The sequence below is a fragment of the Vitis vinifera genome, chromosome 8 (genome assembly GCF_030704535.1).
Source record: "Vitis vinifera cultivar Pinot Noir 40024 chromosome 8, ASM3070453v1".
NCBI lineage: Eukaryota > Viridiplantae > Streptophyta > Magnoliopsida > Vitales > Vitaceae > Vitis > Vitis vinifera.
Window position 1 is genome coordinate 260,901 of NC_081812.1, and position 60,978 is coordinate 321,878.

Genomic DNA, 60,978 nt, shown 5'->3' on the forward strand with positions numbered 1-60,978 from the left:
TTCAATCCTAGTTTTTCTTGTATCATTTGAGCTTAAAGTTCTTATGTTAGGATTTTTGAGAGATCATTATATTTGTAAATCCTTGAGATGAAGTTTCTCAAGCGTGAGGTATCACTTAAGGGGTTGTTCAAGAGTGGGATATCTCTTGAGAAGTGTAAAGGGTGCTTGGAGCCAAAAGTCCTAGATGGTGAATTGGAACCATAATCCAATTGTATTGCTTGAAGCCTTGGATTAGTGGAACCTCAAGCTCGGGATTGAAGCTAAAGGAAAATGGATGTAAGTCGGGTTGCGCCAAACCACTATAAACTCTTGTGTTTGCATTCTCTCTTCCCTACTCTTTAATTTATATGCAATTGTCCATATATTGATTATTATATACTTGCATATAATTGTCTCTTGCATTCACTTGTTTAAATTTGCGAAAAGAGACCATCGCCCTATTCACCCCCCCCCCCCCCCCCCCCCTCCCCTTTTCCTCTAGGGTGATTACCATAGGTTGGATTAGCCTCAATTTCCTAACAGTGTCCATTAAGTAACATGAAAATAAAATGTATGTGCTGACCAAAGTAATTCCCTTGTGAGAATTGTTATTCGAGTCCAAATAAAACTAAATACTTGCACGTCATCTTCAATGGATTTGTTTTACCGTTGACGAGTCTTATAATTTCATATATGCAAAGGTTTTTGTTTAAACATTGTAAATGGTTTCAATGTACATCGCATGTCATTGTGTGTGTGGACCCGCATTTTTCACACGCGTTCCCACTCAATGGCAAGACTCTTTTTTATTAGTGAAAAATTAGTTTTGGAAAAGTTGGAATCGCTACTTATTTTATTTTATTTTAAAAGGGAAAATCAAACAAGAAAGAAAACCCTAAAAAATTGACTCCATAGTTTTAGAAAAGCAAGTCTTGAAAAACCCGAGTCTTGGTCTGGGGATCAGGTTACCTATTGGGAAGGTACCTCTAAGAGGTAGCACCCCTCTAAACCCTAAAGAGGTCTATAATGACTAAGCAGAGGGGAATGTGTCAATTAATTAATTGATTGAAGATACCTACGTAGACTAAAGTGATTTCAGAATTAACAAGTTTGAGTGTTTCATTTTAATGACATCTTTCATTTTAATGTGACAACAAGTCTGAGTGTTTGAATCACCATTGGTAGGGTCAATAGGCGTTCTTGGTTGTTCTTTACCTATTGCCCAGATGGAGATTATTGATGAACCTGTTGAGAAGCTTTTCCTTTGAGGTTACTCAGCTTGTATATTGGATACCACAAACCACAAAAAAGTCATAGTATTTGGAGGTTTTGGAGGCATGGGAAGACATGCACGAAGAAATGATGTTTAAGTGCTTGACCCATTACATGGCACATTAAAGGTAGTTAATGTCGAGAGGGACTCCATCTCCACACTTGTGTCACACATCTTTAATGGTAGGGGACTTAATGTTTATTATTAGAAGTAGGGCTAATCCTGAGAACATTCTCGACAATGTATGGATCATCGATACAGCTAAAAATGAATGGAGACGGTTAGAATGTATTGGTTGTATCTTTCCTCCTAAGCATCGGCATGCAGTAGCAGTTCTAGGTTCAAAGATATATGTATTTGGTGGACTTAACAATGATGCAATCTCTTCATCCTTGCATGTCCTTGACACGGACGATTTGCAGTGGAATGAGATATGTGTCCATGGTGAATGGCCTTATACTCGTCATTCTCACTCATTGGTTGCCTATGGGTCTAAATTATTTATGTTTGAAGGGTGTAATGATGGTAAAGCTCTTGGGGATCTGTATGGTTTTGATGTTCAAACATGTCTATGGAAAAAAGAAGTGGCATCAGGAAGAACTCCATATGCAAGGTTCTCCCACTCAATGTTTATCTACAAAAATTATCTCGGCATTATTGGGGGTTGTCATGTCAGAGAACATTGTCAAGAGCTGGCATTACTTGATCTGCAGTGTCACGTGCGGAGGAATGTGATACTTGACTCTATTTTCAAGGTTTTGTTTGTTCGGAGTACAACCAGTGTTGTTGGTGATGATCTAATTATGATTGGTGGCGGAACATCCTGTTATGCATTTGGAACAAAATTTAGCGAGCCAATGAAAATTAACTTGCTTTAGTTGGTTTATCTACATGATACTCTTGTGCCTTCATAAATGGAAGAAAAACATGTTATTCACCAATATCTCTCCACCTTCCGGACTCCACGTTTGCATGGCCATGAACGACTACCTTGACTCTAAATGAGACTCTGGAACTTTTTATAGAGGCTTCAAGAAACCCCTGGTGATCACCTGGACTTTGGTTCCAAGGGAAATGATAAATCAGAACTTGTTAATTGAATATAATGGAGTCAAAGTGGTTTCAACTATTCCAAGCTTCATAGGGCTTGATTATGATTCATATTATGGAATCATCTGTGTGGGTTTACAACCTTTGGGAAATGTTTCATTGACTAGAAAAAAAACATCAACGAGCCGTTTGGCATCACTTAATCTAGTAAGGTTTCTTGGGGCTATAAAAGTCCAGACACAAGAAAACTAGTGATCCCTTAAGGCAAAGTGAGAGAGCTTCAAATCAAAGCACGCCTCAGGTCCCATGAAAAGGAATGCAGGTTCTTTCAAATAGACCTAGAAGTTTTGCTCCAAATTCTGCAAAGTCTCAAACAAGGAAGACAAGCAATTTCTATGATCAAAAACAAAAACAACAGACATAAAAGAAAATTTCAGAGACAATGATCAATAGTACAGGGAACCTAATCTAAAACTGAGCCTTACGTCTCCACCAGAAGCTTTTATTGATAATTCGAGTTATGATCCAGAGAAACTAGAGTTGAATTGAAGCCCCTTTTTAGATGAAGTGGCTATTAAAATAACCATGGACTAACTTATGGAGCATAGTTTGTGATTAAGCTATTCGCATATACATATTTATTATTGATTTGTTCTAAAGTATAAGGTCACCTCATATGTAGAGCCCAATACCATATGTGACTCAGATGATGGGCTTAAGACATATATGGCCCAATATCCAAAGGGTATGGTCCCTAAGACATAGAGGATATATAAGGCTGGTGTCTGTTCATTTTTTGAATAATCTTTTGAATAGACTAAGCACGGTCTCTCTCCTGCTTCCCATCGTCAGAGAGATTACAGAAATGGTGGTTTCCTCTCTATAGCCTTAGAAAATCCATACTCATTCAACACCCACAATGGACTCAGGTTAGTCTGGATTCAGTATGTTTTCATTCCATAAAATGTTGAGGCACATTTCTTTATATGATTTAACATGAGATTTCTATGTAGATTTTTTTTTTTAATTTTTTATAATGATTTAATTAACAATTGGTATCAAAGCAGCATGTTAAAATCATTAAGAAATTGCCATTTTTAAATCACTTTCCCAAGTGGTATCAAATAAAATGTAAGAATGGAAAGGATTCACATTAACACCACGCATGTGCAAGCAATATCAGGTCTATGCCGCTGCGACGCCGCTCCTGTCATGGTAGCCCTCCCTGTGATGACGGTTTGGTGGTCGAAAAGATGTTATGGCGTCGTTTTAGCGCCGCTACTGGTAACGGCGGTGACACTGCAATGCCGCCTTGCATATTGTGGCGTCGTTTGGCGCCACTAGCGACATCTCCGAATGTTGGATCCCTGTGACGCCGCCTGGAGAAGGGCTGGGAGCGTTATTGCAATCCACGGCGTCACCGCTGTAGTGCCGTTTGGCGCCCATTTGCTGATCGGAAAGGCGCTGCTACACGTGACGGTGGTGACGCTGCAAGTGTTCCTTGCGACGGTACCTGAAAGAGGATTGAGACGCCATTTTGGCGTCGTTCTCCAATCAGGAACACCGTTCAGGCGATAGAAGCGACACGACGATGTCGTCCAGGCGTCGTTCTCCAGTCGGCTGCACGTGATTTAGGCACCATTTTGGAGATTGGATGTCTGGAAAAGCGTCGTTCCGACGCAGTTTGTTTGGTGTGGTGTTCCCTCTGTTTTGACGCTGGTTTTGGTAATCGAAGACGGCATTATGGCGTTTTCATTGCGATGTCGTTTGAGGGTTGTTATGGAGCATAGTTTGTGATTAAGCTATTCGCATATACATATTTATTATTGATTTGTTTTAAAATATGGGGCCACCTCATGTGTAGAACCCAATACCATATGTGACACAGATGATAGGCCTAAGACACATATGACCCAATATCCAAAGGGTATGGTCCCTAAGGCATAGAGGATATATAAGGCTAGTGTCTGTTCATTTTTTGAATAATCTTTTGAATAGACAAAGCGCTTTCTCTCTCCTACTTCCCATTGTCATAGAGTTTACAGAAATGGTGGTTTCCTCTCTATAACCTTAGAAGATCCATACTCATTCAACACCCACAATGAAATCAAGTTAGTTTGGATTCAGTATGTTCGCATTCCATAAAATGTTGAGGCACATTTCTTTATATGATTTAACATGAGATTCCTATGTAGAGTTTTTTTTTTTTTTGGATTTATAATGGTTTAATTAAAAGTGGCACCCTAAAATCCAGTGAACATGGGCTCTGAAACGAATACATTTAGTTTCTTTCCAGACAACCAGCGATCTACAAAATTCTCCCTATGCAATTCGTATCAGCAATGTAGTCTCAAGTATATTCCCGAACCTCACTACAACATTGGCTACCTTGGTGTATATTACTCTCATCTTAATCTTTTTCTTTTCTTTTTTCATTTCTTCTATTTGTGATCTTAAATATCTTAAATCTAGATTTCAAAACCTTTTTCCATCAAAATAAGTATGGTTTTCTTTAAAATTCCTTAGGAGTTTCTAGGCATAAAATCCAGATTTTAACATACTATTTGCTGTCATTTTCCTTCTAGCGTGCATTTTCACTATTTTCTACTAATTTTCTCGATTTTCCACAAGCATGAACAAACTTCATGATTCCTAACAATGGAATTCATAAAATCAACTCATGCAAAATTAATTAGGGCTTTGGAGGAGGCCCGACATTCATGATATTCTCTTCGATATTGTTTGTTTGATATCTGATTGATTGTACTTCCTCTTTGTGGTACATGAGATTATTTTGAATCTATTATTGGGCTAACCTTGTTTCCCATAGAGGCGTATTAACTTGCTATCCAGGTACGCTCCTTCTCACCTACTTTTGAGAATTCTATGGACACATATGCTATTGATGACTATATCCATTCTTGATATAATCCTCAAGTGCTTAGATGTATGCTTGATTTGATTGGATAAAATATGTTGTGTGATATATTTCTATACTAACTATGATGTTTTATGACAACACTTGAGAAGCAGTTCAGGTACACACTTTGACTCTCTTTTATGATCATGATTTGACTTTCTGGCTCGGTACGTTAATTCGGAAATCACCTTAGTCTACCTAGGTATCTTCAATCAATTAATTAATTGTCACATTCCCCTTGACTTAGTCATTAGGGACCTCTTTAGGGCTTAGAGGGATGCTACCTCTTAGAGGTACCTTCCCAATAGGTAACTTGATCCCTGGACCAAGACTCGGGTTTTTCAAGACTTGCTTTTCCAAAACTATAGAGTCAATTCTTTAAGGTTTTCTTTCTTGTTTTATTTTCCTTTTTTAAATAAAATAAAATAAGTGGCGAGTCCAATTTTTCCAAAACTAATTTTTCACCAATAAAAATGAGTCTTGTCATTGAGTGAGGACGCACGTGAAAAATGCAAGTCCACAATGTGATTGCTAAATTATTCATATTATTTTCAGAATAGGAAAAATTGCATCACAAGAATAATTGAGAAGCATAAAAAATTTAAAACTTTGGGTTAATCAAGTGGACCACATGTTCACCCCCTCTGCATGTTTCATGGATAAAAAACCTTTCAACTTCTAATAGCTTACCCCAAAACAATTTAGTATGATGAAACTTTGAGGCAAACTAGAGGCACTAGCGTTGCTGATGTACCCTTGTATTGGTAGTGAACCATACAATAATGCATAGTGGCACATTTAGAAGCTCTGAATTCTTTATCGGAACACACTGCATGGTCAACTTCAGAAGCTTACAAAACCATAAGATTTTCCATTTTTCTAATGATTGGATTCTAGTTCTCCCTTGAGCTGTAGTTTTGTTCATATCCATCTTCCTCCTCATAAACAAACAATTGGTAGTTTAGAAGTTACTGTGATGAGAATGAATCTTCAAGATATATATCAAGGAAGGGAATTAGTATTAGTTGTAATTAAAGTAGGATTAATATTACTTGGAATTAAATTATGATTAATATTTGTTGGAGTCTAATTAGGATTAGCTAGTTGAATTATAATATAATTAGAATTTGAGTCATGATAGGTTATGAGAGTTCTAGTAAACTTTGGATGTTATAATTAGAATTAGAATCATCATAGGTTATTAGAGTCCTAGTAGACTTTGGATTTCTTAGAGAAGCCTATAAATAGGCAAATCAATGTAAATCAAATAAATGAATTTGATGAATAGTATTATACTTTCTTTCATTGCAAGGTTGCAACCCTCAATGGTGAGACTCCATTGATTTACTTCTAGGTGAGACTCCTATAAGGCCTTAAGTGAGACTCTAAGGTTTTTTCATCTTTTCTTCATTATTTCTTCTTTCTCTCTATTTCTTATCTTATAATTTCCTCTACCATAAAATTTATTCTATGTTCCTCTCCTTACACCCTAAAAATAAAATCCTAGCCCATCTACCCTTGAATGTAGGCAACCATCCTAGGGTTGTCCTACATCATACCGGCTCAAGCATAAACACTTAGCTCAATAAACATAGTCATTACCTACCTAAAAAGAGCAGAGAAATCTCCCTGCTGCTGCACAAGGTGTAACTGAGTACTGCCGATGCAATTTTCTCATTTATTAATAGTTTTCTGCGCTTATATACAAATAAATTTGCAACATGCTATTCATCTTGTGACAAGAAAAGAGTTTTACTCATCCATCATGACAAACACCCTTGCTCTCACCCCACAACATTGAGTAGGTTTGATAGTTGTACTCATCCTTGACCGAAGGAGACAAAAAGCAATCATCCCTATTACTTCACAACAGTTGCAATACAATTTTCACATAGTACTAACACTTTTTATGCATTTGATAAACAAACAAAGTTTTCAAACACATAGTATTCATCTTGTAATGGGAAATGAGTTCTCTAAAATGGTTAAAAAAATAAAAAACAAAGAGCCTGCTACTTTGGCTCAACCTTTGTTGAGAGTGTGTATCCACCACTGTAGTCGAAGGCATCACTATCATTAACTTCCTTTCTTGGCAGGGAATCATTGTAAGGATGCCTAGGAACCCCTTTTGAAGCTCCGAACTCGGTAGCAGATGAGGAAGCAGATGTCGTTGAGTTTGTGTTCATTCCATCATTCTGTAGAACGGTTTCAATTGTCTTGACCACATCACTCATTGTTGGACGGTCTCCAGCTGACTCTTCAACACATTGCATGGCCAACTCCAGAAACTTCCTAAACCCTATAAGATTTGTCACGTTTCTGATTGCTGGATCCATTATCTCCCTCAAGCCATAGTGCTCTTCATCATTCTTATCCATTGCCATTCTCACCTCACGAACAATGTACTTTCCCTTCTCAATTGGTTGCCTAGCAGATACCAGTTCAAGCATAACTACTCCATAGCTGTATACATCGCTCTTCTCAGTTAGTTGTTGAGTCATGTAATATTCAGGATCAAGATAACCCTGCAACCACACAGCATTGTGAGATTAATGACTCAGAAAGAGTCCTGGAACTGGGAAACTGACATGGAAACAGCTCACAAGGTTCATTGTGATTGTAGACTATAACAGAATGTAAACGACGAAAGTGAAGCAACTTGATTTTATTTCTCCTCTCAAAATGAGCAGCCCACTAACCAAACAGTACCAGAAATTTTAATTTTCTATACTGAAGTCAGTTTCAATCTCAGCAGGCCTAGTTCATAGGAAGACGGCGCTGCAATACAATTTGACTGTTTCTTTATCAACACTTCCAGTTATTTCCATTCTAAAAAAAATGATTTTTGTTAATTTAAAAAAAAAAATTATTTCAGTTGGACTTGAGGGCTGCTCTGAGTACCTTGTGAAGTTGCAAACTCAGGCAAACATGCAATTGAGATTTTATCAAGCAGGCTGTGATTGATGGAATAAGTCTATGGGTAGAGAAACACTTACCAATGTGCCTTTGACTTGAGTTGAAACATGCCCTTTTGCACTGTCTGATACTAGTTTAGACAAACCAAAATCTGCAACCTTTGCGGTTAAATTTTCATCCAACAGAATATTGGTGGACTTGATATCTCTGTGAATTATAGGAGGATTTGCAAGCTCATGAAGGTAAGCTAAGCCTCTGGCTGAGCCTAAAGCAATACGGAGTCTCCTCTTCCAATCCAAATGAATGCCAGATCTCCCTACAATCCATAATATGAAGAATAACTTCCTATGACATGTTAAGAGTCATGCATCTGATGGAAATTGAAAGTGAGCTTACCTGACAAGCTCTCCCTGAGTGTTCCATTGGGCATAAATTCATAAACCAGCATCTGTTCTCCTTGTTCAAAGCAAAAGCCCACAAGGCCGACAAGATTCTTATGATGAACCCGTGAAAGCAGCTCAATTTCAGTTTTGAATTCGAGCCCACCTTGCATAGATCCTTGCTGAGCTCTTTTGATCGCCACTATTTGTCCACCAGAGAGCATTCCTCTATAAACCTAAAGTGACCAGGAAAGGAATCAGCAAGTTAGGTGTAGCCAGATTTCTCAACAGTCGACCAAGCCCTTGGATAATTTACCTTGCCATAGCCCCCAGATCCAATCTCATTACTTTCTGAGAAATTATTGGTGCACTTTTTGAGTTCATCATAAGAGAACCATCTTGCTCCCTTTAATTGTGGTGCAGCACCACTATCTTTGCCGCTTGGAGCCCAAGAAGCTGGAACATAGATAGAGTGGTGAATAAATTTTGAAAGCTCATTTCTCCAATAGTACAAAATTCCCGTAGTTTTACAGAGTTCAATTGATAGCAAGAGTGATCATTTCAAATATAGTTACCAAATGGTTTGCTTAATTCAATAGCCCTTTCTGCACGTTTCTTTTGTCGAACAGCATATATCCCCAATGCCACAAGCCCCACAACCAGAATGGTACAGCCAATTGCTATCCCAATAATCACACCCAAGCTAAAAGAAGTTCCTCCATGTCCTGAAAAATTTTTGAAAATTTTCTCATTATTCCAACATGTTAACTGAGCATAAATGAAAGTGAACTCACAAGTCGAGATGCAATCTTAAGTTACCTTGGAAGTGGTATGGAGATGCGATAAAATAGTAGGGCCCAAATTCTTCAGGAGGCTTGTAGGTTTGATTACTCAGGGAAAATCCAATCCTCTGAACCTCTGACCTATTAAAATATTTTCCTGTGGGTGGAAAGAGTGCCAATTGTATCTGAAGATAGTCATCAATATTGAAGAAGGGGTTCTGAAGAAAAACTGAACCAGGAGTAAGGTTCAGTTTCGTCCAAAGGCTTGATTCTAGTGAATGGAATTTGTTTAAGTCAGACAAATCCCTGAAGGTTGGACCTCTGAAGTATAGTGTCCCTTCATATGCATAAGCGCACTCACAACTCTGAGGATTGAGCTTCTGGTCTGGGGAACAAAGTTCGCTTCCACAATTAGCCAGGTTGGTAGAATATGTCTTTGGGGTTTGATCCTGAATTTGACAGTAGGCAGTATTCAAGAGAGTAACCTTGCACACAGGGTTTCCCACGAGTCTGAAGTACATAAATTGGTAATATGAATGATGATCAGAGATAAATACACATTATTATTCATTATAAGGCTAAGGCCAGTGAATGGCTCACATTAATGCATCTGTGTATCCAGAACTCAGTGTTACTGATGGAATTTGGTTGTTTTGCAAATCAACAAGCTGCAGTTGATCGCCTATGCTGTCACCCATGCTGAATGTGTCATTGAATGCATTGTTCTTTAGTTTCCTGTCACAAGTTTAAAACAACTGAATTATCATTTTCACTCCACTTTTCTCACCTGGTTTTCAGTTAGTCTTTGGTATTGGAATCAGAACTTACACTTGCTCTATCCCTGGAAAGCTGAAGACTTTTTGTGGCACACTCCCATAGAGTGATCCATGTTCTAGAATCCTGGACATCACAATTGAATTCCAATCTCAGAAGGGCTGTAAAAATTTTCATATTTTGCTGTTGTAATGATGGAGAGCTTACAGGGTGGTGAGTGATGGTAAGGTTGAGAACCAAGCTGGAGCTTCTGATGGGTCAAAAGTGTTGTTACTTAAGTCGCTGAAAGGTTATTACAGAATACAATTTGTCAGTTTTACAAAAATACCAAGTTGTAAAAGATAAAACTGGATAGAACAACTGTTATACTAGATATCTTCTTACACATAATTAAGGTGGTCCATTCCTGTTAAGTTTGGTATTGGCCCAATAAGTTGGTTGTGCGCTAAATTCCTGAAGAGAACATAGGAAGATGGAAGAAATTTTTCTTAAATATGTAAAACACTATGCACAAAAAATTTTAAAAAAAAACAAACACCCACAATTCATTGACGATCGTTAGGTTGTTGAGGTTTGATGGGACGGTCCCACTAAGAGAATTTCTGTCAAGCCGCCTGTTGCAAATTAGGACAATGTTCATTTCAACCAGTGTCAGAGGTAATAGTTTGAGCAAAAGTTGGAACTATCTTAAAGGATGGGAAAGCTAAGAGGGTTGGTGAAGTCTACTCACAGAACCTCAAGAGTCTGAACAAGTCCTAGTGTGTCTGGTATACTCCCAGACAATTGATTTCCATCAAATAGTCTGTCATCACAGAATCAAAGTCAATCAGGTGGAGGAGGAGAAGAAAGAAGACAATAAACCAATGGCTAGATATCAACTTACACATGTATTAGTTCCATGTCAGAGCTGAAAAGTTTCCGCGGAATGGGGCCTGAAAGCTGATTCTTATTGAAATGGCTGCCAGTTCATAAAAATCAGATACAAATTTACACATTAATAAATGGTGCAATACCATAGCACATTAAGAAAGATGATTCCAAAACACATTAGGTAGGGAAGCCTAATGATACTCACAAGTGTTTTGCCTTTAGAAGTTGGTCCAAGCCCGGGCTGGTTAATGTTGAAGTTGGGAAAGGTCCTGACAACTTATTCTCTGCCAGATCCAGCCAGTAGAGATTGGAGAGTCTACCCAAAGAAGGAGGTATTTGACCAGTTAAGTTGTTTGAATTCAGTGCCCTGAGAAGGAGAATGACATTGAAGTTAGTAAGACCACTCTTGTCCATGTCAACTCATTTCCATTATTGAGGAAGATAAGCTATTTTAGCATTTCTTACAAGAAGGTCAGCTGCGCAAGATTTCCCAATTCATCTGGAATTTGACCGGTGAAGCCACAGCCTGCAAGGATTCTGAGAGATGGAAAGAAAAAAAACATGTAATTGTTTCATATAAAGGAAAAAAAAAGCCTGCCTGAGAAGGATGGATACGAAGTGTGGAAATCAGCCAGTTTATTGGAACTTACAGGATGTTCAGATTTTCTAAATTCCCTAACTTTGGAGTGAGAGAACCTGTGAGACCTAGATTGAATGACAAGTCCCTGCAATGAAATAGTTTCACAACTTAAAATTACTTGAACAAACATTTGTGTGCTAGCTTCTGAATTTTGATTTGTTCATTACTGGTAACATGCTGAAACTTGTGTATATTTTCCCTTCAAGCTAGGGATAAAGGAACTCACAAGGATCTCAACTCGGTTAGCCCCCCAATATCACCCTCTAGCTTTCCTTTGAGGCCCATGGTCGATAATCCCCTGAAACCACATCAGCCTATATGATTAATGGGCTTGCCCTGGTTATCCAGTGGAAGAAAAAGTGATTCAAAGGGATAAAAAAATTATCATTGACCAACCATGAAGAGGCCCAGCAAAAACAACAGAACAACCAGAATGAGGTGAACTTATAGAAGAATACTCACAATGCAATCACCCTTGAGTTGTTGCATGTGATTCCTTCCCAGGGTACGCCACAAGGATCTGACTTTTCCCAGCTTGGTGGTGTATTTTCCCACTGACCCTTCAAAGACTGGAGTACCCCAGCTGCACCATGACCACCATTTTAGATCTATTAAACTTTGATTCCCCATTATCTCAAGAATATGCTATACTTGTAAGCAGAATGATTCAGTTAAAAATCTGGATCAAGCCCCACTTGTGGAATAGGAGTCTACAATGGACAAAATTAGCTAAGACTCAAGAATGTTCCAAAATGACCATTGTCATCTCATTAATTTCATGCGTGCACTTTCTCAAGTAAAGATCATTTATCAGTAAAGCATTTTCAATTAGTAAAACAACAAGGCCATATTTGGTTAGCTGGAAATCCATTCTCCACTTGTTTAAAATTTCCATGTCACTGTTGGAGCAAATGCCAGTCACGAGGAAGTGGACTAAACAAGTTTTCACCCATTAACATAAACTTAGGCATAGTGATCAGGAATGGAAGACGGTACACAGTATGCAACTCGGTAAAAGAAACCTGGCCAATGCATGCTTGTCTAGGCTTTTGACTTAAATTGGAATTTCCTGCCCCTGTTTACTGTCAAGAACTGTACTTAACAAATGTTTGCCATTTGCTCCATATTAGTAAGGTAAAGTACGTAATAGATTGAAAATCAAGACATGGGGTTGTGACGAAAAGCTTGATTCCTGCATCAGCAATCTGACTGAGCTCTGGCGATGACAACATTAAAGGTCCCATGCCATAGGTATAATAAACAATTACAGAAAAACATTCCTACTTTCAAGTAATCATTTGTAGAATTCAGTGTCAATGCCACCGCAAGCCTCTTTTGGGGACAACCCTTAATCAAGTTCAGGTCTCAGATTACTGCCAACTCAAACCAAATTTCTTAACATTCTTTCCCTTCCCCGGGAGAGAAGATCAGTCCATTCAATGCCATACTGAAAAGCATTGCCTTAAGGTGTTCACCTTTCATTGTCTAAATCACGATCCTCAAAGATGATGACACCAACCTTTAAAGGCTTAGTTTGGATCTCAAACAAAAAAAAAAGGATAAATCAGAAGCAACATTAATTTCTGTCATGGGAAAAAGACTGCAAGAAAAACTTGTCCCCCAATTTCTGGGGCACAATCTTAAATTAGAAAGCATGAATGGTATTTTCCCTATATTGCTGGCAGTGGGATTATAGCATGATTTTGTCCTTGGATAATTGGTAATACAACAGGAAAAAAAGAAAAAGATTATATAACCATTTTTATCAAGAATTATAGAGCTGAGAAAACAGGACTGCACTGGAAAGAATCAACATGGTTCAGAGAAAAAAGAAAATGCCTAGTAATCTCATGATCCTTTGTAAAAGTAAACAATAACAAACTTTGTATCAGAGATATGTTCTCAAACATCCAGATCATGGTGTTAGGAAAGTGTGGCAGAATGCAAACTACCAAATCAGAATTCAGAATGAAAAAATCTGCAAAACCCAGAGAAATAAAAGTCCCAATACTTAATACTTTACCATCATCAGAGTTGGTAAAACACAAGATCCCATGCATCCCTCCGGAGAACACCAGCAGGAAGAACAACTTCACAGCTGCCATGGCTAGCTGCAACAAGACCCTGAAATCTTCACCAAAGAAAGCAAAAAAAAAAAAGAAAGTCAACCCAAGCCTAAAACTACCTCAAAGCATGAATGTGAGGAAGATAAACTCAATGTGTGGGGACTGACCAACTACCTCTAGGCTTTCTAGCTTTTCCCCAGCATCATGATTATCGTGATGCCTCCTAACAAATTATCAAGTATCAACAACACCAAAAGGAAACCGAAAGAGAGAGTTTGAGGGGGGGAGGGTATTGATTTTGCCTTGTCTTGGAAGCTAATCTAACAATCAATCATCTGTCCACTATGGTAAACAGACAATCATAACATGTCTCATTCAGAGAGAGAAAAAAGACAAATGGGACGTTTTACCGTTTCCTCCGTCCGCACAACAAAGAAGACATTCGAACTATAATAATTAAACTTACAAGTGTGGTATCTTTTTTTAGAGATTTTGATTTAACAAGCAATTCAATGGGGTTTGTTGACAGTTGGATAGTAGGTGGAGACGGGACCCACCTCACAACTCTTTCTTTAATCCATTTTTCCTTAAACAATATAGCCCTTCTTGGTTGGAAAGAAATATGTTATATGGGTGCGTAAAAGAATATGATTCTCCAAATTTTACCACTTCCGCTTCCATCGCTTGCTGCTGCAACTTGATAGTCAAACGTCAAAGGTTGAATACTTCCAAGAAGACTGGCTGGCCTTCATATCCCTGTATACTCCATTATATTTGTACAAGTGGGGTTGACTGCGTCCAAGGCGTGCTAATGCTATAAACCTGTATATATAATATATAAGACTATTGGGAATTGACTATTGACTAATACAATCCCAACTTTTTTTTTCTTTCTTTACCCTCTTTCCGTCTTTTTCTTTGTGGGATTGAAAATGATTTTTGTTTCTTTGAAAAGAGTTTAGTGTTCTTAAAAATAATTATTTATTTATTTATTATAGGCAAAAATAATATTTGTTTAACTTAAAAAACAGATTATTGAGAATTTCTGAAAATAGGAAGAATATTTTTTAAATTTTTTATGTTATATATAAATGTATGTAATAAAATTTTGTTCCTGAAAATAATTATTTATTTCTTTTATTGTAAATATCTCCTTAGTTGAAAAATAAATACTCTTATGTTTTTTTTTTTTTTTTTTATAATGGTAATTTGACAGGAGGTGACTGAAAAAAAGTTTCTAAAGGTTTTTGATAATTTCGTGAAAGTTATTTCGTAAATTCAATATAAACGTTGTTGCTGTTAATAAAACATCCCTTTTTATAAAATCATTTATTACCATCATTAATATTATGAAAAGGTTGTGTAAAAGAGAGAGATGAAAGAAGATGATGTGGGCATCAATTTTATTAAAATATAAAAAAAAAATCTTAAAATACACCAGTAACTTATTGTGATTATGTTTATAAAAAAAATTGAATAATTTTGAGGGAGACATTGTTTGAATTATAATCTAGTGTTGCTACGAAACACACTTATGAGTTAATATGATGTAATGGTTGTGTTAAAAAATTATTAATTTTGAGATAGACATTGTTTATATTATTAATATGTAAACATGTTAGGTAGTTTTCGTTTTCAAGCACTAACCATCACTGGGAAATTTTAAAATTACCAGTCAAAACCTAGGAAAAATGTAAAACTATGAACTTCCATCCTAAATTATAATCCCAACATTTCCCATTCGACAGCTTTGTGTCCCTTTTTAAAAAATTAAAAAAAAAAAATTCTTATTCATATCTAAATAATTTTTATTTGTATAAATGCATTGAGTATGGGTGAGACCCGTATTAAAGATTTTTAACATTTATGAAAAGTTAGGATTGTTATAAATGAAGTAATGAATTTCATCACATACATTATATTAAATATTAATTAATATTATTTATGACTTTCATTAATGTGAATATTAATGGAAGTCATTTGGAAAGTCGATAAAAAGACTTCTCATCCCCAATAATATGTGTCCTGCGAAAAGAAGTTCTCTCTCATTTCACTCCTATTATCTCTCCATTTCATTCTCTCAACTCTCTCACTTATCTTCTCTAATTCATTCTTCCCCATTATATATTATTATCAAAATAATATATAACCGTCTTTACTTTTATTTGTGTTGCATTTATCCTCGTTTTATAACACGTTATCGGAACGAATTACTCTAAAGGTAATTCTAGTATCTTAAACTTGAAATTATTTATATAAAATAAAATTTTACATATTTATATTGTTATTGTTAAATTCATTTAATTTGTGTTATATATTGTTAAAGGTTATAAGCAAATTATTTGATTTTGATTATAATAAAAATTATATTAATTTTATCAATTTATTATAACCGATTCTAATAATATTGTTTTGTCATATATCTGAAGTTATTTAATAATGTCAAATCTCACAAAACTCAAATTTGTGGCACATGACATTTCAGGAAAGAACTATCTATCTTGGATCCTTGATGTTGAAATACATCTTGATGCACTGAATCTTGGAGTTACGAGTAAAGAAATAAATCAAGCATCTCAGCAGGATCGCACAAAAGCGCTAATTTTCCTTCGTCGTCATCTCCATGAAGGTTTAAAAAATTAGTTTCTTACGATAAAGGGCATTTTTATTCTATGGAGTAATTTGAAGAAAAAATATGACCACCAGAAAATTGTGATTCTTCCAAAAACTCGATATGATTGGATGCAATTGAGGTTGTAGGATTTTAAAACTGTTAGTGAATATAACTTTGCATTATTCAAAATTAGCTCTCAATTAAAGCTATGTGGAGAAAAAAATCACAGAAGAAGACATGTTAGAAAAAACTTTTATTACATTTCATCCCTCGAATGTGCTCTTGTAGCAGTAATATCAAGAGCGTAAATTTACAAAATACTCCGAATTAATATCATGTCTTCTTATTGTTGAACAAAATAATGAGTTTTTGATGAGAAATCACAAGTCTTGTCCAACTAGATCCCTGAAGTGAATGCAATATTGTCCCAAACTTGTGGACGTGGACGTGGATGATGACGAGAACAAGGACGTGGTTGTGGTTGTGGAAGGAATCCCCGATACCATGGTTCTTATGTAATAATTCCTCAAATTCTCATAAAATGAAAGCCTTGTTGCACCACCAGAAGTGGAGTAATATTGAGGCAAAACAAGAAAATGGGAAGTGTATACAAGATAAATCTCCTAAGAATCATGAGAATAATTGTTATAGATGGGGCATAAAAAGGCATTGATTGCATACCTATCGTACACCAAAACATTTGGTCGACCTTTACCAAGCATCAATAAAAGCAAAATGAAACTTTACTGATGGTGATGGATTGAACCTAACCTACTATGACATTGATTTCTTTGGAGGTCCTAGTGAAAAAACTAACCATTTAATAAATGATGAGAATACTAACATTGATTGATGTTACTTTATATATCAAATAATATATTATTATGTCTTTTATTTATATCTGATTATTACATTTTCTTTTATATTGTTATTTACATTATGCCTTGTTTTTTTTAATATTAGTTGTATCTAAAATCTACGTATTATTTGGTCTCAAGATGAATGAGGATGATGCATGTCTCGCAAACTATGCAACCACGCACACAATTCTTCGAGATAAAAGATATTTCATTGAATTAACATTGATAAAAGCTAATGCAAGTACCATATCTAGTACTACAAACTTAGTTGAAAGCTCTAGAAGTGCAAATATAATACTACCAAATGAAACTAGATTTCATATAAATGATGCTTTATATTCTAGAAAATCTAGAAGAAATTTGCTTAGTTTTAAAGATATCTACAAAAATGGATATCATATTGAAACTATGAATGAAGATAATGTAGAACATTTTTACATTACTTCCATTATATCTGGTCGGAAGCTTATAATGGAAAAACTCTCAGCTTTCTCATTTGAATTGTATCATACAATTATAAAGCCTATTAAATCATATGTTGTCGTGAACCAAAAGTTCAACAACCCAAAAGTTTTTGTCTTTTGGCATGACAGGCTAGGTCGCTCAGGATCTTCAATGATACATCGAATAATTGAACACTCGCATGAGCATACACTAAAGAACCAAAAGATTCTTTTGCCCAATGAATACTCATGTGTTGCTTTCTCACAAGGTAAATTGATAGTCAGACCATCTTTTATTAAAGTCATATCTGAGTCACTAGTCTTTTCAGAAAAAACACATGGGAACATATGTGGGCTTATGCATCCACCAAGTGGACCATTTCGTTATTTTATGATCTTAATATATACTTATACTAGGTGTCACATGTTTGTCTCTTTTTTATATGTAACGTTGACTTTGCTAGACTCCTTGCACAAATGATCATATTACAAGCACAATTTCTAGATTATCCAATTAAGACAATACGTCTTGATAATGCTGGCAAATTTACTTCTCAAACATTCATTGACTATTGTATGTTAATAGGAATAAATCTTAAGCATCCTGTTGCTCATACCCATACCCAAAATGGTTTAGCAAAATCTTTTATCCAACGTCTTCAATTAATAGTTCAACCATTACTATACCAAGTTACCTACTTTTACCTGGGGACATGCTATTATGCATGTTGTAGTTTTAATCCGTATTTAACCTACAACTTACCATGAATATTTCCCTTCACAACTCGTACTTGGAAAATAATCAAATATCTCTCACTTACGAATCTCTGGTTGTACAATATATGTACCAATTGCACCTACACAACGCACTAAAATGGGTCTCCAATGACAACTTGGGATTTATGTAGGTTTTGATTCTTCATATATCATAAGATGTCTTAAACCTTTGACAGACAATGTTTTTATAACCTGCTTTGCTAATTGTCATTTTAACGAGAGTGTTTTCTCGTCGTTAGGGAGAGAAAAGTCAATTCCTGAAGAACAACAAGAAATTACTTAGAACGCATCTACTATGACTCATCTTAATTCTCATACAAATCAATGTGAACTAAAAGTTCAAAGGATCATTCATTTGAAAAATCTTGCAAATCAATTACCAAATGCATTCATTGATACAAAGAAAGTGACAAAGTCACATATCCCGGTAACAAATACTTCAACACGGATTGATGTCCTTGTAAAATTGTTAACAAATGAATTTAAGATACGCCTGAAGCGGGTAGACCCGTCGGCTCAAATGATGTAACTCCTCGAAAGATAAGAATGTAAGAAAAACTTGGCACTCTAGAAGAGATTATCAAAATGATTGATCAATCTAAATTTGATAAATCTATAACCCCCGAAGAGACACAAATAATGCAGTAAGCCCCTAAAGAGGTACAAGTACCTGAAAATTGTTTTATCTCAATAAGTTATGTGCACACAGGAGAACAATGGGATCAAAATAATATTGTTATTAACAATATTTTCGTTTTTCAAGTGGCCTCTAATATCATAAGAAATGATGAAGATTTCGAACCACGAAATGTGGAAGAAGGCCGAAATAGAAATAATTGACCAAGATGGAAAGAAGATATGCAAGCAAAGTTAAACTCATTAACAAAACGAGAAGTTTTTGGACCTATAGTCCAAACACTTGAAGATGTAAAGCCTATTGGATACAAATAGGTATTTGTACGAAAACGCAATGAGAATTATGAGATCATAAGATATAAAACACGATTAGTAGCACAAGGTTTCTCGTAGAGACCTGGTATTGACTATGAGGAAACATACTCTCCCGTCATAGACACAATCACATTTCATTTTTTAATTAGTTTGGCAGTCTCAGAAGGACTGGATATGCATCTCATGAATGTTATTATAGTATATTTATACGAATCCATAGATAATGATATATACATGAAAATCCCTGAATGATTTAAATTGCTTGAAGCAAATAGTACAAAGCCTCGTAGAATGTACTCAATCAAGTTACAACGATCCTTGTATGGATTAAAGTAATCCAAACGCATGTGGTACAATCGCCTTAGTGAATACTTGTTAAAAAAAAGCATGTGAATAACCTTATATGCCCATGCATCTTCATTAAGAAATCAAAAACCGGATTTACAATTATTGCATTGTATGTTGATGACTTAAATCTTGTTGGAACTCCTAAAGAGCTCACAAGAACAACAAATTAGTTGAAAAATGAATTTGATATAAAGAATCTTGGAAAAACAAATTTTGTCTCGGCCTACAAATCAAGCATTTTCCAAATGGAGTTTTAGTACATCGATCTACCATACATTAAGAAAGTTTTGAAGCGTTTTTATATGGACAAAGTACATTATTTAAGTTCCCCAATGGTTGTCCAATCACTTGATGTGAAAAATGACTCATTTCGTCCTTGCGAAAAATGTGAAGAATTACTTAGTCCTGAAATACCATATCTTAGTTTTATTGATGTGCATATGTATCTTGTCAATTGTACACATTTAGACATTGCTTTTTTTGTCAATTTATTAGCAAGATACAGTTCCGCTCAAACTCAAAAACATTGAAATGGTATCAAACATATATTGCGCTATCTTCGCGGAACTACTACTATGGGTTTATTTTACTCAAGTGAATCAAAGCAACAATTGATTAGATATGCAGATGCATGATACCTTTCAGATCCACATAAAGGTAACAAACAGGGTATGTGTTTAATTGTAATGGTACTACTATTTCATGGAGATCTATCAAACAAACAATGGTGGTTACATCATCACATCATTCTAAAATACTTGCAATTAATGAAGCAAGTCATAAATGTATATGACTAAGATCTATGATTCAACATATTCAAGAATCATGTGGATTATCCTCTATCAAAGGTGACCAACAATATTTTTTGAAGATAATGTTCCATGCATTGCATAGATAATAGGGGGTTATATTAAAGGAGATAGAACTAAACACATTTTATCAAAATTCTTTTATATACATGAACTCTAGAAGAGTTGTGAAATTGATGTTCAACAAATACGCTAAAGTGATAATTTAGCAGATTTATTCACAAAGTCATTGTCAACCTCAACATTCAAGAAGTTAATACACAAAATTGGAATGCGTCAACTCAAAAATATCGACATAAGGGGGAGTATGCTTGGAAAAGGGTGTTAGTGTATACTTTTTTTCCCTTCGTCGAGGTTTTGTCCCATTAGGTTTTACTGATAAGGTTTTTAATGAGACAGCCCTAACATACCAAGAGCAACTTAAAGAATTATAAAAATATTGTACTATTTTTCCTTCGCTAGGTTTTTACCATAGTGTTTTTTGCTAGCAATGTTTTAATAAGGCATATTCTTTTAATGTGGTGGACATCCAACGAGGAGTGTTATAAATGAAGTAATGAATGCCACCACATTTATTATATTAAATGTTAATTAATATTATTTATGAATGTTAATTAATATTATTTATGACTTCTATTAATATTTATTAATGGAAGCCATTTGAAAAGCCTATAAAAATGCATTTCATCCATGGTAATATGTACCCCGAGAAAAGAAGTTTTCTCTCATTTTTCTCTCTTTTATTAACCCTCTCTTTCTTTCTCTCACTTCTCTTCTCTTATTCATTCTTCCCCATTATACATTATTATCAAAATAATATATAACTGTCTTTACTTTTATTTCCATTGCATTTATCTTCGGTTTACAACAAGGGTTTGTTTAACAAAATTTTCTATAACAATTATTTTTTTATTTTTAGAAATGAACTCTACTTAAGGAGCTTATTTCTAAAATGCTATTTTCTAGAATTATTTTTGCGTGAAGATACCGTGGACTTATACGTATAGACAATGCAATAGTCACCACTAAATATTTATATCTCTCATTGTTTTTCATAACAATTCACAAAAATATCTATATTTATAACATTTTAGATTTATTCTAAAAAATTACTTTATTTTCATAACAAATTTTCAAAAATTTATCTTGAGTTCAAAAATATACCAAACATATTTTTAAAATTAAGAAATTATTTTTTGAAAACAAAAACTATTTTTAGAAATAATTGCCATGATACCAGGTTGAAGAATTGAGGCAGGCAGAATTACTATTCACTATTCTGGTTCCATTTTATTTTTCTTAGTTGGCATTCATTAGTGATAAATGGAAAATAAAAATGCCAAAGGGGACTACCTAAAAACGTCCTTATAGGCATAAAAACAAACTAATAAGCCCATTGAATGCAATTAAAAATAACACAAATGTGACCTGTAAGCAGTCATTAGTGACAAATGGAAAATAAAAATGCCAAAGGGGACTACCTAAAAATGTCCTTATAGACATAAAAACAAACTAATAAGCCCATCTAATGCAATTAAAAACGATACAAATGTGACCTGTAACAAACTCACCTCTCATTTAATAATATTCCGTCTGGAGTCTGGACACAGCTTTCTTCAAAGCAATAAATACTCAAACTTGGAAAAGTAAATATCATCAAATACAAAATGGGACCAGCACCAAAATGTGACAAAGCCGGATTCATGCAAGGAGATTCCATTTTCTCTGTCGACTTCAAGGGACAGCTTATATCAGTCCTTCCAGACAACAACTTAAATGTTGAAAAAGGGTATGTAAATAAAGATTTAACATTACCCAAAAAATGAGTATCATCAACATCAGGAATGCATATCTTGAAACTTGAAAGTTGCTTATTATTAGTTGTTATCTCTTCACTTGCATTGTATCATAACAAGAATGGATTCTCGATTCAACACCCAATTCTAATATACAAGCATCATTTCAAGCTACATCTAAAGGGATCCCAACTGAAATAACCAAATCTGGATATGGGATGAAAAATAAAATTAAAAATAATACATTTGATGTGACACCTCGCTCCCTGCTGCGCACCCAAGAGGTTGCTCTCATACTTTCACGTCAGTTGCAGCTGCCACAGGCTCCACCACTGGAGGTATACAATCCACCTTGTAGCGTAGGACCTATTCCAAAAGATAAAATGGTAATCAAGTTGGTAGTGTAAAATAAATGCAGATCCATTTCAGTCAGCCAACAAACCCACTAGCAACCGGTCAATGGCATATGACCACTACACTCACAGCAGCTTAAAGTGTCCAGAAAAGAAGTCAACACTCTTCATCTAGTATCAAAATCCTTCCTGTTTCCGATCTTTTCGGATTTGTAAATCAGATGATGATCAGGTCGGCAATTCTTGGACAATCTAGGAATACCACCAAGTTCTAGTATGCACATGGAATGAAATTCTTTGTTAAATTGGGTATGTGGCCAGAACTCTGCCTCCCTAATATTAACAAATGTTGTATCCATGCACACATACACAAGAGTCTCATGCCCCTATGGTGATGGAACAAATTCAACATTTAATACATCCCACATCAATCACTTGAAGCACAGGCCATGTAAAAGAAGTTTACCACATAGTCCTACTAAAAAATTTCACCATCCATCAAGTGAAAAACACTCCAATTGACACAGTTGCACAAACATTAAAAACCAGCATCACAAACCATTAGTTAATAACATAGGGTAAGTACTGCAGCAGATAAAATTTCTCCCAGAACAGGCCATTGATCACATCATGCCATTTCAGCCAAAAAGAATACCCAAATAAGACAAGGGAGAATTTTGTTAAAATGAGAAGACAAACCAAATTAGGAGATTGCAAGGTCTTCTCCAAGCACAACTAGGCCAAGAATATTACATTTTAATTTTAGAAACTTCTAGACCAATATTTAATCCATCTAAACCAGTGATCTCTTATTTACTAGATTTTGGTATATTTAGACAATCTCTTATCTTAACTCACATACATATGCACATTCATAAATACATAGCTCTGCATACATGTGGGTTTTTTTTTTTGTTTTTTTTTTGTGTGTTTGTGTGCGTGTGTGTTTGTTTTGTTTTGCCCTGATAGGCATAGCCCTGCATACATGTTCCTTTTAACAAGACAAAACCAGGGAATGTTTTTGTTTGGGAATATGAGAGAGGGTTCCAATAGCAAACACCTATAAAAGACTATAATATTGTGAGGGTGACAGAAATAGATCTCCAACATCAGCAATCAGGCACATTACATATTGTAGAGAAACCTACAAGTAGAAGCTCGATATCAAAGCCCAATAAATCCTATCAAAAGGATCCACTGTGAAAAATCAGGTTCATCTGATGAGTACAAACCATCTGCTCGAAATCTCTTATTCTATACTGTTGTCTGTCCATTAACTGCATAAGTGTTTAGTGAGAGATTGTGATAATGCTATCATCACAACTTTTAGTATTTTGCAGTCACAAGAGTGAGACCATCTGATAGAGGGTCAAACACTGCACTGTAAGAAACATGCATCTAGCTATAGCTCTCCTTAACCCAGTCTTAAATTTCAGTAGCTAGATGTCATTTTTAGGCATATCATCATGATTTAACCCAACTGTTCAGGTCAACAGAATGAATCCTACTCCACCCACAACCTACTAAAATTATGCATCCACTAATTGTTAGTTGATTTCTTTCATCATCATTAACTAGATCAACAAAAGTGTCATATTAAAAATTTAAGTAAACAACACCCAATCAAAATCAGGCTTAACAAAATATACAGGTAATGCACAAAGGTAACAAAAAGGCAAAACAGATGGAGAGATCAACAAAAAAACACATCTCTCACATCAAAAGGGGCCCAACCAATCAATAAAATCTAGAATAAACATAGAGGCACTATTTAATGACTTTCTAGCTTAAGCCACAGAGAGCATAGTAAACCGTACCTTTTTAAAAAAAGTTGAATAGGAATTGTCCCAAATCAGTTTGTAGTTTCCAGCCATACACGTGCAGAAGTTACCCTGTAAAGAGATCCAAGACGTATGTAAAATTTTAAGGCCAATCATACTAGAGGGCATGATATATCAATGATTGGCAGCCAAAGCATTCACTCACTTGGTCAGACTCATAACGCCGGTAAGGTAAGATCAACTGTAGAATAACCAAAAATGCCTCAGCATAAATACAAGAAATGAAGAAGGAAGATCACAAATAAAAAACAAAAGAAAAGGTAAAAAACAAGCAAAGATGCAATTAGCCTTGCAGAATAACAACGTTGAGAAGGCTTTAACTGAACAAAATCTATTCAGAAAGTGAAAGGTAAGAAGCAAACTGTCATAGTGCAAACTTACTGTTTTATCCCCGGAAGCATTTGTGTACTCCATGCTAAATCCAATATCCTGTACAGGAACAATGTAAAGCTCAAAAATGATTTTTAGGTCATACAAAATGTCAAGCATATTTTGCATGTATTTGATCGTGCATCATTATTATATCATATTGCATGTGCATTATATTTGAATCTCTAAGACCATTTTAGGGAAGTAGTGTTGGCCCATTCCTAGCTACCCACAATGAGTAACAGCATCAGTAACCCTATCAAGGAAAAAAGCCCGGGCTCTTCATAGATCCTTGCATTTTTTACCATTGTCATACCAGGAGAGGACATCTTTTTCTTAGTATGAGAGCACCAGTAAGATTTCCATCCAAGAAAAATAAGTCCCCTAAATAGTGGATGTAGACCGATAATGGAACACCAAGCAATTTATTAAGGACTTGCATAAGACAGAGGAAACCTATTTGTATATCCAACTTCTACAGTTTTGCATGCACTCTGTCATTTTCTTTTATTCAGACAATGAAACTTTCAAGAATTTGAATGGGTATTAAAATCTAGATTCTTGTTATCGTAGGTCAAACAGATTGTTTGCAACTATTCGATTTTATAATGAAGCAAAAGACAGGTGCACTGGATTTGGTGGTTTATGGAGACAGGATCTATTCTGAAATCTGGCAATACACCAAGGGATTAGGACTAAATCCAAATATAAGGGGGATTGAGGATGTGAGGGAGTTGTTTGAAGGGATGCTTTGAAAATAAAGGTAGTTTTTGTGGCCACTGTTATAATGGCTTGAACATATGCTTTTGTTCAATCCAGAAGCTGAGTTCTAATAGCAAAAATAAACACATAAATAAAGAAAAGAGGTGATTCTGACCCTTTCTACAGACCAAGAACTCTTAAGGTTAGTTAATACTAGCAATTAATTAAATTAATCCTAACCATTAATTAACACCTAACCAAAATGACCAAAAAGCACATTTATTCACCACTATTTTGAACAGCATTACGTGCAATAGTAACTTGCCTTTTTTTATTTTAATACTAATATAGAAGATTATGTCGAACATTAAAAAAAGGGACTGAAAATAAAGAGGACAAAATATCTACAAAGAATGCCTTTCTAGAAAAAAGGCCATCTATATTAGTGTGGGGTCCACAACGATTGATTCAGACTTCCTATACCAAGGTACATTTGTTTAACCAGTTAATAGCCATAACAAGCTCTAAGCAAGTCTCTTTAGCCATGTACTCTGCAGGTTAAAATTGTGGCATTCAGCAGGTTAGCAAGCATGTGGAAAGATTTTTATTTGCAGCAAGGTTTTTTCTTCTAAGGGTGTGAGATTGTGTCCAGACTTTTTTTAAGGGGAAACAACTTAAACACCAAAAATAAATGATAACACTGCTTGCATTTACTTTCTTCAATCAAAAACTACCTGATGGCATTGGCCTTCAAGCATTTATTACTCTGGTACCACATTGGTAATATGCCTCCAAGCTCCCTCATGAAAGATTGAAGAGAAAGGGAAAATAGAAAGAGAACATTATAGAAATAGGAAGAGCATTAGAAGCATTAGGGCTGTGCTCTCCTATCTTAATAATTGTAAAAGGATACAAATAATTGTAAATGGGAAAAATATCCTTCATAAGCAATCCTGGTTAACATTGGCAGGATGCACCCATTTACTCAACACCATGGACATGAACCACACTAATTAGTAAAGAGCATCACTTGATTTGCAGTGTCTTATGAATTTCTCCTTGAATTTGATTGGCACATTTGACACAAAATTCTTTACATTGGCCATGTTTCTTAATTACACAAATTTGTTCAGGGTATCACTGAGCTTGAAATTGGCAATTGTTAAGACACAACTAACTCTGTATGTAATCTAAAAGCACTTCATTTCAATGTTGTCATCAATCTCTATCATATCAAGATACTTAACCTAGTTTGTAATCAACTATTGCACCATACAAGTAACCAAACAGCAAGTAGATCTTTAATTTTTGTAGCTCAACAATTCAAGATCTTCATAAAAATAAAGCATAAAAAATAAATGTTCAAATAAAGAACTCTAAAAGTCTAGATGGCATGCCAAAACTACTGAATAGTCCAATAAACAACTCAGGTCCACACAATAGTTGAGAAGCAATACCACATTCATTTTGCCTTGTGCCAAGGAGAAATCCCAAGCAATATATGAGTTTATTGACTCCACCATCAATGAAACCTAGAAATAAGACAAATATGATGTCATGAGTTTGGTACTGACATCAGATATCCAAGCACTAACACATAAAACAAAAATTAATTGAAAGACAAAATAATTGAGGAATGTCATAAAAACCCTAAACCAGCCACCTGCCAAACAGGGGATTAGGTTCAGCCTACTGCAACTTACTGTTGTGGATCTAAAATGTTTGTGTTTGCCAAATCTGAAGGCAATTAAAAATTTAATACTTACCATCAAAGCAGACATCAACTAAACCATGTCAGATACACATGTACATACTCAGGCGTCTAGATGCATGCACACAGATATGCATGCATATGTCCATGTGTAAGCATATAAAAGAACATCCACAAATTTCTCAAGAGGCATCTCCTTTCATTAGTTTAATTCATGCATTCGCTTTAATTATGCTACTTTACAAAATTGTTGTACATATAGTATTTGGAGTTAAATCAAACATCCAGATGTTCAAATCATGGAAAATATGATTCATGAATTAGTTGGGAGTTAAATAATACATAGTCTAGGTCCAGGAGCTATATTACATCACGTAGCATTTACACTACCAACTTCGCATTTTATGGGTTTCCTATGATAATTATCACAGAGGCCAATTTTTAATAAATTTGTTGCCTTTCTCCTCTGCTTTATCCTCCAATCATAGGTTTTTGAGCTACACACAGAAACCACACCGTTCACAGGCAAATACCTAACTTCATAAATATCTCCAATGAGCTTACAAGAAATTGACCTTGGCTTGCTTCAGATTAAAATGCACCACTCTGGATGAATGAATGCACATCCAGGCAGTTGAATCCCAATGGTGTTGGATTTGATGAACTAATCAGCTCCTGCCATCATTGCATGACAGTTGTGAGAATTACATGACTACCACAAATACCAATAATCACATCAATCCTCATTCACTTAGTCATAAATTTGCCTTCACCCACAGTCTGATCCATACTGCATGTCTTACACAGGACATGCCTACTAAAAACCATGCCTGACTGATGCTTGGATCAATTGCAAAGTTCACAAGGAATTGTTCAGACTATATATCAAGTCTTTCACTTCTTCGGTTTAAAAATAGCTCCAACTTATGACCTGTTAGGGTTTTCTCTTAAAGACTTTAGGGCTCTATATAAAGGCTTTAATGCTATCTCCTTTAATAATTTCAGTTAAGTTCCCCATACACTTAATTCTTTCCAATAATTTCCACAATGTTTCGTGATAAGTTCTCTAAGGTCCCTTCTCCCCACTTATAGGTGGATCAATGTTTATCCTCCAAGGCAGGAAATTTGTCCATTATAATGAATTTCTCATAAGAATCTTAACCATCTAATAAATAGCTCACAAATGCCAATAGTAAAATATGATTGGATAGGATAGTGTCCAATGTGATTTGCTCATCCACTCCCATTAGAAGATCAATTCCAAAAGGACACTATGATGCTCAGACTCTCCAACTGCACCTAAGGTACCTGTGTTGACATGAAGCACTATTCAATGTATAAAAACCTTTAATTTAAAAAATTGATAATTGAATAAATCATTATGTTAATTAAAACAATTCAATCTCTTTAATATTAATATATCACTATTTTTAATATATCATGACATAAATTTTTTTATATATATAAATAAAGACTTAAATTAAAATAAAAAGAACCGCTAGAAAAACAACCCAAGGTATACAAGAAAACAAACCTTCCTTCACCACCAAGGCTCGAACAAATGAATACAAAATAGGAGCCTCAATAAAACCCAACCATTCAAAAAACCTACTAAAGTCAGTAGGCAATCATCAAAAAACAACTTAGACTCGGACCACAGAAAGCAAAAAAAACCCTTTTTAGCTCTTGTATAGAAAAAACCCCGTTATTGAATACAATGTTATTCCTTGCCTTCCAAACCATTGAAAACAAGCACAAAGGGTTTGCTCGCCAAACCTTCTTGCGCTTTTTGCCCACAAAAGAATCATGCTAACCTAGCGAAGTATCTCTAACCGACGAAGAAAACACTCAAGACACCGCAAAAAGTACAAAAATCAGCTCCCATAAAACCCTTGTTGATTCACAATGGAGAAGCAAATGATCTATGGATTCTTCATTTCCAAGGCACAAGAAACACCGATTTGCTAAAGACCAACCTCGTCTCTAAACTTGATCCAAAGTTAAAACGTTACCCCACACTGCCTCCCACGCAAAAAAACTAACTTTGGGTTGGGCCCTAGAAATCCAAATGCTGCTCAATGGAAAAGACCCTTATATATCATGTCATTATAACCTATATCATAATATATATATAAACCATATGTATTAATGTTATTACATTAATTAATGTCTAAAGTTAACATAATTAATATATAATTATGTCAATTTAAAATAAATATAACAATTTGATAAGGACTTTTTGCCCAAATCTTCATTCATAGAGGAAAGGGAATCGTTTTCTTTGGGTAGCCCCAAGAAAACTCATTCTCTATTTTAGAGGAATGGGTTTCCTAAAAATCAGACAGGATCCACCTTACTGGATACTCCTACTTTACTTCAGATATGGCAGTTTGACTTTGATTGATTTTCTTTTCTTTTTTCAACTTTCTTATAAAAATATTTAGGAATAAGGAAGAAAAGATAAAGATAAAGAGAGCTAATCAAAGGTATCTTTACTTTTTATTGATTGTCCTTGACTTTTCTTATGTCATATACCATATTCATATCTAAATTTTGGATCCATTTAGTTGGTGTTTTCCACATCCTTAATTTGGGAGTTAAAAGAATCTGACTCAGATATTTATGTGTACCCAAGTCCAAGCAACATATGAACGCAGTTCACCTTAGCATGCAATTAGTTTGGTTAGCCTCTACTCCAACCACCAAGCCAAGACCTTCAAGTCATCCAACCCCCAGTCAGGATGGCAAAGTCACAGCATGTCAACCAAGAAGACAGGCACCAAGTCTTAGAAAAAAACTTAAGACCCCCCATATAGCACTTGGTTTTAAGGGTGTAAGTAAAACCAAAAAAAAAAAACGGAAAATCAATCCAAACCAACCAAAACCAATCATATCAGTTCAGTTTTCAATAACCATAAAGATCGTTTGGTTTGAAAATTTTGAAAACTGATTTTATCAGTTTGGTTTTCGGTTTCCTTGTCTCCTAATCGATAAAAACCGAATCAAACCAACAAAAACCTAAAAAAAAATTAATTATATTTTGAACATCAAATCCAAGCTAGTTTCAATTAGATATTAGTCTTAAAAACAAATTAGACTTAGGACTTAAATTAACTTGCATCCAACTGATCATCTAAACCAAAATAAACTGACCTTGATCAAGCTCTGTTTGGTTTGGTTTGGTTTTTCCAAACCTAAAAGGTCAGTTAGGTTTTGATTCAAATATAAACCGATAATGTCACTTCAGCTAATTTTTTTCCAAAAAACCAACTGAACCACAACTTTTTACACCTCTACTTGGTTTATACAAAGAGCATTTTGAACCTTTTTGGTTATAATGGATCCCAAGGAAGATCCTGCAGTTTATAACCACATGATCATATGGGTGAATCTCATAATTTTTCTGAGGTGGGATTCTGATGGATGGTTTACAGTCAAGAGTTATTAAGCTCTTACCTTTATGGTGCTCCATCTTATATCTTTTTGGAGACTATTCCGACTTTCATAGGGCTACTCTTTTAATGTAAATATTTTTTTATACTGTAACACAATTGCCTTTTTTTCACAAAGAAATGAACATTGGGCATAGGAACACCGAAGGTAAGCAAATAATATACAATTACAAACAGAAATATATGAACCATCACCCTCAATCATGAAGAATAACTCTTGTGAAAAGCAGTACAAACAAACCTCATGAGTTTTTCCAGCAGGAATGCTTATTTCTTTGTATTCATCATTTTTCCTGTAGATTACAAGCCAATAAACTTCAACAATTGAAAATAATGACACTGTGACAGAAAATTTTCATAAGTTACCTTGCTTCTATTGGACCAGCATCTTCAGCAGAAATGAAGAAGGGGGAATTTGCAAAGACCTCACTGATCAAAACACAAATGCTTATCAAGACATGCAACCAAAAGTACCATAGTGCAAAGCAACAACAGTGGTAATATGACTTAAATTCTCCTAGAATTCACAAAAGTGACTTTATATAAACTGATATCATACATGATGACAAATAACAAAAAGCTAGGATATCATTGAAAGTAAGGCTGCTTGTGAATTTCACATAGAAAAAGTGAATTATTCTATTTTTGTAGTGAAAAAAAAGAGAATAATAAAATTCAGAAGCAACCTTCATATCTTATAGAATATTATTGACCTCTATTTTAGTTTCAAATATAGCATTGGCATCCTCTGAGATTCTAATGGACATTTCATATTGGTGGTTATGGTGGATAGAATATCAAGCATTGTCCACATATATCCACACCCATAACAATGTCGAGTCATGTCAAACACAAGTATGATTTTATAATTATTTTTTTCTCTTTTTTGTCCTTTTTAAGAAATGCACTTTATTAAGGAGGGACAAGAAACAGTAACTCACTCCCCACAACTGAAAACAAAACACAGGCAACTGGGGGAAAAAGAAATATTCCCCCTACCCAAAAGAAAGACACGTGCAACTAATCAGAGGAAAAAAACGTTGTTATAATTTCTCTTTGATAATTCTGATAAAAAAAAGTTATTTTTAATAATGATTAGAAAGGAAACATGTGGATTAAAATTCCAGATTCTTCTTAGTTTTCCACTTCCTTCCTCATGCCATTCCAACAAATTCAGCAATAGAGCATGCAAGAGAGAATCAAAAGCTTGTCTTATGATAAATTGTAATCTAAAAAAAGAAGATGAAATGAAGCAATAATTTATAATGTCAGGCAGGAGACACGAGCATAAGATGAAGGAGCCTCTGCCCGCTAATACCTCAAACTGTCATTACTTCAGCCCAATAGAAGTCTTATGAAACCAGCAGCTTTTGATATGAAATTTCTTATTTATTTGGAGGGGATGGAAGATATAAGATAGTCAAGATAAACACTCCACAAAATAAAGTAAGTAATAGGCACTCCAGGTACACTTGGAAATGAAATAGTAGTAAAAAAACAAGTAAAGAAGAAAAGGTGGTATCTAGAGATTTTAGACCATAATAATCCCATATTGTTGGCATTGTTAGCTTAGCCACCCTATTTAATTTTATAAAATCCATACAACTGTATATGAAAAAAGAAAATGAAAATCCTTATGTAACAAGGAAAAGCTCCACAAAGAAAATGTCAGCCAGAAAGAATATACACGTAGGCTGAATAATTCATTGAAGAGCAACAATTATTTGATGATGCTGATACCAATGACAATGTTAACAGCAGTAAATCACAATAGAATTGTCATCACCAGTTATCACCAATATAAAGGAATAAATCATAACCTACAGGAATGCAGGAAGAAGAAATACTACCTAATAAATTTGATGAACCTTTCAAACTCAGAGGTGTAGACATCCACTGCTTGCCCCAAGACAGTTAACTGCTCTTTTGTTCTGATCAATGGAATATACCAAAGCAGAGTCAAGGAAAAAAAAAAAGCAACAAAAAGAAACAGCCACTGCCTCACTGGGTCAAAAGAAAACCAAACATTATTTACTATATAGAGAAAGCTTACTACTATTAGAAGTTAACTAACTGAACGGATTAAAGATTCCAAGATATCTCACAATTTTCTTGCCTCAAACCGCCTCCATGATAGAAAAAGAAAAAGTCGTATTGAAAGCACCAATGTCGTAAGGCTGTATAAAGGTGGTCCATAACGTTGTCGCTGCTCTTCCATTGGCCTATTAATAAAATGCTTCAGTGTAGAAATGGCATATAGGCTTCCCAGTCCAAGAAAATCTTCAAAGTAGTTTATAAAACAAGCCCTCTATTTCATTTTCATTTTTCATGTTAAAGGACAAATAATCAATAATCTATTATAGGTGGACGGTGACAAATGCTAATGCCAAAATGAGAGAGAGAGATATATACCCTTCATCGTCATTTAGTTGTCGGATAAAATCTAGTAAAACCTGCACCAAGACAACAGTATCAAAACAAATACCAATAAACATTAAAAAATATGAACATGCAAAATAGTCCAAGTATCAGTACCTAGTCAACATGCATGGCATGTTGACCAAGGCATCCAAACCATATTACCATTCAACCACAATTAATTCAATCTGAAAGGATAATAACATCAAATATAGCACAAAAGCAAGCCACAAAGATAGCAGCAGAATTTCAACTACATGAACATTTCTGCCCATGGACCACTAATGACTACACTACTAAGGCCCCATTTTCGCCTAGTTGTAGCTTCTAATAGAGTTCTTTTAAAAAAGCCTGTCCGTATAAGAGCACACCAAAAAGAAATTTATCACTATTAATTACTAAATTTTTAGAAGGAATGTTTAAAAGAATAAATGGATAATTTTTGTTGCTAGATAAAAGTTACAAGGTTATAAATGCACATGTAAAATTATTATTATTATTATTATTATTATTAATTTTTTTTTTTTTTTGGACAAACTACCTTCCAGTGGCTCTTCTGGAAAAAGCTACTCTATTGTAACTTCTAATAAAAGAGCTTTTAAGTGATAACGTCTTTGACTTAATGGCTTGTATTAAAAAGCTGTAAAAGAGTTTTCACAAATGCAACTCATCTGCAACCAAATAACTTGTAAAAGAGTTTTCACCACGAAAAATCTCTTTTCAGAATTACAAATGGAGCACCAAACAGGGCCTAAAGAAGGGTATAATGTCAAAACAAGTTAAGAATATAGATTCAAGACTCCAAACAAAAGGCTACATAAATAAGATAAGCCTTCTGAATGAGCTACGAATAACAAAAAAGGAACCATATAAACTGCTAGAGACACCGAGCTGAAGAAGAACAAACCTGTGGCACTCCTACCAAGTACTTAACAAGGGTCTTGTAGACACCTGTTGCAGAACCAAGCTGAGCTAACTGTCTCCTCCTGGAAGGGTGACGTTTCATCAGAAATTACGTTGTAAGATCACTCAGAGGCTGTACCACAAGTGAAAAGCAAAAACCAAGGAACCTCACCTTTCCATTTGTTGATTCCACAGCAAAGCATATCGATCTTGTATACTTCCACCAGAATTAACCAACACATCAACCTCAGCTTGCTTATTCCTCTCTGAGCGCTCCCTTTGTTGTCTGATCAGGGTTCCCCGAAAATCTTGAGGCATGTAGGTCATAACTGAAAACATACTCACATGTCAAAATAACCACCTGTATATAGAATATTCTTGTGCTGATTATTAAGAAAACATCCCATCTGTAGCATGAGAGTCAACCCAGAAAGCATTTTATTTATCAGAAAGGAGTATATCTTTTAGGGGGTTAGGGACCACAAATAGGGGCAAAGATCTATTGCAAATCGTTTGTCTTACTTTGATTTGGATAGCATGGCGGGAAAGAAATGCAAGGCTCTTTGAGGACGATTGGAGGACATCCAAAATGTTATGGGACCTGATTTGTTTCTATTCATCATTTTGAGCATCTACAACCACAGCTTTCAGGGGCATTCCTCTCAACTTTATTCAACGCAATTGTATTTTTGATATGTAGTTCAAAAGAGTCAAAATAATAATGTTGAGACATTTTGATGTCTTCTAGTTTATTTTTCTTTTCCTTTGTTTTGATCAAGTTTGTAATAAGGGAAGGATTTTTCATCCTTCTCAATTTTATTCTGTTAATGAAAACATTTTTGTTCCTAATAAAAAAAAAAAATCATAGAATTAGCATCCTTCTAGAAGTACAAAAACTAGTAAAAACAAAAAAAAGAAAGAACTACTTAAAAAGAACATCAAAACAGATATACAGACAAAGGAAATGACAAAAACATGCACCAGCCAAAGAAATTCCACATAACTTAAGGGGTAAAAGAACCCCAACAAGAGAAACCCTCCATTTGGCTCCTTGTTGCCCTAACAAATCTGCAATATGATTGGCTAAATGAAGAGTCCAATAAAAATAGCAGCTCAGGTTACTAGCAATATCTAAAATTCCCAGGAGCTCTCTCCAACCATGAGATCACAATGGCAGAATTCCTTACACCATAAATTGGGTAGGCTAAAGTTCTGGCTGCAACAAGCCCTTCAAAAGAACTAAAATCTCTGTTTCAATGACTGATCCAATCCATTTGGCAAAAATATAGTATATAGCATTCACTGATAATAGGTAAAAACACCAGCCATATGTTATGATTTCAATTTCCAGAGTACTGCAAGGATTTAAAGAATTGGAATATAGAAATATATGTTAAATGCACTTATAATGATGTCAATTATCAAAAACAGAATCCCCAATAAGCTGGTTGGAGACTGTATTAGATGTTTCCATGTTCGAAAATGCCAATTACCATATTCCACAATGATCTCTAATCACATCTCCAATTCCTAGCTAAACTAGGTTAGCTAAAGTAGACATATCAAAGTTTAACTTAATTGAACCCATTTAAGACTGGATTCATATTAGAAGCAACTCCCTACCTACCCTCTTTGGCCTACAAACGTTGTTCCAATCAAGCCATAAAACACTCAACAGAATAGCCTTAGAAGTTGCACATATAGAAGCCTAGAGAGAGGAAAAGAATTTTTCCAACTCCAATAGAATCCTCAATCTTCTATTATCCTAAAAAATTCTAATAATCTGTCCCTCATAACTAAACATGACAAAATGACACAAGCCAAATGACAAAGTACCCTGAGTGCAAGAAAATACCCAAAGCCCCCAAAGGGATAAACATAATTGTTAAACTATCAATTGACTCAAAATCTTAAGTTGTATGTTAGTGATCCAACAATATATGTCAAGCTCATTTAGGCTTGAGCCTTAACACCCCACCTTAAGGGCAACCTTATTTGGGCTTGCACATGGGCTCCATAATTGCAGGAAATAAGCATACCGTGAGGTTCAAACTCATGACCTCCCATTAAACAAGGCTTTAATATCATGTTAAACTATCAACTGACTTAAAAGCTTAAACCGTTAGGTAGTAAGCTAACAAAATATATCAAGCTTATTTGAGCCCTAGCCCTAACAATAATATTAGTCACACTACTAGAAGGAACCAATCCATCTTAACAAGTCTGAACAACCTATTACCAAAGCCTCAATGACATTAAGCAGGGCAAAAAATGATGATCAATCAATTCACCACTTTGCAAACACATAACACAAGGACCCAAACAAAAAGGTTTGCAAAGACTTCCCAACTGAGCAAATCATTAGTATTGACCTTCTAATTGGCCACAATCAATGCAAAGGCCTCAATCTTTGATGGGTTTCAAAATTCCAAATGAAACACACAAAAAGAAAAAAGGTGGAATTCAAATGTAGATAAAGTTGATGAACAAATTTTCATAGAGAAAAGGTATAAGTCAAGAACAACCCTTGCATCCAGATGGGAATGGTGACAAGCACACATAGATAAGAAAGGACAAAACAAGTTCAAGTTCCTTGAATAAATAGGTCAATTGAGTCATTAACATGTCAGGTTGAAAGGTTAATCATATTGACTTAAACAATAGGATTTGTTCATTAAGAGAGGCGTTATTGGGGTGGTTAGGGCCTTGTGTGGGAAAGGAAAGGAGGAAAGTGTGGCGTTCAGCACCCTTGTGCCTTTTTTGGATTGTTTGGAAGGAAAGAAACAGTAGGGCTTTTGAAAATGTAGAGCATTCGATTCTGGGGTGTAAATCGGTTTTACTTTGTAATCTGTGGGCGTGGACTAGGGGTTTTTTTGTTTCTGGTCCCACTTTCGTTGTAGATTTTGTTGATTGGTTAGGCCATGGGTAAATGTTTTTTCTTTGTATACCTCCTGTATACGTTGGGGTGCTTCCTTGAAGTGCCTCTTTTTATTAATATATTTCTCTTTATTCATAAAAAAAAAATAGGATTTGTTCATTAAATGGGTTACAAGACATGTTACCTTTTCAATAATTAGGTCGTATTTTGGTTCATACTTTTAACCCAATTATTATTCATGTCATATTCAGCTTTACCTATTTAGTATAGCTCTTAAGTTTTGATATGACACGAACAGGATCCACCAACACAAACCATCAACCGTTAGATATTCCCTCAAAACCACAAACTTTGAAGAAATTTCTGATATTTATTTCGAAATCTAAAATTTCAGGTTCTAAACATGATGCACTAGATTTGAGAGTCAAACCAAAACCTAATCATCATGAAAACCGGATAAAATAAAGCATTCCATATTTCGGATAAGAAAAAGTTGGAAACTTTTGTTCAAGGATTTAAAATTTTTCATCATAACTACAAAAGATCTATTTTTAGGAAAAATCTTTGTGAATTACTACAGATTTTAGAACTCGTGTTATTTTTTGGTAAACAGTAACAAATAACTTTATTTACTTACAAAATAATAATAATAGATACATAGAGTTCTTAAGGAAATTATTTTTTCCCTCACTAAACTAATTGTTTTTTAGAATTCATTTGTGCATTTCCTTTTCTTATTTTCCTTCTTTGCTGCTTCATTTCCAGAACTGTGACAGTTCATGAGTTTAGGGAACTAAGCACAAACATTCTCTACAGGGAACTGAATAAGCATGAGCTAGATTGTTGATTATACATAAGAATGCATGAGTTTATATGTGTATGAGTGGGAAATTGCAACCAATATGCATAATGAGGCACACACATACACTAAATTGGTAGTAAAAATTACAAGATCTTATAGAAGTTTACAAACATCAAAAAGATTTAAACATTCAACATAGCCAACAAGATGAAAATTCACAATGGCAAACCTATCATGAAGGCACCCTCACTGCCTTATCACTATTTGAAACATATCCCCATCTGTTTAAGATTGTAAGCACTTCACACTTTCAACTAAATATGCTCCTATGCCAAGATGTGGAGCATGTACTGGAATATAAGCCATAAAATTCAATTTCAAAGGGAGCATGCAGGAGCTTGGAGGCAGCGGTTCTCCTAATACCCTTCTCTATAAAATTCATTGATTAACTTTGGATGAAATAGATGGTTAGAAAATGCATTCAACTCTATTCAGAAAAAATAAAAAACATAAAAAAAAGGTAAGAAATTACAGAAAGACCTGTGTTGAATATATTTTCAGAATTTTTGGATTGGAAAGCCTGCAATATCTTCATAGTGTTTTGAAATTTATCTTTGAGATGCCCAAGAATAAGACCAAGTTCAGCGTCTTCAGGTGTGGACTGCCGTTGAAGCTGCACTTGAGACAAATGTATAATAAAAATGTGGTCCTTTTTTAATCTGAAGTAATTGCAATAAAACTGTGCTTGTAAAATCACTGTTCAAATGTTAATTGCAAGAACAAGATTATGAATGTTAAGTGCTAGACATTATGAATAAAAACTTGATCATATCATATCCCAAAAACTGTTACAAACTATTATTTTGGTAACAAAATAAAAGAAATTTTTGCCTTACCAATGGTGGCCAATGAGATCTTTCTAGTAAAAAAAGAATTTCTTCAATTTGTTCTCGGTTCTTCCACATGTTCTCATCAATTTTATGGGGAGGTGGACAGTCTGCTTCTTTCACCAATAGAGTTTCACCTGAATATGAATAATATATCTTGTAAGTTTGCTGAATATAACAGTCAATTTCACCAACATTGTAAAAATAGAAAACATAAAAATAAAATAATATAAAATAAAATAGGAGTTTTGTTATGACACTTTTCAAAAAAATTTCGGGCACTTGGTGGTTTATTATACACTAAAATTAGTAGGGGGAAAAAAAATCAACTACGGTCAGATTTTTTCTCCAAGCTATTGAGCCCAAAGATGGTAGCACTGTTGCAACGTGTAATTCAGTTTAAATTACTTCCTGGTGAATGGTGAGTCAGTCACAGGAATATCCTGGGCCTCTCAATAAAAAAAATAAGGCCTACAAAAGTTGGATATTTGTTGCACAAGATCTCTAATTTGTCTTATATCTAGAGTGCTTATTTTTGTGGATAACAAATCCAGTCAACCACCTAAAGGTTACTTCAGCTACTTCAAAGTGCTCTTAGGCTAAAGGATTTTTAGACATTATTCCTCCTTAAAAGGTTCTTTAATCTTTATTGGGATTTCTTCAATTCCTTTAGGGTGTTTCTTTTCTCTGTTTGCATTTGGAGGATATTTAATCCTTAGCGTACTTTTTGTGGATAAAGATGTTGTTTTTAATAAAACAAAACACACTTCAACTGAATTGTAAAGTATCTTTCTTAAATCATGCACAAGTCCAACCAATGCCGACACCGGTTTCAACTCGAATTTGATTTCTTGAACACTGTCTAATACCAAGATGCGTGCTTTGGCCATAATTGCATGCTATACCATTCAAACTCCATACTTTCCAACAAAATTTCATCTCCACATACACGCGTTACAAATGACCAATTGCCCCTATATTTCTTTCAATGTAGCACCAGAAAATCATCGAGGTATTGAAGTCCTGAAACCACTGATTCCAGCCACTCCAAATCCGATAGTAAAAAATAAATAAAATAACATAAAATAAAGCAAACACAACAACTAACATTAAACTAACAAAAGAAAAGAAAAGAAAAGAAAAACAGCAAAAAAAAAAAAAAAGTTAATTGAGACCTGGAGTGAGAGGAGAGTCATTGTGCAAATCGGAGGCCATAGAGCGAATCTGATAAGAAAGGCGAGAGACATCGTCGGAGAGAGACTGGAAAGGGTACTTGTCGTAGAAAGAAGCAAGAAAATTCCTGGTTATCGGCACCAGACCCTCGGTGGAAGCCATTGATGCCACCCCCTGCGATCTACTGATAATTCTAGGGTTCTTTCAAGTCAATTTTCAATCCAAATCATCCAATTTCGTTACTAGATTTCGCGGATTTACTCTCAATGGAAACCGAGATTCGATGGAACTACAACTTTCATTCGTAGATTTGTACATGAATTCCAGTCCACGCCTCCCTGTATTTACCGTCAAATGTTTTTTAATTGCACTCACTTTCCCTTAACTTATGTCTAATTGTAAGAGCGTCCCATTATTTGTGAAAATTACGTATTCCCCTTTTTTCCTCAATAGTCGATAAAATATGTCCTTAAATTAGGTTATTTCTAAATTAAAAAGAATAATAAGTCTCGTACCAAATTTGAAGTCCAAAATAACATATGTCGATTTATTTTCACATTTTATATAATTCATATTTATTTGGACTTATAATAAGATGACAAACACTACCTAAACATATTAAAAAAAATTATAAGCATATTTAAAATTTTAACTATACTTTTAATAAAATTAAAATAATATAAGTTTTTCAAATTTATAAATTTGTTGTCAACCCTGGTTGTAATTAATTATTATAGGAAAACTTCTTATAATTATAATTAAATTTGTTTTCCAAATAGTAGATCAATTACTTTTATGAATCTATATTTATGTAAAAATTGGAAATAGTAATTGTGGCGTGTTAAATAAAAACTGATTTGTAATTAAAACAAAAAATTATAATAAAAAAATGTAGGATAATAAATTGATAAAATCATGTTTTCAAAAATTATTTTTCGTAAGTATTGTCAAATATGTAATTAATTTCATATAAATCAATTCAAATATCATAGTACTCTATTTTTTTATAAATTAATTACAACTTTTTTTTTTTTTAAGCTTCTTGAAAATGAGGGGACCTCGAGGAGAGTGTAAAAGATAAAATAAATAAAGATAAAAGGGGTTAAATATACTTTAACATAGTATAAATTATTATTATTGTTATAGCATATGTTTTATAAAAAAAATGAATATCATAATGGTAATAACTTATCTCATGACATAGCATGTAAATTATATAATATTTTTTTCCAATATATTAAGTTATAACCAAACAAAATTTTATATTTCTATCGTTGATATTTATCGATAATTATATTTTTATAATCACCATCATACTATTATCATATTATTATGTTTTTAAGGTGATGAAAAAGTGTTTTATATGGGGGAACACTTTAATTGATGAAGAGTTTGTTGATCATTTATTTCATGAATTTTTGTAATAGAACTCTCTTTCAATATATTTTTAACATTCTTCTTCTCACGTTATATAATTTTATAGAGTGATGGTATAACTAATAATGTTGGATTTGAGATTCAAACACTTTGTGTTGATACATAATTAGGGCAATCATCACTTGGACTTCCTCCAATGTGATGCTCTTAGTGTTTGTAATTTAAATATTTGTTTGGTTACCCAATATCAAAAGTGCTTTTGTAAACATGATCAAATTTGTGGGTTTTCAATTTCATAATATTATTATAAATTCGATATTCACAAACTTTTGGATTCTCAATTTAATAATATTATTATGATATTAATGGTTCAGACCATAACTTTTCAAAAAAAAAAAAAAAATGAAACTTCTTCCCGATGCATCATATAATTATATGAAATGAAAAATCTAAACTCAATGAAATCTTAAATTTGAATTTTCCTTTAGTTAAGCCATTTAGGTGATACTTGCCACTCATATTGTGACTCTTAAGTCATCACAAGTACCCACGAGGTGTGTTTCCTTTACATGGACATAATAATAAGCTTTTCAATCATTCTCACTAGTCATATTAGAGTGTGTTTTATAATAATTTGAGAAGTGTTTATAATATTTTTAATACTTAATTTTTTTTTTAAATATTAAAAAGATTATAAGCATTTTTTGGATGTAACTTACCATCACCCGATGCTTGGTGCGGGATCAATACCTCCTAAATGTTAAAGAAATAAATTTAATGAAATGTCACATTAGACAGAAATTCTTAATTACAGATGTCACGCGATAAGTGAGAAGCAAACAGAGCCGAATCTGGACCCACTATAGCCGTGGTTAAACGCAAAGGAAGCAGCGCAGAATCGAACCACAGGGGTCGAACCACCCTCTATATAAAACAATGGCACGCACTTCTTGGTGGTCCGATCAACGATTCTCTAGAATACCCTAAACACGCCTCAGACAGAAAGAGAAAAATCATAGCACCCCAAATCAAATCTCGAAGAAAACCATTCGCATTGTCTACTCGGTTTTTTATTGGCATACGACGATGATTATGGGTTTTGATTTGGGGCATTCTTCCGACAGCATTCAAAGCTCGAAGCTTCTCGCTACGTGCTTGATCGGAGGCGTGGTTCTGGGGGTCTCCGTTCTGGGGTTCTACCTGGCTTTTCCGCCTCCGCGGCAGCTATCATGGCGGAGGAAGAAGAAGCCTATTCGCGTATACATGGACGGGTGTTTTGACATGATGCACTACGGCCATTGCAATGCTCTCCGACAGGCTCGTGCGCTCGGGGACCAATTGGTGGTTGGTGTTGTCAGTGATGCTGAAATTACTGCCAATAAAGGCCCTCCTGTGACTCCCCTGAACGAGAGGTTCGTTTCGGGATCTCTGGTGCCAATTGTGTTGGCATTTTTTTTTCTTTGATTTTGTAGGTTTTTATTGCGAAAGATTTGTTCAATTGTTGCGTGCTGATCTGATTTTGACTTGTAGATTTTTCCACTATTTTATGTGTTACTGTTCAATCATTTCGCTGCTCCTCAAGATTGCGGTACGCTTGTTTACATATTTCTTTGTCGATGCTTCATGGTGATTTATTTGTTTGCCGTGTGTTTGTGGGATTGTGGTTGTTTTTTTTTCCTTGGAAAACATGATTGCAGAAATATTCTTAGGAAAAGGGAGAACATGGATACTTTTTTGAATGAAAGTTATGCACTTTAGGTTATTTGAAGGAAAACAGTGGTCTTTTCTTGGATTTGGTCGGACTGTCACTAATAGAGTTATTAATTCCATAACAACAATCATAGATTACATATTAATTCACTTCTGTGATTCTGTCATTTAATTGATAGAATCACAAAGATGGAATTAGCACCATGGGAAATGGTGAGGAGTTTAGGAGATTGGGAGGTCACTGAATTGCTTTTTCTTAATAATGAGTAGGGTTGGGAGATTAGTGGATTGGGTTTTCTTACTGATGAGTGGGATTTTTAGAGGATCACGAATTATTTTTCATACTAAAAATTAACTAATTATGTGGGAACAAGAGGCGGTGGAGAAATTGAAAGTTGAGGTGTGGGCATATTTAATATGGTATAAGTTTAGGAATGTGGATGATGAGTTTGGATGGATGTTTAATGGAGTGCATGGACCTTTGGATGCGTGGTAGAGGGACAGGTCATGAGAGGAAAATGTCAACATGGAAGGATGTGTAGTGTACAAGGGGCTGATGAGAGAGTTTGCTTCCAGAATATCAGCCTTGATGAGGAGCTCTGTGAACATTCATTGTCAGTTGTAATATGATGGATTACTGTTGGAAAGCAGGGACCACATGTGGACAAATGGTTGAGAGATTGCAGTTGATCATACTTGCAAGTAGCAAATTGTGAAGTTGTAAATGTCCCTTGAAGTTTGAAAATATGTGGTCAAAAGATAAGGCTGTTGGGGATAGAGTGAAGAGATGATGCTAAGACTATGAGCTTAAATGTATTCCAAGTTTCAGATAGGCAAGCAGGATGTTTAAAGAGGATTTGAAGATGTGGAGCAAAGAAGATTTTGGGAATGCATTGATCAGAAAAGCTAGGCTGCGAGGAAAATTAAGGCAATAAGATGCAAAGGATGGAGAAAGGGTCTTGAGGCAAAATAAGTGGGGTGCAGGAATGTGGAGAAAGACAAGTTAAGAGATTTAGAGGAGATGGAAGAGATAAGTTAGAGATGAAATCCCGTGGCTAAGGGAAAGGGATCAGGGCATTAAGTTATTTCATAGGCTTGCAGACACATATCTGAGATGTAAATGTATTGGGAAGCTAAGGATTGATGGTTGATGGAAGACCAGGGAGGAAGATACCAATGACAGGGTGACTTGGTTTTTCAGAGGTTGTACGCAGAATTGGGAATGGTCAATTTTAGCTCCATCAGTATAGTAGGTACTAGGTAGCATGGGTTTAGAGGGGTGGAGGAGGTTTTGGCGGCCCTCAAGGATTTTTGGGGGGTGGGGTGGGGTGGGGTGGGGGTTGGTCTGGTTTAAGATTCCTTAGTTAGACAGAATCATGATGGTGTTTTGGCAGCAGAACTGGGAGGCTGTAAGAGGAAATATGATGGCTACAATGGATGTGTTCATATGATTTGAAAGTTTGATTTGAGGGGGGATGCCGCTTTCATCGTTTTTGTGCTGAAAAAGGAACAGCAGAAGAATTAAATATCTCAGGCCTGTATGTTTCAAAGACTATATTAATCAGTTGCTAGGGTTTTTGGCTCAGATGCAGATTACTGATTAGGAAGCTGATGTCTCTTGGAAGCTTTATACTCGTATGATGGTTGGATATATTGGTGGTTGTAAATGAATGCCGCATCGAGGTTAAAAGTTGAGAAGGTGGGGTCGCTGCAAGCTGGATATAGAGAAATATATGATAATTTTCATTGGAATTTTCTCCTGCATTTGTTGATTCACAAGGCAAAGGTGGGAATGATCATGATATTCAGATTCTTAATGCTTGTTGATGGAACACATACCAGTGGATCACAGCTTTTTTGATAGCTTCAATGATGGAGGGATGGATATGGAAAAGGTAGTGACCATGTCTGATGGAATTTTCTCCTGTATTTGTTGGTTTCCATATGTTTTGTGGAGATATGGGTGGGGTGGATCAAAACAGGATCACAACACTCAAATTCACTTAATAGGACACGCATGTTAATGAAGTACCCAATAATTTCCTTGAAAGCTCATTCCTGTTCACTACCACGATTGAGGTGTTTAGCAGGTAGTGTAAGGGGGTTTCATGGAGGCTTTTCAGGTGGGATTGAGGTTACGGGAGTTGGAGATCCTATCACATCTGTTGTATGTTGATTGGGATGATATTACTAATCAATTAGGATACCCAAGGTGCATTATTCTTTGCTTTGAGGTTGTTAAGAGGATAAGAAGTTGAATTTGGCCAAATTCAAAGGGATTGGTTCATAAAAAATGTGGATATATGTATAGGTATTTGGAGTTTGAATTTGCTAAATAAGGAATTGCTAGGAAAAGATAGTTTATGGAGGAGAGCACTTATGTGAAAGTATTGAGTTGAAGAAATGACGATTATTTGCGGAAGGTGAGTGATTTGTAAAAGAACAGTAGTATTTGAGTCTGGGAAGATTTCTCAAAGTTGATAGGGATTATTTCTGTTAATGGGCAGAGCATAAGGCTTTGGCATGATGCTTTGTGTGATTTGAGAAATGTTCAAAATAGAGGAAAATAGAGACACTAAAGTGGTTTATTATACATGACACTTAATGAGAGGGGGAAACCAGAACTCGATGTTTGCTAGGGATATTCATGATTGAGAAAAATTGAGATAGTTGACTCCTTTTTGGGCGATGTATAGGAAATGGATGTTTAGTTATAAGGGTATGTCAAACATAGAAGAGGCTGGGCTCCTAACGAAAGAGAAGTGGTGATTGTGGATAACTCCAAAGTGGCATTCTTTGTTTTGATGACACTTCCCAGAATATTCACCATTGATCAGTTTGTGAGAGGGAACGAACCTTGTAAATGAGTGGCTTATATGTGAAAAAGGATGATGAGACTGCAAGTTATTTGATTTCTTGCATGTGGCCTAAGATTTTTGGCCCACAGTTTTTGACTTGTTAGTAATTTGGTTCCTCCCTAGAGTGGAGGGAGAGACGCTATAAAGCTGGCATATTACTTCCTCTGGGTGGACAGCAAAAATTTTGAGGGAAAGGCATGCTTTTTCTTGGCTTTGTTTGTCTAGGAGTGCAATAAAGGAATCTTCAAGGGGGTGGAACTTTCAGAATCTAAGATGAAAGAAATGGTTTTGCAATCTGCTTTGTGGATGGTGGAATGTGTTTCTGGCTGGAATTTTTTGCTCTTTTGGACTTTATTAGTAGGATTGAAGGCTCCAGAAGCTGAGGGGACTACCATTGTATTGCATTCTTTTCCCTTTGTTCTATAGCCTTCCCTAGGGTGTTTCTTTGTAGCCTTTATGCACTTAGGTTGTGTACACAAGGCATTAATTTCATTTATTTACTTTTCATACTTGACTACAAAAACATTAAAATAAAAATCGCATCACTTAGCATTGATACTTTATTAGATTTGATTTCCAACTTCTTTGGGTTCCTTGCATAGTTGTAATTTGTAGAACTTATTGTGTATCGCTTTCTAATTTCCATGTCATGATGTAACTATTTATGTTTTTTTCTTGTAGGTAAATGAGTTGAGTATATTATAAAAAAGCACCAAAAGAAATAGTGCAGCATAAGTACATAAGGCTATATACAATGGCCACCATCAGGCACAACCGAAAAAGAGGGAACACAAAAAACTTTTTTTTTTGATAGGTAAATAAGAGCATGTATTAGAAATGCCTAGAAGTAGCTACCCTTACTAGACAAACAACCACTCTATAAAATCAATCATAGACAAAGTATGATCCTCTAAATACACCCTAGCCCAATTCACAAAAGTATACAAAAAAGAATATTTGATAGCTTGGTTGGATTGTTCGACATCATTGAACACTCTTTCATTTCTTTCCTTCCATAAAGTCCACATGAAGCATAAAGGGGCAGCCCTCTATGCCTTCTCCCTTCTCTTGCCCACAAAAGCGCCATGCCAACCAAGCAAATTCCTTTTAGCTGAGGAATGCAAAACCCACTGCACACTAAAGAGGGAGAAGATCAAATTCCATAACATTCTAGCCTTCTTGAAAAACAAAATTAGATGATCAATGGTTTCCTCTTTTTCTTTACACAAGTAACACCTATTCGGCATATTCCATCCCCTCCTTTTGGGCTGGTCGATGGTCGAAATTCTGTTCGAAGATGCTTTCCTAGCAAAAAAACTCACCCTCATCGGAGCCCAAGACCTCTAAATAATACTTTAGGGGAAAGGATCACTAAAGGCCCTCGTGAAGGAGTGGTAAAGGGATCTAACAAAAAAAATGGCATTCCTATTTTATACAAAAACTTCTCGCTCCCTTAGTGAAAATCCAACCAATTTACAAAATTAATTAAAGGCATTAAACCTTCATCTATGTACAAAATAACCCACAAATGAAGATTGCTAAGAAAAGTACTTTTCAAACTCTGAGTAGAATGCTCCTCATTTTTAAACGATCTTCTATTCATTTCCTTTTGTATTGTTTAAAAAATGCACAATGGAGTTGCTCTCTATGCCCTTCTTTGTTTTTTACCCACAAATGAGTCATGCCATCCTGAGAGAGTCTCTTTGACTATAGAAGATATTATCGAAGATTTACGAAATAAAGAAAACAATAAGTGCCATAAAATCCTTGTCTTAGCATAGTGATGCAAGATGTGATCAATGAATTCTTCCTCAAATTTACAAAGAAAGCAAATATTTACCAACGATCACCCTCTCATTGAAACTGGTTTAAAGTTAAAACCTTTTCCTAACTTATCTTCCAGGCAAAAAAGCTAAGGAACCATGAATTCCAAATTACTTTCATTGGAAAAGGAATTGATCTCCCCAACACCAAGACGGAATATAGAGCTTTGATAGAAAAAGTTCCATTCCTCAAATCTATCCAAACCACCCTATCAAAAGTTCTATGTCATCCAACTACTTATCATTTGAGTGCTTGGAGAAACAAGGATTCTAATGACCCCTTTCACTTGTTTGGTCTCATAAATTTGATACCATGCTTCTTTCGATATAACTAATACGTACAAAGAGGGGAATGATACCCATAGTGGCTCATCTTCACACCATTTATCCCTTTGAAACTTCACTCGCCTCCTATCACTCACAAAAAAAAAAGAAGCTCTACTATTAAAGAGATCACAATCCTTCGCAATGGTTTTCCATAACCCAATGTTGTACCCATCTTTGACTTCACAAGAACGCCACCCCACTTCATCCTTCCCATGTTTGTCCCCTATGACCTACTTCTAGAGAATTTCCCTTTTAGATGCATATTGCCAGCTCCACTTACAAAGAAGGGTCTTGTTAAGTGGAGAGACATTTAGAACCCAGGATCACTTCACTAAGTGTGATTTTTTCTCTAGGGCCCACCTCCCTATAGGTAATTTCTTTGAATCTTCTCTAGCCTCAATTTGACTTTCCTTGGAATGCTAAACAAGGATATATAGTAGATGGATAAGCTAGATAAAGTGCTCTTTATTAGAGTGAACCTCTCCCCCTTGAAAATATGTTACGTTTTCCACATCACCAACCTTTTTAGAAATGCCTTTCTACCCCATCCCAAGCTTATTTAAAAGGGGCACCTGTAAAAGCTGCCATTATTACAAATGGGATTTTGTTTGTAGGCCAAAGGAGTTGGGAGGTTTGGGTTTCAGGAAGACTTCTTTGAGAATTATTGCTCTCTTAGGGAAATGGCTTTGGAGGTTCCCTAGAGAAAGGAATGGTCTTTGGCATAAGGTTATTGCGAGTATTTATGGGACACATCCTAATGGATGGGACGCCAACATGGTGGTTAGATGGTCACACAGATGTCCTTGGAAGGCTATTGCTCAAGTTTTCCAGGATTTCTCCCCTTTTGTCCGCCTAGTGGTGGGGAATGGGGAGAGAATCCGTTTTTGGGAAGATCTTTGGTGGGGTAACCAAACTTTGTACTCTCAATTTGTTGGTCTTTATAAAGTTATTTCTGTGAAAAATCTCACTGTCTCAAATGTCCTTGGAAATTCCTTTCCACTGTCTTGAAATTTTAATTTTCGTCGTAATCTTACTGATACAGAAATTGATCTCCTTTAGAGAATCATGTCCTCCCTTAGTTCAGTGCTTTTCTCTCATTCTTTGGCAGATTCAAGAGCTTGGTCTTTGTCATCAATAGACTTGTTTTCAGTGAAATCTTTTTTCTTAACCTTGTCAAAAGTCTCAAATCCCATCTTGTTCCTTCTGGCCAAGTTTTTGTGGAGTTCAAAAACTCCCTCAAAGGTTAAGGCCCTCGCTTGGTTAGTAGTACATGGGAAGGTAAACACTAATGACAAGTTGCAATTGAGAAGACCCTACAAATCCCTTTGTCCTCAATGGTGCATTCTTTCAAAGGCAATGGAGAATGGATCGACCACCTTTTTATTCATTATCCTGTTACCATTGGACTCTGGCACAAGTTGTTCAATCTAGCAGGTTTTGCTTGGGTCCCTCCAAGGAGTATTGTGGACATGGTGGTTATTGCTTTTAAAGGTTTGGAGAATTCATTAAGAGGCAAGACACTTTGGCAAATCGTTTGCCTCACTTTGTTATGGATGGTGTGGCAAGAGAGAAACAATACGATTTTTGAGGATAAGGGGAGAACGGAAGAGATGTTATGGGACTTGCTTCTTTTCTATTCCTCTCTTTGGGCCTTTTGTACTGTAGCTTTTAGTGGAGTTCCTCTTAGTGTTTTACAACTCAACTGGAATGTGGTTTGCGTTTCAAAAGTTTGAGAGTGTTGGAGTTTTTCTTTGTATTTAGTTTTCTAAAGTTGGGTGCTTTCTCTTTTGTTCAGTTTTTGTTTTTGTGGGAAGGACCTCTCATCCTTCTCTTGTTTCTTCTCTCTCTCTTGTATCTCTTCCTTCTCTTGTATTTTTTCTTCTTTTAATATATTTTTCTTTGTTTCTGATAAAAAAAGAAAAAAGAAAAAAAAAAGCTGCCACTATTTATGCTTTGTTTTATTTTGTTTATATTGGGAAGTGAATGATAAAACTATGTACATTTATGATACTCATAAATATTGTTAGAAAGAGCTATGTTAACTTTGAAGAATAGATTTCTAATGAACCCAATTTAACAAAATATGATTGTTTTTTTTTATGAGAATTTAACAAAATATGAAATTGAATGCATAGATTCATAAGGTTAAAGAATAGTAATATACCAACCGGTCCAATTTTTAACGAAATATGAAATTGAATGCATAGATTCATCATATGGTTAAAAAATACTAATATACCAATTGGTTCCATCAATATAACAATAAAAAGGTTATGATCATTTACAAGTGTTAGTGTAAGAGCATCCCTAGTGTCCATGCTCCACCATCACTAGACGAAGTGGAAGAGAAGTTTTACAAAAGACTTTCGATGTGGAAAAGACAATATATTTCTAAATGAGGAAGACTTATGTTGATTAGAAATACTTTGTTGATCTTTCCAATCTATTATATGCTTTTGTTTGTAATCCTTAGAAAGATTAGATTAAGATTAGAGAAGATTCGAAGGAACTTTCTTTGGGGAGGTGGGACCTTGTAGAAAAGCCTCCTAGTTGATTGTTTGCACGGATAAGAGAAAGAGGGGTTTGGGCATTAGAAGTCTCTCTCTTTTGAATCGGGCCCTCCTTGGCAAGTGGATTTGGAGATATGTTTTTTATGATGAAGTTTTTTGGAAGCAAATTATAGAAGGGAAGTGTGGGAAGGAAGGAGTAGGTTGGTGCCCTTGTGAAGTTGGAGTTGGTTATGGGGTTGGTGTTTTCCATCTATTAGGAAGGGGTGAGATCTTTTCTTTAGAAAAACCTCCTCTAAAGTGGGTAATGACTAAAGGGTTAAGTTTGGGATGGATAGATGGTGTGCAGAGGAGCCCTTGTGTAATTCCTTTCCTTCTTTGTATGTGTTGGCTATGTCAAAGGAGGTCTGGGTGGCAGAATTGTGGGAAGACCTAAGAGGGATGGGATATTTGGATTCCACACTTCACTAGGCATTTTAATGATTGGGAGTTGGAACTTGTTGAGACTTTTTTTCCATGTTGCAAGGAAAGATGGTTAGAAGGGAGGATAATGTGAAGGTGATATGGAAAGAAGCTAAAAAAAGACCATTTTCAGTTAAATCTTTCTATGCAGCCTTGGAAGTTGGTAGGATGCTCCTTTTTGTAACAAACTTTATTTGGAACCTATGGGTCCCGTCCAAAGTGAGCTTTTTTACATGGGAAGCTAGTTAGGGAAAAGTTCTGACTTTAGATGATCTCCAGAAGAGAGAATGGCCAATAGTGAATGGATGTTATCTTTGCAAATTGTAGGGGGAATATATTGATCACATACTTCTTCATTGCTCCAAAGGAAGGTTCTATGACACCTATTGTTTTCAGTATTCAGTGTAGATTAGGTGATCCCTTCTTCGGTGAAAGATACCCTTTTAACTTGGCATGACTCCTTTGTTGGGAAGAAAAGGAAATTGATGTAGAAAACTGTCTCCTTTTGCATTTTTTGGACAATTTGGTGGGAGCATAATCAAAGAGCTTTTGAAGATAAGAGAGAAAATGATGAAAAGATAAAACTCCTGTTTCTTTGTAATCTTTCAGCTTGGGTTAGCATTTACATAAGTGAAGACTCAATGCCTTTGTTTGATTTTGTAGAGCCGGTGGGGTCTTGTTGAGTGTTGGTGTTTTTTTGGTAATATCTTTTGAGGCCTTCCTTTCGGTGCTCCTTGTATACATCCGGTGTGCTCTGGTGTACCTTACTAATTTATGTACCTATATTAAATAAAAAAAGAAGAGTCACTATCAAGTGCCGACTTCCCAAATAAATAAAAGCCTTCGGATGCTCCAAACTGGAATCTAGTAAGTTGCTTTCGTATGGAAAATTGTAGAAAAATGTAGAGTGGGATTTAGAGCTAGCTTGGTATAGAGGGAAATTCTATGTTCTAAAAGGAAGAAATGGCCCTAGAAAACCATATCAAGAAGAGTAACAGAAAAGCCTTTAACCCCTGATATTTCTTAGAGAACCTTGGAAAGGCCCTTTTTTACTTGAATGGAAACAGAAACACCTTAGAAGACCTGTAGGTTTGCACAACAAACTACTTTTAACATTGGTGGCCATCTATCTAGCTTATGGTGATGAGACCAAGGCACTAAGTGGAGTGTATCAAATACTTTCAGCTCATTCTTATCATGACATGTAGCAATCCTCTCTCTGTCTCATGCACAGTCCCTGCACCTCCCTTGTCCCAAACCCCCATAGGCAAATTAGATATACATTGATAGTCACCTAGCATATTGTCTAATGCCCTTTTAATTGAGAATATTTTTGTACTGGAATTTCTTTACAGGATGATTATGGTCAGTGGTGTGAAGTGGGTAGATGAAGTCATTCCTGATGCACCTTATGCCATAACTGAAGATTTTATGAAGAAGCTGTTTGATGAGTATAACATTGATTACATTATCCATGGGGATGATCCCTGCATTCTTCCTGATGGTACTGATGCTTATGCTCTTGCTAAGAAGGCTGGTCGCTACAAGCAGATCAAGCGCACAGAAGGAGTGTCAAGTACTGATATTGTTGGTACTGACTCTGCCCTCTTCATATTTTTGCTTGGTTTCCTGTGGAAGGATGATATCTGATTGTGGGGGGGAAGGGGGTGGGGGTGGGTGGGGGTTTGCATTTTTCTTGTGATGGAATTTTGCAATAATAGTGATAATATTGCATCATAAGAAAATCTTTGAGTTTCTGATATGTGATACCATATTCAACCATATTATTAAATATGAGGCTCCTTTTGCATTTTGGTCTATGTATGGTAGAAAGCTTTTTTGTGATCCCAATGAATGTTACTTGGGAACCATTTGGACACATTACATCTTTCTGTTTTTTTCTTATAGTACATATCTACTGTTTCCTGTCTTGTTTTCTTAGTTCTTTCTACAAACTTGAAGTTAGTTTTGGTGACTCTTGAAAACAGTATCATGTTTCCCACAAATCAAACCTGATTTGAAATGCTTAGTAATGTTTGGTGAATTTGATGATGATGTTGGTGAGAGAGGAAGGGGTAAAGACAAGGAAGTTTGTTGCATTTGTGCTAGTACTCATAGTTCATTATATTGGTATCATAGTGGTGGAGGTGAAGGCTGTTAGAGGTTTCATGGTTGGAGGAGGCTGTGCAGTGTTGTTTGTGGTAGTACCCTGGTAGGGATTGTTTTAGTGGCATGTGAAGATGGATGTTTGGTGGTGGCATTGGGGATGATCATGCAGTGGTGGCATAATGGAGTGGAAGTGGCTATGGGGATTTGTTCCGTTGACTCCCATTGTTAGCCTCAGTGCTGACACAGTTATTCATGCTTGATTTTGGTTTTGCTAAATTGTAAACCACATGCAATAAACACATTATCTCTGATGTTTCTATCCTTTTGTCTTCTCTCCTTTTTCTTGCAAAGATTGAAACATTTTTGAAAAATGCATCCACATAGGCCTATTGTACTTCATCCTGTCTCTAAGATAATATTTTTTTTTAAATTGATGTGAGAACAGTGGTTTGGTAATTTTTTGAACAGGACGCATGCTTCTTTGTGTGAGAGAGAGATCCCTTAGTGACAGTCATAATCACTCTTCTTTGCAAAGACAATTCAGCCATGGTCACAGCCAAAAATTTGAAGATGGTGGATCTGGTAGTGGAACTCGCATATCTCATTTCCTACCAACATCTCGCAGAATTGTTCAGTTCTCCAATGGGAAGGTGCTTACTCTATACCCACTTCTTACTGAGACTCAGTTGTTTTGGAAACAAAGAAACACATTTTCCAATGTGTTCCGTAATTTCTTTTTTCTTATATTGTTGTTTTAAATCTTCTGATTCAGTTAAGTCCATTTTTCCTGAACTTTTTGGAAAAGGATGCCCCCTCTTAAACAAGGCATTAGAAAGACAAAATTATCCTTTATTGTAGGTTTCAAAAAGGCATAAGGGGTAATTTTGGATTTGCAATGCCTTATTTGAGATTAAGTGGCCCCACTTTTTTTAACATAGGGATCAAAACCAGCATTCTGTGTCATAAGAACCTTGTAGGTACCCCTGAATGGTCTACCATTGAACAACTTAAAAATTCATGCCAAAAATATATCCACTTGTATTAAGAGTTGCTACTCTTCCATTACTCAACACACTATGAGTGTGCAAAAGTTTAAATTGTATCATATCAGCTCTAGAAATTGCCTGGTAAAAAATAATAATAAAAAAAGAAGAAGAAGAAGAAGAAGAAGAAAGAAACGGGTATAAGAATGGGTTGATAGTGTCCTTGGCATTGTCCTTACCATGTTATTTTGACTTTTTTTTTTCTTTAGGATAAAAAACATGCTAGAACTTTTCGATTAATTAAAAAGATGAAGGATGAAGCATCCTTCCACTTATATTGAAATTTGATGGAAACAAGAGAAGAAACTCCTTAATAAGGAGCTTACAAGCTCACAATGAAAAAAGGTTACAAAAATCTAAGAGCAAAACATACACAAGAACTAATTACAACTCAAGGAGGCAAAACAACTTCAACAAAAGTCACCTAATTGTTTTGCTTCTCTTTAACTAAAAGGTCCACCACTTGATTGGCGAAGTGAAGAAGCCAAAGAATGGCCCTTACCAGATTTGTAGCGGTATTAAATATTTAACCTTTTTGGTGTAATGTGGGTTCTTCCATCGTCTATGAAGGAGATCCTTCTTGGGTGGCATGGTGTGTTTGTGGGCAAGAACTGTGTAAAGGTTTGGAGAGCAGCCCCTTTGTGCCTTTTTTGGACAGTTTGGAAGAAATGAAATAGGGTTATTTTTGAAAATGAGGATTTTTCGATCCAAAGGTTGAAAAATTCTTTTGTTTGTAATTTGTGGTCTTGGTCCAAGTTGTGTATAGCTGAAGGGTCTAACTCTTTCATTAACTTTTTTGAATGGTTGGGCTATAGATGAGCACAGGTGTGTTTTTTGTATCCCTCTTTCTTTTGTTTTCGCCTATAGGCGCCTATTGTATACTTCTTGTATGCTTTGGGTTAGCCGTTGGGCGTCTGGTTTTTATTAATATACTTTTTCTATGCCTTTGCCTATAAAAAAGAAAAAATTAAATATTTTGCGTAGTCACTCATCAAACCTCCATGAGCTTCTTTCCTTCTTAGTCACCCATGAAAAGACGAGCAGAATGCCCTTCCACTTCAAGATTGGACAATCCCAAAGCTTTAGCCTACACAAGGCCCTCTAGTGAAGGTAGAATCTCAGCTTCAATGGTAGAACCCTTACCTACAGGTTTAGATTATGTTTTTACCATTGTATCTTGATGATCTCTCACTTTACTCCAATTCCAAGTTGGACGGGCATACCCAAATAACATTCATCAAACTTTATTAACCCTTCAATCAGCGGTGACCATACTTGAGAGGTCTTCTCAGCCAACCTCTTCAATTGGCATACAAGATGGCAATTGAATAATATAAGGCTCAACTCAAGGCATCAATGCAAAGTTGAAAATCTGGAACAAGGTTGTTTTTGTTTCAAGAATCCACAGTTACTAAAAGTCTAGAAGTGGTTTTTTATCATAGATTTTTGGGAATGACAGCATTAATTACTTTCTGACTGCATATAATAGGTCAATGAATAAAAAGTACATGCAGCTGTAGATAACTGGATCATATGTTTTATGTACTAAATTTTATTCCGTCTCTTGATCTTGTGGATCTAACATTACGTGAGCATGCAAGGTAGGTTTTTCATAAACATATTCAACCTAAGATTTTGATTTCTGCAGATGTGATTTTTTCCCTCTCAATAAAGTTGTTTAATCAAAACTAGGGAGAGATGGAAAACCCTCTGGTGTTGCTGGATTCTCAGAACTCCTGCACTACTGAAGAGTTTTCTCTCTCAGAACCTAGAGGTGTGGTGGAGCCAGTTTGTTGTGGAATAGGTTTAATTACCAATTCATTAATTAATCTTTGCGTGTGTGTGAGAGAGAGAGTGATCTTCATTACTCGGTCTAATTCTATAACATTAAACAAACTATCTGATTAAAAACAAAAACAAAAATAAAACATGCAAAACTAACATTGCAATTTTTATGTGGAGAACTATTGTATACAGAACCATGGGGCATAGTCCAAGTTAAAGTAGTGGATCATGAAAGTTAATCCTTACCAATTATACGAATTAATGAAAGTTTATTTCTCTTGACGGGGTCAATTTTCAAAGTAGTTATAATGCCCTAGAATTTGGTCGAATGCAGATTGATGGGATAATCAAACGGAGTTGATTTTGGATGATTGATCATCAGAGTGGGATGGATGAAATGGTGGATTCCAATGTCTTTGCTTATTTGTTTACTGTGTCATTTTCCTTATTAGTGGATTCCATTATTTGTTAACTAAAATATATTAAAACCATGGGACACTAGGTTGCTGAGGTTTATTAACCAATTAATTTTATTGCGATGGAATGAGAAATTTGAGTGAACCCCTATGGATTCAGATGTAAAATAAATTGGTTGATGAGTTGTACTTATTTTGTTTCAAAATTGCTCTTTGAGAACATTCTCTGAGTCTAGTTGGAAAATTGAGGTCACACATTTTTGGTTATATTCCTGAATCACTTTGAACTGAGAACCAATTAATTTACAAGTTTTGATGCTTCAGGTGGTGTAGGTACTGATTCATTCACTCTCCTATGAGAAGCAAGTTTTCATGTGCCATGCACTAGCTGTTCTGAGATAAAAGTCTGTTTTTATAGCTGGGTCGAAGTGGTCAATTCTTAACAATACATTTATTCTTGTTTTGGCTGCAGGGGCCAGGACCAGATGCTCGGATAGTATATATAGATGGTGCATTTGATCTTTTTCATGCTGGACATGTGGAGGTATATCATGTTCCTACTTATCAGAGTATAGATTAATTGATTATACTCCTTGTAATGTTCTCTCTGATTTTTCTTTTGTCTAAACTTCTATTCTTTGAGAAACATGTCCATACTTGTGCTACATTTTGTTACCCTGAACTTCTGATTTTGTTGTTGTCATTATTTTAATTCTTTCTGATACCTGTGCTTGTGACAAACACAAGTTGTGCACGAGTGCTCTGAGTTGTGTTTTGCATTTTACGAGTGAGAATCCATTTACACTTGGCTGTGCATTTCTTCCCAAAATCAAGAAAAGGTTGCTCACCAAGATTTTTATTTGTGCTTGGCTGTGATTTTCTTTGATGACTACACAGACAGGGGGATGGAAAGTAATTCATTTGGTCATTAACCATCTTGTGATGTATAGATATTGAAGCTTGCTCGAGGGCTTGGAGATTTTCTACTTGTTGGGATTCACACTGATCAAACTGTCAGGTTGCAAACTACCTTCCTTTCTTTTACTCTCTCTATCTCCAATTGGGTGTGGTTGTAAAACACTGAGATAAACTTTGTGCTTCACAAGTACATTTTTTTTTTTGAAGTAATAACTAAATTCATAAAGTGGAGATTTTCTGACTTGTATAACCCTGTTTGGTCCAATGGTAAAATTTCCAGGTTGCCAATCATTAATATGCTTTTTTATTTCTCAGTACATAATAAGTTAACATATATGTGTTTTTCCATATAATGGTTCCTGCAGTGCTAATAGAGGAGCACATCGCCCTATCATGAACCTTCATGAAAGAAGCTTAAGTGTTTTGGCTTGTCGTTATGTGGATGAGGTGATAATTGGTGCTCCTTGGGAAGTGTCTAAAGACATGGTGAGCTTGTCTTCTAGTCAATCCTCTTTAGCGCTCATTCTTAATTCCATATCTTATCGTATACATGGTTTTTTCTTTTTGCAACTTCTAATCAAGGTCTAAATGTTGGTGCTGATGGATTTATCAGATCACATAATATGGATATCTCTAATGGACTATGACACACAATAGAAGTAGTCTGCTAAAAGTAGGATCAATACAAGATGTATTTCTTTTATTAAATCACATCTTGCTGGCTTACTTGGTCATTTCACTAAATGAACTGGCTATAGAATAATCCATTCTTTATTTTTTGTTATGATGATCATATATCTCAAGATACAATAATATGGAACTTTTTATTAATTGCTGTTTAATAACTATTAAACAGTGCTATAGTTTTGAATATAATTTTTAGGATTTCCTGGACATTACTTTCCCTGTGAAATGTTAAAGATAAAAGGTCTTCCAAAGATTTCTGCTTTTCTATTGAGGAATGTCATGATTTCAGTACTTTTCAGTGGCAGCAAAATGATCTCAGATATATCATTAGGACTTGAACTTGGAACCCCCCACAAACCCTCCCCATCCCTTTACCACTTGAGCCAGGCCTCAAGGGCTATCAATATTTTATATTTGGTCCATTTATCTATATATTGATATTAGAAACTGCACTTCTAGTATTATGGATCCATTTACAATAATATAAAGGTTTTTCATAGATAATGAAGCAGGAAATAGTACAATAGGCTATCAAAAGAATGAAAAATCAAGTTCCCTTCATGTGGTGGCAATGATTATATTCATGCGTTGACTCATGTAACAGGCTTATATACCTCTTTGCTTTCCAACAACAGAAGATCAAGATTTAATTCTTATTCTTCAATTGGAAACATGCCGTTTGGCTTGTAGGAATTGGGAAAAATAAGGCTCATATTGTTATCTCTTAATATCTGATGTCTCTGGATTTTATCTTTGTTGCTTGAATTCATGATTATTTGAAACACAAAACTGTGCAAAGGGTTTAAACTAACAGAAGATTGAGGTCTAAGTGATTTTACACTTGAGAGGCTAAAAATGCTACTTGGTTCTCAGGCAGAAAATGGGCATTTGACATAAGAAAACAATGGAACAGAAACATGCTTTGTTCTTCAGTAGTGTCTAACATCAAAAACTACTGCAAGCAGACAAGGAGCTTCAGATTGCCAATCACACCCCAACCATCCATCCCTGGTCTTTCTCTTTCAAAAGGAGAAGATGAAAAATTGTTTGTACTTGTGATTTATCACTAAGAGCTTAAGATTGCTGATCAAATCCTACCAGTTGTTAATGTGACAACATGTATAGCAAAATGGGACCTCCTACCTGCCATTTCATGCTTTTTGTGAATTTTAGGGAAACCTAGATGTGTTTACAACCCTGTTTATTTTCTTCCTCTGTCTTGTAAGTAGAAAAGCTCTAGGTTTCTGGTCAGAATTTTTCTAAATTTGTGTATTCACAGGGGAGTATGAGGGATAAAGTGGGGAAGTGAGTACAAAAGAGGCACAGATGGGGGCTTTTGTAGCCTGCCCTCTTTTGATTTTAATGATTCATAATTGAAAATTAAGTTTGCTTGTTGCATTATTTATTTTCCACCCTTGGCCTTTTCAGAAGATAAAAAACTCAGACTATCCATTGGAACATTGCAAAATGACTCTTCAGAATTCTCACAGGGGTTAATGTTGGTTTCCAAGTGACTTTAGTGCCGCTATGATCTGTTTATGGATCTAAAATTAATGCTGAGTTTGACTATTTGAGTTACTGCTTCTGTGGAGTGACTTTACTTGGCTGCGGTATAGTACACAGATACTTAATGTTCTTTGTTAGTTATTGTGAATTTCTTTCAATGCAGATCACAACCTTCAACATCTCCTTAGTTGTTCATGGAACAGTGGCAGAATATAATAATTTTCCCAAGGTAAGCTATTAGATGATGTACTAGTTAGGGTCATGCATTTATTGACTTGTTACTCAGCTGCCAACAAGCTTCTTTTGATAGCTACTGAAATATTGTTCACTTTACAGGGGAAAGAGGACCCATATGCTATTCCAATCAGTTTGGGTATCTATGAACAGTTGGAAAGCCCCTTGGATATCACAACTACCACGATAATTAGGAGGATTGTATCAAATCATGAAGCATATCAGGTTATTTGGCCTCCAGAATATGTCGTCATTTTATCTGTTTTCAAAGATAGAGCAAACGTGAAACTTACTATTAAAATCTGGACCAGATCATGCCCAACTCTACAAAGATCTAGTGATGAGTGTTTAATTTGAAGTAAGCCAAATAACAACAATTTGTTTACAAAGTAATGAAATAACAATACCAATGTTTTTAAGCAAAGCTAGTTGGTAATCGAGTCCATAGGTAAAAGCAATCCTATCTTTTTTTTATAGGTAAAAGCAATTGTCTTAAAAGCGCCTGAAGAAGGGTGCACAAAAGTATACACAATGTATACAATGCACCAAAGGCTAAAACAGAAGAGGGATACACAAAAAACAACAAAATCAAATAGTGACAATTCCATAGTGTTTATCAATTGAAGAAACTTAATGTAGAACTTACTGCTTGGATTTTTGTTTGTCAACTGCTTTTTGTGTTCTTTTAATTCAAATGTAATTGAAACGTGTCTTCTTTCCGGACAGAAACGTAATGAGAAGAAGGCAGAAAGTGAGAAAAGGTATTATGAAGATAAGACATTTGTGTCCGGCGATTGATTGATTTTGGAGATGTGAGGTACACACACGGCTAATGTGCAGGGTGTCGATTTTTGCCCCTTCTTTTAAGTTATATTGGAGTACTTGCCATTATCGCTTGTGGCTGTGATCCATTATTTCAAAGATCACTTGTAGTTGCTTAGCTTAGCTAGTATTACTGCATTCCAAATTATATCTGTTTTTTTTCAGACCCACTTTCTTGGAATTGGGTCCAAGAACACTGGCAGAACTTTGAGGGAAAGGTCTCTTGATGATATTGGGTGGTTTTGCGAGCGAAATCTAGGCACCATTTGTAAGAGTAGGAGCATGCGTCTATTTATACTAGTTATACATTCTGTATCCTGGAAGAAGCTGTCCTGTTTGTTTTAGACAATATCGTTTCTTTTGACGGACAATGAAAAAGTACTTGGTATGATAATGAAGGACAATTGATTTTTACATGTATTTACAGAAGAAAGCTGCAAGGTTCCCACCCTGCCAGAACTGAGGATCCTGCCTATATTTTCACCATTTATGTGCCTTTGCCATTCCTGTCATTACGATAATCACTTTCTGGGGTGTGTGTGTGATGGGTGTCCATTTCCATTTTAACCGCTTTACCTTAAAATATGCTTTGTTTCATTGTTAGGGTGACCTCAAACCCATGCGGAGCCTGTGACTGACCCGGCCTGGCCCAACCCA

The 60,978-nt window shown here is 35.4% G+C and overlaps 3 protein-coding genes across 7 annotated transcripts; 1 reads left to right on the forward strand and 2 right to left on the reverse strand.

The window, feature by feature from the left end:
- Positions 1–7,048: 7,048 nt before the first annotated feature.
- Positions 7,049–14,099, reverse strand: LOC100257037 (leucine-rich repeat receptor protein kinase HPCA1). 2 transcript variants are annotated; one of them, XM_059738848.1, is made up of 20 exons: positions 13,818–14,099; positions 13,608–13,715; positions 12,047–12,167; positions 11,811–11,882; positions 11,595–11,669; positions 11,410–11,481; positions 11,150–11,311; positions 10,958–11,032; positions 10,805–10,876; positions 10,617–10,688; positions 10,459–10,527; positions 10,282–10,356; positions 10,129–10,200; positions 9,901–10,035; positions 9,338–9,810; positions 9,094–9,243; positions 8,835–8,974; positions 8,535–8,754; positions 8,219–8,454; positions 7,049–7,747 (listed from the first exon to the last, which is right to left on the reverse strand). In XM_059738848.1, exons 2-20 carry the CDS (start codon positions 13,687–13,689, stop codon positions 7,235–7,237), a joined length of 2,886 nt encoding a protein of 961 aa, XP_059594831.1. In that variant the 5' UTR covers positions 13,690–13,715; positions 13,818–14,099; the 3' UTR covers positions 7,049–7,234. The 2 variants fall into 2 exon arrangements, with proteins under 2 accessions (XP_059594831.1, XP_010653092.1); XM_010654790.3 differs by having other exon boundaries at positions 13,825–14,095.
- Positions 14,100–22,303: 8,204 nt separating this feature from the next.
- On the reverse strand, positions 22,304–40,147 carry LOC100243295 (uncharacterized). 2 transcript variants are annotated; one of them, XM_002264806.5, is made up of 15 exons: positions 39,740–40,147; positions 38,574–38,701; positions 38,218–38,350; positions 34,170–34,326; positions 34,002–34,080; positions 33,089–33,129; positions 32,782–32,898; positions 32,527–32,607; positions 31,043–31,105; positions 30,918–30,969; positions 26,971–27,045; positions 24,824–24,871; positions 24,588–24,623; positions 24,419–24,493; positions 22,304–22,614 (listed from the first exon to the last, which is right to left on the reverse strand). In XM_002264806.5, the coding sequence occupies exons 1-15, from the start codon at positions 39,897–39,899 to the stop codon at positions 22,540–22,542; spliced, it is 1,320 nt and encodes a 439-aa protein (XP_002264842.2). In that variant the 5' UTR covers positions 39,900–40,147; the 3' UTR covers positions 22,304–22,539. The 2 variants fall into 2 exon arrangements, with proteins under 2 accessions (XP_002264842.2, XP_010653095.1); XM_010654793.3 differs by having other exon boundaries at positions 22,304–22,872; positions 39,740–40,084.
- Positions 40,148–41,956: 1,809 nt separating this feature from the next.
- Positions 41,957–60,741, forward strand: LOC100265603 (Ethanolamine-phosphate cytidylyltransferase). 3 transcript variants are annotated; one of them, XM_019221809.2, is made up of 10 exons: positions 41,988–42,526; positions 52,157–52,392; positions 53,379–53,560; positions 56,627–56,698; positions 57,105–57,172; positions 57,438–57,558; positions 59,429–59,494; positions 59,602–59,724; positions 60,226–60,316; positions 60,487–60,741. In XM_019221809.2, the coding sequence occupies exons 1-9, from the start codon at positions 42,201–42,203 to the stop codon at positions 60,295–60,297; spliced, it is 1,266 nt and encodes a 421-aa protein (XP_019077354.1). In that variant the 5' UTR covers positions 41,988–42,200; the 3' UTR covers positions 60,298–60,316; positions 60,487–60,741. The 3 variants fall into 3 exon arrangements, with proteins under 3 accessions (XP_002265169.1, XP_019077354.1, XP_059594832.1); XM_002265133.4 differs by having other exon boundaries at positions 41,957–42,526; positions 60,226–60,741; XM_059738849.1 differs by lacking the exons at positions 60,226–60,316; positions 60,487–60,741 and having other exon boundaries at positions 42,004–42,526; positions 59,602–59,923.
- The last annotated feature ends 237 nt before the right edge of the window (positions 60,742–60,978 follow it).

Excerpts from the sequence above, each read along its gene's own strand:
- LOC100257037 (XM_059738848.1), bottom strand. The coding sequence starts at position 13,689 with ATGGCAGCTGTGAAGTTGTTCTTCCTGCTGGTGTTCTCCGGAGGGATG. Across the intron at positions 11,670-11,810 it reads CTAACCGAGTTGAGATCCTT|GGACTTGTCATTCAATCTAG; the intron begins GTGAGTTCCTTT and ends ATTTCATTGCAG. Across the intron at positions 11,033-11,149 it reads CTTCTAAAGGCAAAACACTT|CCATTTCAATAAGAATCAGC; the intron begins GTGAGTATCATT and ends ATGAACTGGCAG.
- LOC100243295 (XM_002264806.5), bottom strand. The coding sequence starts at position 39,899 with ATGGCTTCCACCGAGGGTCTGGTGCCGATAACCAGGAATTTTCTTGCT. Across the intron at positions 38,702-39,739 it reads TGACTCTCCTCTCACTCCAG|GTGAAACTCTATTGGTGAAA; the intron begins GTCTCAATTAAC and ends ATTCATATTCAG. Across the intron at positions 24,494-24,587 it reads GGCGTTATGAGTCTGACCAA|GGTAACTTCTGCACGTGTAT; the intron begins GTGAGTGAATGC and ends ATCTCTTTACAG.
- LOC100265603 (XM_059738849.1), top strand. The coding sequence starts at position 42,201 with ATGATTATGGGTTTTGATTTGGGGCATTCTTCCGACAGCATTCAAAGC. Across the intron at positions 52,393-53,378 it reads GTCAAGTACTGATATTGTTG|GACGCATGCTTCTTTGTGTG; the intron begins GTACTGACTCTG and ends TTTTTTGAACAG. Across the intron at positions 57,559-59,428 it reads GGGAAGTGTCTAAAGACATG|ATCACAACCTTCAACATCTC; the intron begins GTGAGCTTGTCT and ends CTTTCAATGCAG.